The 72089-nt window shown below is 32.0% G+C and overlaps 3 protein-coding genes across 4 annotated transcripts; 1 reads left to right on the top strand and 2 right to left on the bottom strand.

Moving 5' to 3' along the window:
- Positions 1 to 5033: 5033 nt before the first annotated feature.
- Positions 5034 to 10467, bottom strand: LOC127711010 (F-box/LRR-repeat protein 14-like). Its single transcript, XM_052216949.1, has 2 exons — positions 10423 to 10467; positions 5034 to 6987 (listed from the first exon to the last, which is right to left on the bottom strand). Exon 2 carries the CDS (start codon positions 6983 to 6985, stop codon positions 5321 to 5323), a length of 1665 nt encoding a protein of 554 aa, XP_052072909.1. The 5' UTR covers positions 6986 to 6987; positions 10423 to 10467; the 3' UTR covers positions 5034 to 5320.
- Positions 10468 to 18659: 8192 nt separating this feature from the next.
- On the bottom strand, positions 18660 to 44723 carry LOC127711009 (E3 ubiquitin-protein ligase DTX4-like). The gene is made up of 8 exons (XM_052216948.1): positions 44500 to 44723; positions 39772 to 40786; positions 38122 to 38162; positions 36760 to 36855; positions 35610 to 35677; positions 33431 to 33577; positions 32120 to 32371; positions 18660 to 19078 (listed from the first exon to the last, which is right to left on the bottom strand). The coding sequence occupies exons 1-8, from the start codon at positions 44708 to 44710 to the stop codon at positions 18860 to 18862; spliced, it is 2049 nt and encodes a 682-aa protein (XP_052072908.1). The 5' UTR covers positions 44711 to 44723; the 3' UTR covers positions 18660 to 18859.
- A 208-nt stretch (positions 44724 to 44931) lies between these two features.
- On the top strand, positions 44932 to 63075 carry LOC127711016 (coiled-coil domain-containing protein 92-like). Of its 2 annotated transcripts, none has more exons than XM_052216959.1 (4): positions 44932 to 45054; positions 51571 to 51735; positions 55689 to 55742; positions 59071 to 63075. In XM_052216959.1, the coding sequence occupies exons 2-4, from the start codon at positions 51609 to 51611 to the stop codon at positions 59841 to 59843; spliced, it is 954 nt and encodes a 317-aa protein (XP_052072919.1). In that variant the 5' UTR covers positions 44932 to 45054; positions 51571 to 51608; the 3' UTR covers positions 59844 to 63075. The 2 variants fall into 2 exon arrangements, with proteins under 2 accessions (XP_052072919.1, XP_052072917.1); XM_052216957.1 differs by having other exon boundaries at positions 44932 to 45059.
- The last annotated feature ends 9014 nt before the right edge of the window (positions 63076 to 72089 follow it).

The following is a 72089-nucleotide window of genomic DNA, read 5'->3' as shown; positions in this document are numbered from 1 at the left end:
CAATGCAAACATTGCAGATTTTAAAGTAGATCTATAAACTTCTTAAGATTCCATATATAATTGGCAACTCTAGCTGGATATACCTCATAACATTATTTGTGAAGACCATTTTGTACTGAAGAAAGAATAGTTGTAAGAACTTCAGAACAATGTTTAGTCGAACATTTCGACAACCTGGCTATGTATCATTTGTGTAAAGATTTTAGAAAAGTTCATGTACTCAGTATAAAGGCTTTTTTTTTATGTTAATGCCAACTTAGAGAAGGACGGATTCGTGATTTGTCCGTGAATGATGAAGGAGTTTATGAGGGATTCAAATTTTTGCTGTGAATTTCAATTCGTTAATTGAACAACCATTTAACTTCAAGGGGGGGGGGGGGGGTTACGGTTTTTTCCAAAAAAAAAAATTCTGATCCCCAATTTGATGAAAAAAATTATTCTGGTCAAGCAGAATGGGATAGCAGATGACAAAAAAAAATATTGTGAATGCAGATTTTCCCCATACCTTATAGTGTTATAATTTGATTCATAGCGTCAAAAAACTAAATAAATTTGTTCGCAGAAAAAAAAACATAACCCTCCCCCCTCCTTGAAGTGAAATGGTTACTCCCTAAGTTATATATACATTTCTAATAATGAAAACTAAAAAACTATATTGTTTGAGGCTTGATTTGCTAGAATACAACATTTATGTAGATACGAGAGGATAAAACATCCACGACCTGTTCATATTTTATGCGTTTCTCAATTAGTGAGCGAACATTTGAAATTGGCCAATCGCACATCCTTGAAAGTAAAGGTTTCTAAGACATTCTGGTAGATGAAAATCTTTGGTGCAGTAGGTTTTGTGTAGGCTTTATGAAATGACAGGTCTGCTTTTACGTTATGTGATCAAGTATTGTTTCTCTACATATGTTTGGGGGGAAACGGTTGGTATTGATGGCCGATGTTTTGTAGTCTTTGTTAAATTATATGTTTCTGTTTCAGCTCGGGATGATTTAATGTCTTAAATATTGTATTGACATAGTCCATCACTAAATGTCATATGCTGATCTCCAGGTTAATCGTTTTTCATTGTGTTGCTTGGTCAATTTCTTTCTCAATTTTTTGTTGTGCCTGCGACTTTTGTCACAGAAAGCTCAACATAGGGATAGTGATCCGGCGGCGGCGGCGTTAACTAACTTCTTAAAAGCTTTATATTTTAGAAGGTGGAAGACCTGGATGCTTCATACTTTGTATATAGATGCCTTATGTTACGAAGTTTCCGTCTGTCACATGTCCATTGTCCTTGACCTCATTTTCATGGTTCAGTGACTACTTGAAAAAAAGTTAAGATTTATTTGTAATGTTAATTTCTCTCTTATTATGAATAATAGGATAACTATATTTGGTATGTGCGTACCTTGCAAGGTCCTTATGCCCGTCAGACAGTTTTCACTTGACCTCGACCTCATTTCATGGATCAGTGAACAAGGTTAAGTTTTGGTGGTCAAGTCCATATCTAGGATACTATAAGTAATAGGTCTAGTATATTTGGTGTATGGAAGGATTGTGAGGTGTACATGTCCAACTGGCAGGTGTCATATGACCTTGACCTCATTTTCATGGTTCAGTGGTTATAGTTAAGTTTTTGTGTTTTGATCTCTTTTTCTTATACTGTATGCAATAGGTCTACTATATTTGGTGTATGGAATGATTGTAAGGTGTATATGTCCAACTGGCAGGTGTCATCTGACCTTGACCTCATTTTCATGGTTCAGTGGTCAAAGTTAAGTTTTTGAGTGTTGGTCTTTTTTTCTAATACTATATGCAATAGGTCAACTATATTTGGTGTATGGAAATATTTTATGATGTACATGTCAGTCTGGCAGGTTTAATTTGACCTTGACCTCATTTTCACGGTTCATTTCTCAGTGTTAAGTTTTTGTGTTTTGGTCTGTTTTTCTTAAACCATAAGTAATAGGTCAACTATATTTGTTGTATGGAAGGATTGTAAGCTGTACATGTCTGCCTGGCATGGTTCATCTGACCTTGAACTCATTTTCATGGTTCATTGGTCAATGTTTAGTTTTCTTGGTTAAGTCTGTTTCTTAGAAACTATAAGCAATAGGTCAACTATAGTTGGTGTATTGAATGATTGTAAGGTGTGCATGTATTTCTTGTTTGGTTTATCTTACCTTGGTCTCATTTTCTTGGATTATGTTAAGTCTATGTGATAGTTGTAGTAAAGCTTTATATTTAGGACTATCAACATAATATCAATGGTTAGTAAAGAAAGCGAGACATTTCAGCGTGTGCACTCTTGTTAAACCATGCTTTGAATGTTTCAATCTAATTAAAATTAAATCTCCGCACTTGCTCCTCGTTGTTTATATGTCACGCGCGACATATAAACAACGAGGAGCAAGTGCGGAGATTTAATTTTAATTAGATTGTGAATGTTTGTTTGTTATTTTCGCTGAATTAGTATACATTATTATTTAGGGTCCAGCTGAAGCCACCTCCGGATGCAGGTTTTTCTCACTGTATCGGTGGCCTTCAAGCTTTGACTGTTTTCTGCTCTTTGGTCGGGTTGTTGTCCTTTGACACATTCCCGTTTCCATTCTCAATTTTATCATATTATTCACATCAGTTTTAAATGTAAGGAAGCTATCATTTGATTTTTTTTTTGGGGGGGGGGGGGGGGGGGGGAGGGGGGGGCTAGGATGAAAAAATTTCGTCCTGCATTTTTTTTGTTGTAATCTCTGTCCTGCCTTTTTTATTAGTGTAACCTGACTTTTTTTACATAAATTGTCATCCTGCCCTTTTTTTTGTCAAGTTGCTCATCCTGCCCTTTTTTTACTCAAAACTCCTGTCCTGCCTTTTTTTCAAATTTCATCCTAGCCCCATAAAAATCAAATGGTAGCTCGCTTAGTAAGGTACCAAAGATTACAATAAAAAAAATTGAGTATACATGCAATCACGCGCTATAATCCGGAAATCCTTTTTTCAAAACAAAGATCCATTTTTAGTAACCTTGACACTGACCTTTGACATACTGACCCCAAAATCAACAGGCTTAAATTCGTTCTTTTCACTACATCTTTGATCTGTATAAGTTTAATTTCAATCAATCAAGGGAACTCAATGATACTATCTGGAGACATCTTATTTTTATTTTTCTAGTTTTGGTAACAGTTGCCTTGATTTTATGACGTAATGACTTAAAAATCAATAGGCATCTTTCTCTCCCCTATATATTTCAACTGTATAGGTTTCATTCCAAACGATCAAGTGAACTAGGGTACCATCCGAAAACCATTTTTCCATTTAGTGTCATTTACCTTGTGGCCTTCTGACCACAAAATCAAAACTGATTGCCAATGGTACAACTCTCTACCAGAGACCAAATTCCATAGAAGTTAACAACTATGGGTCACCACATGGCCTTCAACAATGAGCAAAACACATGCCAATGTAAGCTATAAAAGGTCTCAAATGAAAAATGTAAAACAAGAAAACTAACGGCCCGACTTCCGTACAAAACATTTAACCGAAAAACAAATAAGATTTACAGCAACAAAAGACAACCTCCTTACTTGAAACTGTTGGCACAGATAGTGGCGGGCTAAAACATGTTTGCCGGCACCAAACCCTTCCCCTGACCTAACACAGTGGTGAAACAGTACAACATGAGAACAACCAGTTAAAATCATTTGAAAAGGGCCTCATCAGATCGATACAAATCAACAAAAATACAAAAAATAACAAAAACACAAAAGACGTGCAGTAGTGTTAATAAATCTTTACTGAAATATTTACACATTGACACCTATAAAAATATGAAGATAAGCTATCCATTTCGCCTATAAAATTATCTACTTTACATTGTCTGCTTCCACACTTAAACCAATAAATAAGAAACTTTCTAAATTGTGATTTTTTTTTTCTCTCGAAAAGATATAAAATATGTTATTAAAAAATATAAGGTTTCTATTCCTCAAGCATAGTTGACCTGAGGTGGATTTGGTTATTATTTAGGTGCTTTTTTGGTCAAATAACTCTTCGGTTCATGGATGTCAAGTTGGTTTAATATTCAACATTCAACATTCAACATTCAATTTTTTTTTTTTTTTTTTTTTCAACATTGGTTTTCAACATTGAACATTCGTTTTTAACATTCAACATTCGTTTTCAACATTCAACATTCGTTTTCAACATTAGATTTTCAACATTCAACATTCGTTTTCAACATTCAACATTCGTTTTCAACTTTCAACATTCAAATTCTTTTTTTTGTTAACATTTTTATTTTCAATTTTTTTTTTTCAACATTCGTTTTCAACATTCAACATTAGTTTTAAACATTCAACATTCGTTTTCAACATTCGATTTTCAACATTCAACATTCGATTTTCAACATTCACCATTCGTTTTCAACATTCAACATTCGTTTTCAACATTCGATTTTCAATATTCAACATTCGTTTTCAACATTCAACATTCGTTTTCAACAATCGATTTTCAACATTCAACATTCGTTTTCAACATTCAACATTCATTTTCAACATTCCATTTTCAACATTCGTTTTCAACATTCAACATTCGTTTTCAACTTTCAACATTCGTTTTCAACATTCAACATTAGTGTTCAACATTCGATTTTCAAAATTCAACATTCGTTTTCAACATTCGATTTTCAACATTCAACATTCATTTTCAACTTTAAACATTTGTTTTGACTTTGAATGTTGAAAACGAATGTTGAATGTTGAAAACGAATGTTGAAAACGAATGTTGAATGTTGAAAATTGAATGTTGAAATCGAATGTTGAATGTTGAAAACGAATGTTAAAAAAAAAAAAATTGAAAAAAAATATCATAACAGAATAAAAAATTTGAATGTTGAATGTTGAAAACGAATGTTGAATATTGAAAATCGATGTTGAAAACGAATGTTGAATGTTGAATGTTGAAAATCGAATGTTGAAAACGAATGTTGAAAACGAATGTTTAATGTTGAAAACGAATGTTGAAAACGAATGTTTAATGTTGAAAACGAATGTTGAAAACGAATGTTTAATGTTGAAAACGAATGTTGAATGTTGAAAATCGAATGTTAAAAACGAATGTTCAATGTTGAAAACGAAAATGAATGCTAAAAAAAAAAAAAAAAAAAAATGTGAATGTTGAATGTTGAATGTTGAATATTGAACCAACTTGACATCCGTCTTCGGTTCTTATAAATCATTGTCTTTCAAATATTCGGCTTTGAGCGTTAAATCCAGAAAAGCGCTTCAGACGCATGACACTTATATAGTTTTTTTAATGTTTTCTTCATTTAAAGAGGATAGTTACTGCTATATATTGTGTCATCTTTTCCTAAACTGATGGATCTAATGAAGAAACAGTTCCGGAATATTCCATGCAGAATAACCTTCGCCTCTACACTCATGAATTGTTTGCAGTCTAAACAGATTAGACTTCTCAAGTCTGGACAGAATTTAGTTATATAAACCATTGATTCTGGGGTCAAATTGTTACATGAAGTAACATTAAGCGTCCTTAATTCACAGTGTCTTGTTGGTGAATAATTCAATAGGTCCTTTTTCGTCACCGTTGTTGTCACTTTGCCACGAGAAATTAAACCAGATTCTGTATCTAGTTGGGTAACTCTCGGTTCTAAATGAAGCAAGATATTCCTATGACTACTGTCATTTTTAGAAGAGGTCAACAGCTGTTTAGAATTTCGAAAAGGTTCAGATGCATTACTAGTGTGTGCATTTTTGAAATCTTTAATTTTCGGTAAAAGTTTATTTGATGATGTATTCCTCAATAGTCGATTTACATTTCTAGTTTCACGTAGATTATAACTTGACTTCAGAATCAATTCCGTTAGCATTCTACATTTGATTAACATATATGTCACACCGGATACTGTAATATCGCTACTTCCACTAAAGTGTGCATCCTTTAATTCTGTGCAATTATCAGCAATTATTTCAATTGCGAGATCATCTAGGCCAGTAACATTAAGCAGTCTAATAGAAAGAAGACAATGACATGATGCTGTAAGTTCCTGCAGGTGGACATGGCTAGATATACTAGTACTTCTTGCGTCAATATACATGAGAGCACTGCATTCGCGTGAAATGGCGTACAAAGACAATTTCTGATAACTACTTCCCATTCGAAAGTACTCAAGTTTTCTGCAAGAGGACGTAAATATCAAAATCCCTTTTTCTGTAGGAGATTTGCATCCAATTATCGATACACTGTTTAAATTTGGAGCGTTCTTAGAAATAATAAGCAAACTGTCATCATCTATATCAGTTGAATCGAGGTGAAGTAGAGATAATGTGTGAATAACAGGCATGTTCAGAAATATTTTATGGCAGAGACTGATGTTGTTTGCTCTAATGCTAGATATCGTTTTTGAGCTATGAATCCCATACTTCAATAAACCGGTCGACAAAGTATTGATACTTAGTTTCCGCAATTTTGGATTGCATTCGGATAACTTCGTGATAGCAGGAATGGCAGCATCTGTCCCGTTAAAAATAATATCAAGTTCGTGTAAGAGAAGATTTTTTGTTGAGTTAATTGCTTTGTTTAATGTTTGCGCAGAACAACATTTGAATTTCAACATCTTAATGTTAGAACATCTTTCAATTATCAAGTGAAATATGTGTACACTATCTACATCATACATCGCTAAATTGAGATGTGAAAGATTTTCAAATTTTACAGTATCATCATACTGTAACATCTTCAGTAACAAGATAGGAGTGATTTTTAAATATCTAATATGGTGCCTGTTTGATGATATATCACATAAATTCGTGTCTGAGTGTAGTGCAGTCGCGTTCACACTTCTCCATAGACTTTTTGAACGGCAAAGTTTGTACCAGAGGTTGCAAACAGTTTTTGCAAGAATCCGTTCTTCCCATGTTAGATATATAAAAATCATAAGTAAAATCTCTGGGGGTAAAATGTTTATTTCCATATCTAAAAAAAACAAAATAATAAATCTAGAAATTTATTTAAAAAGAAGAATAGTAAACACGGCAAGTCATATTGCTATTTCCTAGAGTCATGATAACAATTTCAATAAAAACAGACAAGCAACAGTCCATAAAACACTACTCAGAAATCTAACGACTGAGCAACATGAATACCCTCAATATAACTCGTGTGGTCCACAAGGGCAAGTAGTGTTTTTTCAACTTGTGACATTCTTTGCGGTGCTCTTGGCAAGTAACGTTCTGTTATAAGTTGCATTCTGTGGTCACAATGACATGTTTGAGATTACGACAATCGGTCCATATAGTCGCATGTGACACAAATATCCAATAACGGTCAACCAAGTCATTATGGAGTCCGTAAACTTTGTAATTACCATTAGGACCCCTTCGTTCAAACGCATCCTTGTACGCAGGTTTGTTTACTTAGTGTAATGAACTTTAGTATTGTCTTAACTTATTTGGACAATGGAGTAAACTTATTTACACTTTTACACTAGACGTTGACTATGAGAGTAGATTGAGAACAAATTTTACGACAAAAGAGATGATTTTAGTTTCCCAATTGTGAACTTGCGTCTGTATATGGAGTATGTATCTCCCACTTAAAACGATGTTCCAGAGCTTGTGTTTACTATCATGATTTTCTTGAAAGAGGGTTGCTGCTTTCAAGGATGCTATTGAACCAAGGATTCCTAGTGGCAAAGTTCAAGTCATCCTCCTGAACTTTTCAGTCCGGGCGCCATCATCAGCTGGTTGACCGTTATGGGATATCTGTATCACAGATGACCATGGATTTGGTCCAATTGTCGTAGCCATTCTCTCGTCCTCTTTTTCTCGATTGAGACATCTACGAATGAGACTTAATTAACACTAAATGATTTAGTCGGTCTTTCTTCATGTTCTTGGACTTATGAATTTTGAATTTCCCATTGGCAATTTACGCCCTTTTTTTGTTATAAACAATGTTCAGACATGTCTCATTCATTTAATATAATCTCACGATATAATATCTTTCTACCTAATCCAGGTAAACGTGTTAGAGGAAGGTATAAATATACACGCATGGTATAGCCAACCCCCCCCCCCCCCCCCCCCCAAATAAAAAATCCAAATATTAATAACTTTTAGACAATATATATACTATTGTCCACAAAATTAACAAATCGACAATTAGTATGCCCTAGAAATAATACAAACAGATAAAATGGTTCAAAATGATAACAAGGATAGATAACGGCCTACTCTTCCCCCTTTTTCCATCGACAACAACTTCTTCCCCAAAATAGTTCTCCAGTAAAAAGTCATTTGAAAATTGTTGTTTGTATTAGATACAATACAAAGGTAACAAAGAAACAGGCCGGTAACAACCGTTGCCGGATAGTTTTTCTGCACGAGTAGTCAGGTCAAGGTCCGAGGCGATAGCCGAGGACCTTGACCTGACTACAAGTGCAGCAAAACTATACGGCAGGTTGTTTCCGGCCTGTTTTTTTGTTACTTTTGTTTTGTATCTGACTTGTACGACGTTTCAAGAAAGTAATAATACGTTTTGCAAGACTAAACATTTGAGAAACTTAGATAGCCATAAAGCAGTAAATGTAAGTTATAGTATAAACACACTTTTTTTTTTCATTTCGCTTCAACCGAGAGTTTTTTTCAAGAAAAAAATCAGGAATCTAATAATTTGATAAAAAAAGAACCATATCAAGTAAAAGATGAATGTTGTACACATTTAAGACTTTATAAAATGCAACTTCGTAAAAAAGTAATATATTACAGAAATATTTTTGTGGTAAGTAAGCTAACGTTTGATTTTTATGGATGAAACGGAAAGCGGGGAGGGGGGCCTAATTTAATTTAAAATAAACAGGCTGTGATCTTTATTTTGATGAAAAAATGCAGAATGTGCCATTCCATCCCTCCATTCCCCCTTTAAAAAAATCGTAAAAATCGCACGTTTGTTGCCAAATACATGAATTCAATATTCAGTGGTGGGGGTCCCGGGGTTGTAACACCCCTTTTTTGAACGATCAATACATTTAAATGGGGACATATAGTTGGACCCCCTCCCATGTTTTGTCCTGGATTGAGAACCCCCTTTTTTAAAATGGCTGGATCCGCAACTGATATATATGTATATATAAATTCAATAACAATATAAATGTATCAAAAAAATGAATTTCCTACTTCATTAGTGAATGAAATGTTATGAAAAAATGGATTTTGTCTTAATATTATATATATTCAGGCATATACTTTGATTTTTTTTTTAAATTCATGCTCGTCTCTAGATCTGCAAGTGTTGATCGGGATTAAACACGTGTTACTATATGGTCCAATCGCAGCTTACCGTCCAAAATTGATGACATAAGTTGAATGATTTTCTTCTAGATTTGCTGCTTATTTGGACGTGTATTACACGAACACTTTTTTTTATAGGATCAATCGTGCATTGGTGAGTTGATAGGGATTTTATCTTTTGATAAGATTTGATTTTTATTTACTTATTTCCTGTCTTTTTTTATTGAAATATGAACGTCGGTATCATCATTTCTTTACTTTCAGCATTGTCCAAAATACTATTCATGTCCATATATCGAAGAAAACATTTATTGACCGATTATTTCGCTTCATAAATGGGGCGGTTCTTTTCTGAGTATATTAACTTTTTACTTTTCAACGCCATCACCCAAATATTTTTGTTTAAATTAGCACTATACGGTATCAGGAATCATGCAGAACATTAATTTGTCATCTGCTTGACCATGGTAAATTTTTTCTCATAAAATTTGGGATCAAAATATCTTTTTTTAGGAGAAAACCATACCCCCCCTTTTTGAAGTTAAATGTCTAATCCCTTAGTGTACTGATATGAATAGTATTTTACTGAAAATGTTTGAAAAAAGATATTGATGCTAACGTAAATATTTTGTTTAATAAAAAGACAGGAAATATGTCGGTGAACCAAAAAGTTCAAATCTAATTGAAAGTTAAAGTGCCCATGAACTCACTGATCATGCACGAGTGAATCTATTCATAAAAAGTGTCCGTGTAACAACTAAAAAGAGTCCGTGTATCATCTAAAAAGAGTCCGTGTAACACCCGTTAATGTACTGTTTTTCTATAGCTCTGCGGGGGGCAAAGTCGTACAATATCAGATTGAGCGATTATGGTTGCGGATCGATGACCATCAATGCATTGCAATCGTCGTGTCTGAAAGCAGTATATCTATATTTAGTTTTCTCTATATGTTTTAAAAATAAAATCGTACAACATACGAAGTATGCATTAAGTTCTGCTTTCTTACTTAAATACTTGATTGAACAAAATATGAAATTACATTTGTAGAGAAAAAAAGCTAACAAGTAACATTCTGTCATAAAAACATACAAATTTAACTTTATAGGAAAGAAATGTTTACCTTTTTTCTTTAACCCTTTTTATCGATTGTTTATTGACGCTTTTCTATTCGATGTAACTACGTTGATTGTTTATTGACGCGTTCGTACTAAAATACATTCTACTTGTAACATGTGTAACTAACTGTGTTAATAACATGAATATAAATGGCTGGCAAATTGAACTATTTGTAGCGCAGGGTTATCTTTAAAAAAGCCCTAACACAGGCGGACATGACATTTTTATAACAAAAACACTCATACAGAATAGTATCAAACAAATATCATAATCAGCATTTTTTTTTTTTTTTTTTTTGCTCTCTTTTTTTGTATTTAAAATCTAAAATGTATAATTAATTTTCTTTAATATTTTAACAAATTACATAAGAGAAAAGGGATAGCAAGTATAAACTTCAGTTTTTGTAAGATAGTATGGATAAGGCCAAGAGCACAGAAAATAAGTTGAAATAGTAAGAAAAAAAAGTAATTAGAATTTTAAATACAAAAAAGAGCAATCTTCATTTTTTATTTTTTTATTTAAAAAAAAAGGGATCAATTAGTGCCAGGCTAAGCGCCTGTGCTAGTATCCACTGGGGACGAACAAGGACCAAATGTTCCCGAGCTATACTTAACATGCTTAATATAACAATAAACTTGAAAATAATGATACTGTATAAAACTTCATAGATGTGCTTCATTACTTAAACTCCAAATACAAACACATATCTGGTGAAAGCAGTGAAATGAGGCAGAACGACGTAAATCGACACTATATATATAAGTTCTACGGTCACCATCACGAACTGGTTGACCGATACGATGTGTCTGGGTCTCAACTCTAAAGAAACATATTTTCGCGGTCTTGGATCTTAACACTCCAGAAGGTCGTCTGATCTGAAAACGTACCGATATAACTCTGTTCCATATCGTGAAATGTTTGCTGTAGTGGATTTGCATTGCGTGTAATTCTTGCATGGTACAATACAGTCTCACTCTTCTTGAAATCATGCAATTCCCTCTGGTTTATTTTTCTTTCATTTCAGTCGTACATTCAAACTAGTTTTTGAGATAAACAAATGATGAACTACGTTCGCCTTTTGCCTAAAATCAAGAATTTGACGGATACCTTTAATGCATAGCCAATGCCATGATTCCAGGTTACCAATAAATTATGATGTCTTGTTTGAGTGCAAACATACGTAAAGTCTCAGCCTATGCTGTTGTGCCATTGATGATTAATTACGTGTTCCAGATGATACGATCATAGATATTCTCTTTACGAAAGATTCACTATGAGAGTAGTCTGGAATTCTTCTTCTTCTTCTTTCAATACAGAGTCGGACTCTTCTTGAGTGTATGGGTCATTTTCAAAAAATGTCGAATTTTGAAATTGAAAAATTTATTAAAAGTTACTTATTCAAACAACCCTCTACATAAGCAAATCAAAACAAACAGTACTTAAAGAACAACATGTTAAAAGATGCAATCTTAATAATGTCATACAAGAATATCTTGAAACATTTTTTGATAGGTGGTACAATATTTTGTCTCTCCTGTTACCATTTTCAAAAGAAATTTTGGGTTATTAAGAAAAGGTTTAGATAAAATTTTAAGCTTGTTTTACGTAGCCAATTAGAAGGTTTTCAAGAGAATAAACTTCTATATATATTCATTCTGTAAAATAATAGATTATTTGCCAATTTTCCAGGTTGTACTGAGAAATGCCTCTAAAAATTGGTTTTCAAAGGTTGTAAAAATTACCACCAGTAATGCAAGTCTAAGATAGCAATTCATATTGTTCGGCATTTTTTTCTCTCTTTCAAATAAACCCGACATCAAGTAAATCCCTCATAAGTTAGTTTACTTTTCTCTTTATTTCATTGGTAACAGGAACGTACGTTTATGATATGTCACTATATAAAAGTCTATCCTGTTACCTTTTTGTCTATCCTGTTACCGATATCAGTATTGCACCTGCAAATGCTTAATTGGGAAGAATAAGACGTTATAACTTTAAGATGAGTTCAAACCACGAAATATTTCATTCGTTTTGCAACTATATGTTAAGATAATTTTTTTAACGACGTTTCTGTCTACAATTGTCTATCCTGTTACTGTAACCATAGCAACCATAGTAACAGGATAGACACAACAGGATAGACAAATTTCTTCATTTTTGAATGCTGTTGTGAAATGACTACTCCCTTTGGTGAAGTGATTATGGTTTTCTGTTGTGAATTTGATTTCCAACACGATATTGCACTTTTTACAAGTATACTGTTGGTGTAATTAATCGAAATTGTTGGTAACAGCATAGACATGAAAAAAAGTACCCTCTATTTTTTTTCACTAAATGTCTTAAAATTTCTTTTCTCTACACTGTCGTACAAGAAACGTGGTGTTTTAAATGTAAAGGTAACTTTGAACTTTTGAAATCAACATTGACTGATTCGATATTCATAGGGAGAACAATATCACGGCTGATTTAAGTAGCGGTAACAGGATGGACATGAACCTCCCGTACGCTGATTGAATTTAGTTTGTAGATAATATGTTACGTATAATGACTAAGAAGCTACGATTTTTCGTTAGAGTAATTATTAACGTTCTTAAAAAGTCCCTTTTGCAGATATCAATGCGATCAGAAAATCGGGTAAAAATCATTTGCAATGTGTTTTTCTGACACTGTACGCACACAAATACCCCTAAAATCGGACTTAAATACATTTTAATCTTATCAAAATAGATGTAAATCGTGTTTATTATCGATGTTCTGAATCATAAATCCGACAAGCTTTCATTTAAACCATTACAACTGAAATTTCCATTAGAAATACAAATTTTAGCATGGGTGTACTGAAAATTCGACATTTTTTGAAAATGACCCGTATAATGACTATTGCTCGTATAATCATGAGGCCTTTCCTCCTCCTTTATCAAAACCAGCAGTAACTATTAACAGTAATTATTATTTACAAATTAAAACTATATACATCTGGGATCTAAGGAGTTCTAGGTATGAGAAGCTCCTTTCAAGACCTCTGGCTGGAATGGTAAGGTTGGCCTTGAACTCTTCGAGTGTAGCTGATGTTGTGGTTTTTTCCGGTAGTGTGTTCCATTCCCTGGTTGATCTTGGGAAGAAGGAGTACCTGTACTGGTCTTTTAGAGTACGCTGTTGGTGTATGCGGTGACCTCCTCTGGTCCGTGAATCTCCAGGTTTGTAATAGTTTGATGGGTCAATATCTACCAATCTATTGTGTATCTTGTAGGCCATGGTGAGGCGGTCTTTGCAGTGGCGATCTTTGAGAGGCTCCCATCTTAGTCTCCCCATTAAAGAGCTGACACAACCTGGGGATACGTCTTGGTATTCATTAATTAAATTAAATTAAATTAAACTCCAAAAAGGTTATGAAGGATAACTGAAATCAATATTTCTGGTCTTTTTTTATCCCTTTCACGGATTGGTTAACCATTACAGTGTCTTGATGTCTCACCAAATTAACTTTGATGGGTGGGGGAGGGTGGTGGTAACGGGGGGGGGGGGGGGGGGGGAGTTTCTGCTCCAACCATTTGCTCAAAAGAAGGTTTGTTAAGGACCCTTTTTGTCTTCTTGAATTCGAAATGCTACAAACTGTAAAAAACATTTCAATGTGTGTAAAATATCACTTTTGGCAAATATTTTTATCTATTTTGTTCAAAAACTAGGCGTAAAATATGTTAATTTCAACATGTTTATGAAGTCGTAGAGACTCCACAAGTCTGTTCAATTAACAATAAAATTAACATAATTCTAGATTTGAAAGTCTTAGCTTGAATAATTTATTTATTTTTGCAATTTCAGGGGCCAATTAATGGCTCTTATCAATAGTCAGCACTTCTGTGTTGAATTGATTGATCATTTATATTGTCATATTTATCAATTATAACTTTACAAAACTAAATTGATCGAAATACTTAGGATATTCTACCCCATGAATAGATTACCTTAGCTGTATTTGGCGAAATCTGTCGGAATTTTTGCTCAACATTTTACTTTATTTGGCTTTTTTAATTTTTTTGAATCCAGTGTCACTGACGAGTCTTTTGTAGACAAAACACTTGTCTGGCGTACAAAAATTATAATCCTGGTATCTTTGATGAGTTTTTTTATAATCACTGGGTCGATGTCACTTTTGGTGGAGGTTTCCTCCCCGAGGGTATTAGCAGCCCAGTAGTCGGCACTTGTGATGATTTGAATTGTCTTTGATATTGTCATATTTATAAATTAACTGTTTACAAAACTTTGAAATCTTTGATATTGTCGTATTAACTGTTTACAAAACTTTGAATTGTTCGAAATACTAAGGTTTATTTCCCCTAAGAAATATATTACCTCAGCTTTATTTGGCAAAACCTTTTAAAATTTTAGGTCCTCAATGCTCTTTTTGGCCATTTAAATTTTTAGAATTAAGCATGACCGATGAATCTTGTAGACGACACCCTTGTCACTGGCGTACAAAATTATAAACCTGGTATCTCTTGTGTTTTTTTTTTATTATACCTCTTATCAATTTATGCCAACATCATCAAAACGTATGTAAATAAGAAGTTATCAACCAGTAAAACTGTGAGCTACTGCTCACTGATGATACCCCTCCGTAATATTTTGGTAAACAGGAAGTTGTTGAGTGACGATTCTGAAAACGCATCACACGGTATAGCTGACTTATATAAACCCTGAAACCAAATTTCCGAAATCCTTGTCAAGTAGTTCCTGAGAAAAATGTGACGAAAATTTTCAACTTGGCTATCATGTGTAAAATAAAACAAGTGTTCGGTAAACAGGAAGTTGTTGAGTGATGAATCTGAAAACGCATCACACGGTGTAACTTACTTATATAAACCCTGCAACCAAATTTCAGAAATCCTTGTCAAGAAGTTCCTGAGAAAAATGCGACGAAAATATTCATTGGACGGACAGACTGACGGATGGACTGACGGAAGGACAGACAGAGGTAAAACAGTGTACCCCCACTTTTTTAAAGCGGGGGTATAATTATACCAGGCTTATAATTTGGTATACCAGACATTCATTTCGTCTAACCAAGATACATAATGGCACTGGAATCATCACATGTTAAGCAACAAATCTAATACGAAATAGAACGCGTTAAAAAAAACAAAAAAATCAAAAACTTTATACCAAATCTGTATGTAACAAGAATGTGTCCATAGTACACGGATGCCCCACTCAAACTATCATTTTCTATGTTCAGTGGACCGTGAAATTGGGGTCAAAACTCTAATTTGGCATTAAAATAAGAAAGATATCATATTATAGGGAACATGTGTACCAAGTTTCAAGTTGATTGGACTTCAACTTCATCAAAAACTACCTTGACCAAAAACTTTAACCTGAAGCGGGACAGACGGACGGACGGACGGCCGAACGAACGAACGGACGCACAGACCGAAAAACATAATGCCCCTCTACTATCGTAGGTGGGGCATAACAAAACCGAAGTGTTTCCAATAGTTCTGTTTCTGATTAACAGTAAATTTACAGAAAATGACTGTATCAATAATAGTTAATGTCAACCCGTGCAGACTATGGACAGAGTATAACCATCGAGGACAATGTCAACATAAGTTGCATCGACGCAGAGGTTGTAAAAACATATCAAAGATACCAGTCTTATAGTTTGTTATTCAAGAATTTGAATTTCATTTAAGAAAGGGAAAAGATAGCAAAGGGGTATCCAAACTCATCAATCGAAATCTAACCAACAATGCCATGGCAAAAAAACGAAAAACAATCAAAAGACAAACAACAGTATACAAAAAAAAAAAAAAATGACAGGTGGTCCGGAAGGGTAAGCAGATCCTGCTCCACATGTAGCACCTGTCGTGTTGCTCATGTAAGTAAAAATCTGGTAATTTGTCTTATTTGGTAGGTCACATTTGAAGAAAAGATGAATCATCAGTGGCATTGTGTCTCACATTTGTCACAAACAAGACAAATCAGATGAAGAAAAAGATACTATGTTTTATTGTAGTTGTAGTAAAGTAACAAATGTGGATATATATATGAATATACAATGAAAGGAAATCATGTAGATCAGCTGTAAAAATATCAGACATGATAAAGAAAGAACAATCCTATAACAAGAAAAAAAAATATAAACGACATTCAGCAAAGTAATATATGAGTATACAGGCATAATATCTTACAAGAAAAAATCAAATTCAATTTTTTGAAGGTATACATAGTAAATTTCAGTTTATTCATGTAAAAATCTCATTTCTGATGAATGCAAAATCCATTTCTCAAAGGCTTCCCTTAAAGGAGATTTTAAACATTAGCTGAAGTACTCCTTGTGCAACCATGATTAAGAAGGTCACCATATATATATATATATTAAAAAAAAATGTTATGAAATTTCCGTTTAAATAATATGTGATGGAAAACTGTCTTCGCTACTTTATATCAATTTTGTTATTGCATGTATGAACTTTCTAATTGAAAATCTCCAAGGTCTCTATTTAATTAAATGTTCATAGAAACAAATGTGATGTCCATTGTATTATTTTAATTTATTCATTTTAAACAAGAATGCACATGCTGAAATGTTTCGCCTGCTTTACTGATTATGATTGAAATTTATGTTGAAAATATATAGATATCACATAATCCATGTAAACTGAAACTTATCAATGATCAGTGCAAATAAGGATACGGTCGTATAAACTTTATAACGGGGCTGTTCAGAATAATATGCACGATAGAGACTAGGAGGCACTTCTTTTAGACCACAACCACTCATTATATAAATTTTTTATCTTATTATAATTCAATTAAAACTCTAGGGAAAATGCAACCACCCACAATTAATCTGAGAGTCTCCCTCCTCACCATGTTCAATTTTGGAACAGCCTATACTCATAATTAATCAAAACAAATGGGGAATGTGTCCATGGGACACAGATGATGCCCCCACTTGCATATAACGTTATAAAGGGACATAACTCAAGAACTGTAAAAGTGACGCTACCCAAATTTGTACTTGATCTGAGTTTTGTGGTTATAAGCATTGTTTATAAGTTTCATAACATTTAGTTGAGGCAAACTTAAGTTAGAGAACGGAAACGAAAAAATTCAGCAATTTTTCCATTTGTAAAGGGGCATAACTCTAAAACGTTAAAAGTGACGCTACCAAAATTCAAACTTGATCTGTGTTTTGTGGTAATAAGCATTGTTGATAAGTTTCATAACATTTAGTTGAGGCAAACTTTAGTAAGAGAAGGGCAACGAAAAAAAATTCAGCAATTTTTCCATTTGTAAAGGGGCATAACTCAAGAACGGTAAAAGTGACGCCACCAAAATTCGAACTTAATCTGTGTTTTGTGGTAATTAGCATTGTACATAAGTTTAATAACATTTGGTTGAGGCAAACTAAAGTTAGAGAACGGAAACAAATATTTCAGCAATTTTTCCGTTTGTAAATGGGCATAACTCTAGAACTGTAAAAGTGACGCCACCAAAATTCAATCTTGATCTGTGTTTTGTGGTAATAAGCATTGTGTATAAGTTTCATAACATTTGGTTAAGGCAAACTAAAGTTAGAGAACGGAAACCAATTTTGGGACGTATGTACATACGTACGTACAGACGGACAAGGATAAAACTTAATGCCCCCTCTGCTACGGCGGGGGCATAAAAAGTACTGTAAATTCAGAAATTAATGTAAGGTTTACATTAATGCGAATAATGCGACTCCTTGAGTATTGCAATAATAACTCACATTCTGATATTTTATACATATATATGTATGAAGCTTTTCCTAAAATCTCAATTTTTAAACTCGCACTTTTGTTAATTCTTCAAAAATCATAATAATAAATGCACACAATAAGTTCTGAATTTAAAGTATACTGTTTTCAGCAGCAATTGAACCATAATTTATGCCAGACAGAAACTACAGACTGTAAGATGACAATCCTATTGGTTATCAATGTTTAAAGGGATAACAGAGGATCAAAAGGGTATCAAATAGGTATCACATGATCAAAGGGGTATCAAATAGGTATCACATGATCAAAATGGTATCACATGATCAAAATGGTAATATATGATCAAATTGATATCACATGATCAAATGGATAATGCAGGACTAAAAGGGCATCATATGATCAAAAGGGTAATACATGATTAAATGGGTATCACATGATCAAATGGATAACCACATGATCAAAAGAGTATCACATGATCAAAAGGGCAATACATGATCAAACAATTTTTATTGTCAAGGTACTTAATATAATAGTAATACAACCATTTACATTATGTTAACAATGAGCTTTGATATTATTTCCTCTAAGATCTCATTCAGTGTATTACCTACATAAAGAACAAAATGACTTCATTTTCATGTAATCAGATTTCACTGATATACCAAATGCGTACAACTCTGAATAATCAAGTCATATATCCTTTTCTGTTACCCCCTGAACTGATAATTCTTGAAGGACGTTATCAAAGTACTTGTCATCGGGGAAACCATGACCAGAAATATTTGATCCAAACTCTGTTTTGTGATGTATTTCATTCCATGTGACTGTATCAGTCTCTCCTGTTGTAGTAGAATGTCCAATTGTAAATGTTAACCTCCTCTTCCATGCTACTATCAATAACTTTAATATCTAAAATGAAGAAAATAATAGTGTGTCAATTTTTTTTAAAGAGATCTCAGTGACTGGCATAAGCTTGTATTTGTTGTTCAATTCATATTTTTTAACAAGAATCATACTCTGGATTCATTTTTAATTGTGGGGTATCAATTTTCGTGTATTTCGTGGTTATACATGTTATATTGAAATATTTAACGAAGTGAAAATTTTCTATAGGCATGTATGCAGACTTTGGCAAAACCATGAAATCCAATATCCACGAAAACTGCTATCCACGAAAATAAATGAATCCACAGGTATACTAATTATTTCAATTTTTTGTCACTTTGATACCTTTTTAAACAAGAAATGTCATTTTCTTATTAAGCACTGATTCAGTGAAGCTGAGTCCCCCCTCCCCCTTATATGGCTCATCTAGAAAGAGTCGATCCCAAATATATAAAAAGCCTATTTTTATACTGGAGACTGGAAAGTTTTTCATTATAGCTCAACCCCTATACCCAAGGCCTCCCTTCTTGGTGAAAATTTACAATAATGAGACAGGAACTACTGTATTTCACTTTTTTAGCCAAGCATAAACTACTACACATAAAAGATATCTATTATCTTATTATCAATTAATGTAAATTCAAAAATATTTGCAACATTTTTATTATTGTGAAAGTTGCAATGGGATATAGGTTTTGCAAAAATAAAAACTTGCCTTTTGAAATTTGATAGTATTATTTGTTTGCAACATTTTCTGAATTGCTGTAACTAATCTCACATTTTTGTCCATTTTTCAACAATCGCAATAATAAATACATGCAAATATTACTGAATTTACAGTAATTATATAATCTATACATAATTTCACTTCTTTGAACATGATATTTATTTATTTTGAATACATTTAGCATGTTTAACATATATATTGTTAGTTCATTTTTCTGAATATAATTCAGTCTACTCTACAACAGAAGTTTGTTCTCCTGCCTTTTTCATTCATGGATTTTAGTTAACACCTTACCAGTTCCACTGGTATATTTTCAACAGACCTAGTTTCACTCCTTTTGAAGTTCATGCCGTTCCCTTGGTCTTTGATTTTTACCTTGATTTGACTTCTAAATTAGTATACAAGATTTGAACATCATTTAACTACTGTCGCCTTAATTTTTCTTCTTATAGTTTACTCCCTATTGTCAATATTAAAGGATGGGGTGTGAATGGCAAATGTTTTATTGTTTCTGCTAAAGGAGTAGTGCCAAGAACTCTGATAAATGTCCCTGTAAAGGTGGGTTTTTTTAACATCAATTATTAAAGTAAATCTAATGTGTATGTATTGCTAAATGTTTGATATATTTGAAAGATTTTATTTTTGTCCATTTTCCTGGAAATTTTCAATTTTTTCCACCATTTTTCTGATTTTATATGTGGCGCCACCCCTCGTCCATTGAAATTTTTGCTGAAAAGTAAAGAATATTTCAGCAAAAATATTTGTGGGCGAAGGATGGTACCACTGTTAATTTTTCAGAAAACTGTCATATATTTTTCAGAATTCCGCACAAAAATCAGGACTTTACGAAATTCACCTACAATATGACAACTAATGATGCAACTGGTGAAAATGTTTTTTAACTGCAAAACTTTTGGACATTTTAGCATATGTTTTCAACAAATTTTCACCTCATTTTCGCAGTGAAAAATTAAAGATTTTTAAGGCAAAAATTACGAGTTAGTGAACCAACTCCTTTACTTAAAACTATTACAGACTCTGGAAGATTAAGAGCTCAAAATGTTGTTTAGACACCAGTCTGCTATTGAAGACTGTTGGTTACCCTCTAGCTGTTTTTTTATTATTTTTGTCATTGTGTTGTTGTCTCATTGACATAATTACCCCAAATCTCTTTATATTCATAATCACTGGCTGTCACAAATATCAAATCAATGTTTTTGTTATTGATACATTCAAATTATTCTAGATTTTCTTCAAAAATAATAGCCAAATACTTGTTTTAGTAAAAAATTTTGAGCATGACTTTGGGCATGCAAAAGGCTGAAAATTAAAACCAATATAATGACTAAAAATTCTTACATCCTATTATTAAAGGAGTTGACATGCAACTTTTGATTTTGAGAATTTTCAATATAAAAATAGGAATGTGTGGTATGATTGCCAATGAGACTGAATGATATGGATGTAAGCAACGAAAGGTCACTAAACAGCCTTCAACAATGAGTAAAACCCATACTGTAAAGTAAGCAATAAAAGACACTATCATGAAATAAAATGCTTCGCTGGGGCGCAGCTTGATACGACCGCAGAGGTCGAACCCTGAACAGTTGGGGCAAGTATGGACACAACATTCAAGCTTGATACAGCTCTGAATTTTGATTGTTATTAAATATTTGACACAGCATAGGTTTCTGACACAGAAAGAATGTGGTCTAAGAACTTGAATTTTTTTAATTTACCTATTATGGTCCAATGTCCAAAATCAAAATACATGGTTAGATTCAGCATATCAAAAGACCCCATATATTCAATTTTTGTTAAAATCAAACAAAGTTTAATTTTGGACCCCAACTTGGACAAACTTGAAAACTGGGCCCATAATCAAAAATCTAAACACATGTTTAGATTCAGCATATCAAAGAACCCCAAGAATTCAATTTTTGCTAAAATCAAACTAAGTTTAATTTTGGACCCTTTGGACCTTAATGTAGACCAATTTAAAAAACGGGACTTAAAATTAAAAATCTAAATACACGGTTAGATTTGGAATATCAAAGAACCCCAATAATTCAATTTTTGATGAAATCAAACAAAGTTTAATTTTGGACCCTTTTGACCTCAATATGAACCAATTTGATAGCGGGGCCCACAAATAAAAATTCTAAATTCATGGTTAGATTCAGCATATCAAAGAACCCCATATATTCAATTTTTGTTGAAATCAAAAAAAGTTTAATTTTGGACCCCAACTTGGACCAACTTGAAAACTGGGCCCATAATCAAAAATCTAAACACATGTTTAGATTCAGCATATCAAAGAACCCCAAGAATTCAATTTTTGTTAAAATCAAACTAAGTTTAATTTTGGACCCTTTGGACCTCAATGAAGACCAATTTAAAAAACGGGACCCAAATTAAAAATCTAAAAACACAGTTAGATTTGGCATATCAAAGAACCCCAATAATTCAATTTTCGATGAAATCAAACAAAGTTTAATTTTGGACCCTTTTGACCTCAATATGAACCAATTTGATAGCGGGGCCTACAAATAAAAAATCTAAATACATGGTTAGATTCAGCATATCAAAGAACCTCATATATTCAATTTTTGTTGAAATCAAACAAAGTTTAATTTTGGACCCCAACTTGGACCAACTTGAAAACTGGGCCCATAATCACAAATCTAAATACATGTTTAGATTCAGCATATCAAAGAACCCCATATATTCAATTTTTGTTGAAATCAAACAAAGTTTAAATACTGGACCCTATCTTGGACCAACTTGAAAACTGGGCCCATAATAAAAAATCTAAACACATGTTTAGATTCAGCAAATCAAAGAACCCCAAGAATTCAATTTTTGTTAAAATCAAACTAAGTTTAATTTTGGACCCTTTGGACCTCAATGTAGACCAATTTAAAAAACAGGACCCAAAATTAAAAACCTAAATACACGGTTAGATTTGGAATATCAAAGAACCCCAATAATTCAATTTTAGATGAAATCAAACAAAGTTTAATTTTGGACCCTTTTGACCTCAATATGAACCAATTAGATAACGGGGTCCACAAATAAAAAATCTAAATACATGGTTAGATTCAGCATATCAAAGAACCCCATATATTCAATTTTTGTTGAAATCAAACAAAGTTTAATTTTGGACCCCAATTTGGACCAAGTTGAAAACTGGGCCAAAAATCAAAAATCTAAATACATGTTTAGATTCAGCATATCAAAGAACCTCATATATTCATTTTTTGCTAAAATCAAACAAAGTTTAATTTTGGACCCTTTGGACATTAATGTAGACCAATTTGAAAACTGGACCCAAAATTAAAAATCTAAATACACTGTTAGATTCGGCATAACAAATAAATAAATGTGATCAAAGATTTTACAAATCTAATGCGCCATACTGTGCAATTAAAGATTACTTCTTGAAATTTTTCAATATTTGAAATTTGAAAAAAAATAATATTTGAAGAATAATTCTTTTTAATTTCTGAAATCTGAAATGAGAAAAAATTGGCCCCCCACAATTTCTTTTTATCCCCCCCCCCCTTTTCCCCCCAAAAAAAATCTTTCCCTCAAGATATGGTCATAATCTCAATTCAAATTTCCAATGGAGTTGGCAACCATAATTACCCATTTAAATTTACCACAGTGCTAACTTAATCTATTTTATAATAGAATTAATAAAAATATAGTGTCAAATCTTTCATATGGATTTTTTTGTAAAAAAAAAAGATGAAAACATTTGCAGATATTTTTACTGGTCTTCCTTTATAAATATGCATTTCTTTAAACATAATTTAAAAGCAGTGTAAGGGAAGTAACCAAAACGTTGTATTTGGATTACCTCCCTTACACTGTTTTAGATTATCTTTATTGTTCATTAACCATTACTTTATACATAATTTAAAAGCAGTGTAAGGGAGATAATTTCAATGATGTATTTGATTTATCTCCCTTACACTGCTTTAAATTATGTTTTGTACTAAAGTATTTGTCCATTAACCAGGACAACCTTGTTTTTCCCCCTTTTTTGCCCCTAATTCCTAAACGGTTTGAGCCATAACCCCCCAAAGCAAATCCTAACCATCCCTTTGTGGTATGGAAACTTGTAGTATAATTTCAGAGAGATCCATACACCGTTCCACAGTTATTGTCTGGAAACTAGAAAATGCTCATTTTTGGCCCCTTTTTGGCCCCTAATTCCTTAACTGTTGGTACCATAACCCCCAAAATCAATCCCAACCTTCCTTTTGTGGTATTTAACCTTATGGTCAAATTTCAAAAAGATCCATTCACTTAAACTAAAGTTAGAGTGCGAAAACCAATATGTATTCGGACGACGACGCCGGACGACGACGACGACGACGACGACGCCAACGTCATACCAATATACGACCACAAAATTTTTTTGCGGTCGTATAAAAATGGAAAACAATTAAAAAAAAAAACAAAAAAAAACGGATTTATGTACTAAACAATAAGTGAAAAACAAATTTGATAGACAGCAACCATTGAATTACAGGCTTCTGACTTTGCACATGCACATGCAGAATGTGGCAGGGTTAAACATGTTTGCTGAGGAAAAACCTTCCCCATAACTTGGGAAAGTGGTGTAACAGAACAATATAAGAATGTTAAGCTGATAATAAATATAAACGAACCCTGATTTACAATACTGGTTCCATCTGTTCATGAAAATGGCAGTAAATCGACGTACTTTTAAACTATTTATTTTGTTAAGGATTTTACAAGTGTATTTTGGCATGACAGTATTGTGTATTTCACAGTTAAATGGCTTAGCTTGTACGTGTTACAAGGAATCACTTGCAAGCATGCATGCATATTGTGAAATAAATACAAACATGTTCGACTTGTGCCAAAAGAATGGAAAACAACTGTTTTTATAGTTAGCTAAACCTCTCACTTATATGACAGTTGCATAAAATTCCATTATATTGACAACAATGTGTGAACGAAAAAAAACAGAAATAATAGGAGAAAATGTCAAAAATAGGAGTACAGCAGTGAACATTGTGTTACCATCTTAATCCCTATAAAAACAAACAAAAACAAAATGGCATAAAGACAAAGCACATAGGCATAAATGAAAGACAAGAATACAAAAAAGACCATAGCACAATAACACAATGGTGGGATGTATAAGTACCGAGCCATGCCAAAAGGTCATTACAAATAATGGACTAAAAAGTAAAGGTTAATAATTTACAAAGACATATAAGAGAACACTATAACATGTAATTAAGATGATAAACAACGTCAGTACCAAGAATCTTTATTTCAAAACCATCATGTATTATTGATAAGTTGATACGGAATATTTATCAACAAGGTCTTGGTATCTTCCGATTTTAAAGCAGTTTCCATTTTATGCCTAAGAGCAGGGATGGGCATGATTACTGACAAATGTAATCGATTAATAATCGATTACTTGAAGGATATTTGTGTATTCGATTAATAATCGATTACTCTGATTTTTGTATGTAATCGATTGCAATCGATTACTTTATCAAAAGTAATTACATTACTTTTCGATTACTGTCAATTACAAATGTACATGCTACAATATAACCAAAAAATAAAAAAGTAAGTTAAACATAAATATGTTGTTCAACGTATGTATAGTGGAAATTTAGACCTTTATAAAAACAGCATTTAAAGCATTGTTTTTAAATGTTAAGTTAACAGTTGTTTTCTAGATGGAAGCTCTTACTGAGGATCCGAAATATTCAAAAATTCTTGAAATTTTGGTTTTCAACATGGGTGAGTGGTGATAAATTTCTTGCAATGACATGGCATGGCTTCGGTCAATTCTTTACATTTTAGGTTATTTTCTCCATGTTTTGCAAATTTTTGCTGTCATACTGACTTAGGTAAGGTATTTTGTATTTACTCATTTTTAACAGGTATATTTGAATATAAGTTCATTACAATGTTAGAAGATTCCTCTGAAAAAAAATATCAAAAAGTAGAATAATTAACTAGTTCAGCTAATTTTAAAGATGTAAATTTATAATATTTATAATTAATACATGCATGAATTAATCCGGTTGTTTGGATAGCCTCCCTAATTACAGGTTATAAAACTGCCAATAGGGTATATTTTATAACCTGGGGCAATATAATGTAAATCTCCTCTTAATTAGACATAATTGAAATCAAAACAAAGTTGGCATGTCATTGATTAGAAGTCCTTGATCATCTGATTAGTAAAGACAAGAAGTCAGTTGAGAATTTTTTATGCTCTATTCAAAATTATAAACAATATATATTTTTAGTGTCAAAATGGGAGACATGTTCCTATTTCTGAACAAGAATTTCAATGCATAGTCATTGGTACATTGTCAAAAGGATTTTGTGAACTTTCTAATTTTTTATATCATAATATTATGACGAATCAACTGTTTATCTATTCTAGCTAAAATTCCAACTCTTATTGAAAACTGAGCTTCAATGTCAATGGAGTACAGAACTTAACACAAGACTCATTTCTTATTTTAATCTATTTTCTTATTTCAAAATAAAAGGTCTTTAAATTATTGACAAGCATTGAAGACAGTAAAGTCAATTGTTTCAAAGCTGATTATATACAGTAAAATTTGGTAGGAGATCTGGTTGATCATAATGCAGCTATAGACAATAGAAACAAATAAGGCATTTGATAAACTCTGAAGACTTTTTAATACATTCTATTTTATCTGTACTATAAAGTGATGAATGCTTACATATTTTCATTTAAAATAGGTTATATTTCATCAAACTATTTTACTAAAGTAATCGAAATGTAATCGAAAAGTAATCGATGATTACATCATAATTTTTGCTGTAATCGATTAAATTACGATTACTTGTAATCGAAAATGTTTTCGATTACAGATTACTGTCGATTACTGGAAAAAATGTAATCAATTACAATCGATTATGATTACAGATTACGATTACCCCATCCCTGCCTAAGAGCCATGCTGACTTTCTATCTGACAGCTTTTTATGTTCCTGATATTTGTGTTTCTATGCTTAAATCAAATTTAATTAACCATTTGTGAACTCGGAATCTAGAGAAAAGTAGATTATCACAGAAAAAATGTGCAGAATATTTGTATTTATGTCCCTGGTTAAACGGCCTGTTTGATGTATGTGAAATGTGAAGAGCTTTGTACATAAAATCTGTAGTCCATCACAAATATTTCACTAAATCTGTAAATAAAACACTTTACAATGATCAGTACACCCTATTCATTACATATGCTACCATAATTTTCTTCTTTAGGATAGTAAGTGGTTCAAATATATGCCAAATGAGACTAAAACTACATGCAAGTTTTCCATTGAAAAGTGAAAAACTGGTCATCAGACCATACTGTCTGCAAAAAAAAGTTGAATTGAAGAGTCCTTTTGCAATTAGACTTCTAGTATCATGACATCTTAGCATAGAAATGAGCAAAAAGTAACAAATTTCAATTTCTTATAGCCTCTGTGTGCATTTTTATATGTAAATATGGGCTACGGCCTAAATCGACTCTAAATAATTCTCAGTCTTACATGGCCTAAGACCATTTTATACTCATGTGGTATGCTTTTTGTAACTTTTCTTTACATTCAAAGTACATTTAATATATATGGAAGAATAATGTATGGTTAAAAAACTTCAAAAACTTCAAATTGGTTGAAAAAAATGCATGTTTATGTAAGGCTTCCCTTAATTCGAAAATCTCTATTTTCAGGCACAGGCTCATTTAAATTTGACTTTTGAATAACTGTAATAAATCTGATAAATCAAATGAGTGTTCCGTTGCTTTTAAAACTTATTATATTAAATTCAAGAGTATTTAAAAAGCAAATTTTTGCAATATTTAAATTTTTTAGGCCAAAATCTTGACAGTTGAAAATATTTGATTTAAACGTCAAAAATAAACATCCAAATTTCAATATTAAAATGGCCCTAGTTTCTATAATATATATCCTATGGCCATGAAACTTGGCCAACTATCTTATAATTGCCTAAGCTTAGGTCATGCAAAGTTTTATTAAAATTGGTCAAGTCTTTCTATCCTATTAGGTCCAAGGACACAGTTATCGTCCTTTGGTTTTCGTTGTCTACGAATATAGTCCCTAGTGTGAACAGTGTATAACTTGCATTTTTTTTTATACACTTTCCCAATTTATTTCTTGATATTTTATGCATGAAATATTAAGTAAGGGGATGAAATTACATGTTAAAAAAATTTGGGTGCTGAATCTTTATGTTAAGTAGTGATTTGGTCCAGTTAAAAAAGGTCAAAAATTAGAATGTCTGAAGCTGTCAAACTGAATTTTAGCCCCCCTTAACACAGAATTGTCAATATTTTGAGTTAGAGCTGGTAGAAGTTTCTATAATTTTGATATTATTTGTATCAATAGTAGTACACTACACTGTAAAAATCTTTTTGAGATAGAGCAGGTGCGATTTTTTAAATTTGAATTTATTGTCTAAAAGAAATGCACTACGAAATAACTGTGTTCTCGGGCCAGATGACCTCTTATGTCAAATTCCAGGTATAATTCAAAAAATGAGGCGGAGGAAGCTGTGTCTCTTGTTTCTTTAATTTCTAGTTCTGGAAGATATATTAATGGAACCCAATCAGGAAAGTTTGGATTTTTAATGGAAAGAACATCATCAATAAATCTGAATATGAAATTAAATGATCTGGCTCTTTGATCTTCTTGTTTTTGACAAGTGTCTGAAGGAACTCTGACTCATACGAAAATAAGAAGAGGTCAGCAAGGAGAGGCGCACAGTTTGTTCCCATAGTTATGCCGACAATTTGTTAAAAAAGTCTACCTCCAAATTCAACAAATATGTTGTCAATAAGAAATTCCAGCATACTGATCACTTGTTCCTCTGTGTAGCATGTTTTACCTTTTTGATCACTATTAACAAAATATGCCGTATGGTATCCCTAAGTAATAAATTGATAGCATATATGCTACCATTTTTATATTGAAAAGCATTGTGGATTATTTCTTTTAAATGATTTTTCAATTTCACATGGGGAATGGTGTTATACAGGGTTGAAAAATCAAAAGTTTTGACAGAATTAATTTCAGAGAAAGATCGAGATTTAAAATTATCCGGAAGTTCTTTAGAATTTTTTAGAATCCACATATGGTTAATACCACTATTCACAGTCAGTCAGGGGTACTACTTGTAGAAGTAATTTTTATTTACTTGAAGAAGTAATATTAATATACTTATATAAGTAAATTTGTAGGATACTTATACACAGTGATTTTGCTAGCGCTCGTCATTTTCGTCATTTACGAAAAGGTTTTCAACATGACGAAAGTATTCCAAATCAATTTCGTCACCTAAATTTGGAAAGAGTAAAAATATTTTCGCATGAAAATACTATAATTCTACCTGTCTTATTGTTTCTGACAAGTTTATGACCCTCAGTTAATTAACATTTACAACAGGTGTTAAAGTTGTGATTACAGATAATCCGCTTATCGTCATCGGATGGGTTACTAATCCGTTAATTATTTATCAACCTCATAATTGATCATCATAATAATTTTCCTCAGTAAAATCAGTCAGTCGGCATTTCAATTTCAATATTTATCAAACGAGCACAATTTGCAGATCGTTTGTCGTAGTTTCGTCATTCAAGTTTTCCATCCGACAGATCGCATTTTAATTTCAATATTTCTCAAACGATCACAATTTGCAGTTTGCTTGTCGTTGTTTCGTCAAATGAACGTATTTTCGTCATATAACTTTTAATCAAAAACTTCGACAATTTTGATTAAAAAGATAGAACTTTATTCATAACATTCAGAAATGTTTTCACGAGTCAAACAGGTGCTTCCTTTACGATGAACTGCGCATGCGCGAAAGTATTCTTATGAATTTAAAGACACTAAAACGTAAAATACGAAATTTATAAATATAGTTCTTATTTAGCAAATTTAATCTAAAAAATGATAATTTCCTGCCTTTTTTAAACACGAACTAATCCGTAAATGAATCCGGATTCATTCTGAATTTGTTATCCACTTGTCACTTCCCGTTTTCATTTCATTGGGAAATCGAAAGTAAACGTGATCTATTCGGGCGATCTATTCATGATAAATTTACAATTTAAAGTCATTAGAATTGTTCCAATAAGGATTTGTACAAATCCTTGGTTCCAACTTTATGGAATTAATTCTAAATATCGCTTTAAAACGTTTTTAAGGATAATGAGTATGAATAATGCAGTGAAATAGTCCTTACAAGTTCATTTATGCTGTGATTCCTGGTTTAAAAAAAAATTGATCCCAACTTTTACTGATTAGGAATGTACCCTGAAACTAACTGAAGTGAAATTGTGAACTAGATTTCTAGATCTTATATCCTAATCTTCCTATTAAAGTGCCATATCAGTCAAATCATGCAGTAACTGCCTAGTATGCCTAAGTCCTTCAAAGTCTGACAAAGATGTATAGATAGTAATATACATCCTAGGTCCCTTGCTGCTACCCAAAATAAGGTTGATTTTCATCCCTTGCAAAAGTGACTAAAGCCCTCAAAATCCTAGCTTAAACCCTGCTTATACAAGTGTATTTTATTTACTTGTATAGGTAAATAATTTTTTGGCTTAGTTATGTCCCTTAGACATTCAGATTTTTTTACTTATATAAGTAAAAAAGTCATTCTATCTTCTTTTCTTGAATTCTTAGGACTTCTTTGTTCTAATCGAATTTTAAATTGTCTGTCCTTTGCAGATGTCTTTATTAATCATGTAAGTGTAATTTCATGGACAATGAAAATCTCATTTGTCTGTTATCTTCAGAACACTGCTCATTTACAAGCCCCCAAGGGGCAATTTTTGAAGGCCTTGCACAAATACTTAAGATCTTTGCCCAATCAGTTTCTTTGTTGAATTAATGAGACGAAACATTGAACTCTAATCAAAAATTATGAGCTAACCTGGGAAAAATCATTAAAGGCATGTTTTTACATCTCAAAACTTGAGAATTTTTGTGGGATTGTAAAAAAAATTTACTTATACAAGTAAATTTTTGAGAAAATTAAGGGGAGATTATTCAAACATTATAATTAACTTATATAAGTATATTTTTTTTACTTCTTCAAGTAAATAAAGATTACTTGTACAAGTAGTACCCCTGACTGACAGTATTTCTAAAGACCCTCTTTCACTGCGGAGAGAATTTTTGTCAATCTAATGGACAATTCCTTTGTAGAACATGCAGATGAGCCTGCAATGTACCGTTGTTTGTACGGAATTTTGTGAAGCTTAGGTATCCAATACAAACAAGGTACTGTCGATTCATTATTATTCGTTGGATACTAATTTTCGTGGATTTCGTGGGTACAAGTGAACCACGAAATTAAATGTTCAACGAATGACATATTTTGTATAGGCTTGTATGCAGACTTTCGGTAAAACCACGAAATTAAATATCCACGAACATGCCAATTTTCCCTAATCCACTAAAATTGGTACCCACGAAAAATAAATGAATCCACAGTAAGTCCTCAGATTTGCTGTTCAATGTAATGTTCATTAGAGCCATAGGACTTATGATTCACCAAAATCTCATCCTTGTCAATGATATGTTTTTGTATGTGGGAATACCTGAGTGCTCACTTATTCCTAATTCTTTTACAAGACACTTGTAGTAGAACGATTTACATACAAAGACAGCCTTCACGCTTATATTTTGAGCCCACAAGCCAGACGCTCAGTATTTTGAAAATTTTTGTTGGATTCTGTTGGCTTGTAGAGGAGAATTTTACAAGCCCGAAAGCAATTTTACAGGCCATGGCCATAGGACTTGTGGTTAAGCGTGAAGAATGCAAAGACCATATTATTTGAAGCTTTGTCCGTAGGAAGAAAAGCATTACCATCAGGATTTTGTTATTGATAAAAAAAATGCAATTTCTGACAAAAGGGGGTTAAAAAAGCCTTATCATGGTAAATTTTCAATTCAATATGGCTGAAATTGGGAATTTCATTTCAGTCATTTGAATTTCAAATCAGTCATAGTCCATTTATCCTTTAGGCTTTGGGCAGATTTAACTGATCAGCATTCACCAAACACAATCTTTCAGTCCTTTTTAAAAAAAACAAGAGATGGGCTAGTGAATCTCACAGAAAAAATATATCATAATATGTCTTCCTAGGTGTAAGTTATAGAACATCAGATCAAACTAGGAATCACAGAGAAAACCTGTCAGAGCCATCGCATGATGGATAGCAAGCTATCCAGATGACAAGGGAGAGAACTTCACTATCAAATTCTAATTCTAACTCTACCTTTCTTCCTTCATCATTATCTGGTAAGAAACACACTCTGGGGAATCCCCTACATGTAAATCTCTTCCCTGGATGTGGGTGTTCCTGTGTCTGTACCCCGGGAGATATATGATACAATATTCTGATTGTCTGACTGTCTGGGAACCCAGGTAATGCCTGGGACATTATACAGTACTCCATCACACCCTTTGGACAATTTCCATGTTTCTCTCCATAAATTGTCTTACATGCTGGACACTGCATACTACCATTCTACAAAATAAAAAAAGGTATAGTCATCCCTTCTCAATCATTGTGTGTGATTTAAGTGATTACAGTACTGAAGTTGAAGAGTTGCCTCTGTCTATTGATGATTTGAGAGTTGCAAATACAGTTTTACTGGTGACGCGACAAGGAGATAGTAAAATAGATATTTGCCACTATGAAATCTTAACTGAAGGTGTCAACTCTTCCACTACAGTACTGTTGTTCCTATTCTAATACATCACAAAAGCAATAGTACCTTAAAGCTTGCATAAAATAGTATAAATTTAAGATAACAATAAAATAACAATGAAATGTCATGAAGGATTTGGCTGTATAAACGTTATGGCAAAACATGACATCATACAAATGAAAACACTCAAACCTAAGTTTATTTAGTTATTTGTATGATTGGGATTTTGCTAATATCTCATTAAAACAGTATTTTTAAGGTAGGTGCTGTTTTATATTATAGTAATCGAACATTTGTGGATTCCAACAAAACAGAAACTAATATTTAGATTAAAAATCATGATAACAGTCACATTAGTATGATTGTTTAATATAAAAGTGACCGGTTTTCAGCAGATAATGAAAATACATACAAAGCTTGAACTTTTTTATGAATTACAAACGATAGCTCTTAAGAAGAACTCACTTCTTCTGCGATTTGTCTGTTTTCCTCATTCATTTTTTTTCTTTTTTCCATTCCTTCATATTCAAGTTATTTGTTTTTTGGTTTTTATTTGTGGGCATATTTCACAACAAGAATGTGCCCATAGTACACGGATGCCCCTATCGCACTATCATTTTCTATGTTCAGTGGACCGTGAAATTGGGGTCAAAACTCTAATTTGGCATTAAAATTAGAAAGATCATATCATAGGGAACATGTTTACTAAGTTTCAAGTAGATTGGACTTCAACTTCATCAAAAACTACCTTGACCAAAAACTTTAACCTGAAGCAGAAAAAACGGAAGGACAGACTGACGAGCGGACAGACGAACGAACGCACAGACGGAAAAACATAATGCTCCTAGGTCGGGCATAAAAATTTACTACCTTACCTTGGAACCACTGTCATACATGGCTATTAAACACAACTTATGGAACATGTGACTACATTTATTGAGTTGATAAACAACATGATTTTCCATCTGACCCTCTCCATATCCTGAGGCATGACTCAATTTTTCACAACATATACAACAGTCCTGAAACAGAAAATGTACCATATATATTAAATGATAATATTTATCCTTAAAAAATGCTTTATTTAAGATCATATCAAAATGCTTATTTTTATGACAACCTATGCTAGTAGCTTTAAAATAAAGCCTTAAAAAAGCACAATAAATGATTTAAATATAAATTACAATGTATCTCACTTTTCCTTTGTTTCCACTTACTTCAACATTTATAGCCAAATTAACACAAACAAAATGTCCACAGGGGTTCAAATTAGTGTGGGTCCCAGGTCCAGGACCTGTCTTTTCTAGGAGAGGACTTTTCATTTTTAAATTACAAAAGTCAAGGACCTACCATTCTTTACACTGATGCTTTATACACTACCATTGATTTGTTATGGAGGACCTTTCACTTGAAATTTCAAATGGTCCTGGACCTTTCATTATTTAAAGCAAATTTGAACCCCTGGTTCATTGTTTTCCTTTGAATCTGTTTAATCAAGAATTCATATAGTCTTGCAATATAAATCCTTGGTTCAATTTATCATAAAACACTAAAAAGGCCCTTTATCCTATTATGAATGAAAGCCCCAGATTAAGCTGACTCTAGGAAACACACTTTCATCTATTATAGTTTTGAGACAAATTCTGTTTTGTGATGTACAATGTTTAAATAAAAAAATTTGTGAAAAACAAGATTAGGAAAAGAGGTTACCATATCTTTAATTTCAATACATGCATGGTTAAAAAAAACTTTTGTGAACTTGAAGTCAATCACAAACAAAAAAAAATCTTGCATTTTCTTGAATATTTGATTTCTTGGTTTTGCCAAAATCTGCATACAACCCAATAGAAATTTGTAATTCGTTGAACATTCAAATTTGTGGGTTACCTATATTCACGAAATCCATGAATATTAGCATCCCACAAATAACAAGCATTCTGAGAGTATTGCATGGTAATACATAGTCCCCTACCGGGTAAAAATTCATTTTACTGGAACAAAATGCTAACTTGTTCTATAACTTGTCATGGTGTAAACAAAAAGTAAATATCATGTCAATATCTTCAAGCATGACAAAAAACAGTGTGGAAAACTGATTATATGAGTGAAAAAAACATTAGATATGATTAATAGCTCTCTAAAATTATATACGATGTAATACAGTGTATATCTATTTTCAAATTATAATCAAACATAATTAATAGTTCCAAATATTTTTTCTTTCATTTGTCGCAAACTAATATAGATTTGTAACTTATCTATAAAATGTCAACAACTTTTATCTACACAATGTAATGTATTGAAATATATACATTAATAAAAAAATTAAAGGATTTCTCTTCATAATTTTTTTTTATATATATAGCATTCAGAAAATTAGTTTATACTAAATAACAAAAAAACCTGCCAAAAAATTCTTCAAATAATTTAACAAAGAATGTCTTTTAAAAAAATTAGTTATCTCCCTTTGTACAGAAATATGGTTTAACATAGTACTCTAACATTAGATATGGTCCAGAGTTATGGTCCATAACTCTGCACTAAATCATCAGACCGGAACAAAATTCGAACTTGGTCTATGACTTGTCATGATAAAACTATATACCAAATATCAAATCAATATCTTCAAGAACGAAGAAAAAAAGTGTGGAAAGGTGATTTGCCGGACTGACGGATGGACAGACGGACAGACGGACGGAGTGCAAACCTAAAGTCCCCTTCGACTTTGTCGGTAGGGGACTAATAATGAATCCACAGTATTTGAAAGTAACAAGTATTGTACGTGATGTTGCTGAATCAAAGACACGATTGTAATCATGCCATCTTTAGAAAAAGCTGCCATTTTGTTTGATTCTTTCTGCAAAGTGTACATTTGATTACAAACAAAAGTGTGATTTCAATGGGAGATAATCAACATTTTTATTGTTGTCTTTTTACCTGCATTTATCTCATGGAAATAAACTCTATTCATATGATAACAAAAAATGTTGGTGATAATTTTGGCCACTATCACCATATACAGTGACAAGACCTATAAATCCATTATGTTCATACCTCGTCAGCAGGAGGCTGTTGTATCACTTCTGTAAACTGTTCAAATATCTCTGTATCTGATGTTTTACCTAAAATTGTAAGATACATTGAAACCTCTGACACTGATCCTCTTTCTGAATGAAAGTTATTTGGATTATATAGTTAAACAGTGGAGATATGTAAATTAAAAAAAAAATGTCAGTTAACTCAATTTTACAGTTTTTTCAATGTCTGGTTGCAGAAAATTTTCTTTAATGTATAATAAAATTGAGAATGGAAATAAAACAAGAGTCCTCTCAGAGTGACAGCAAACCTGATTTTCCTGCATGAAAATGATATTTGCAAATCTGGACCCCCAAACATGATCAAGTAAAAAAAAAAGTTTAGATTCAGCATTTCAAAGAACCCCATATATTCAATTTTTGTTGAAATCAAACAGTTTAATTTTGGACCCCCGATTAGGACTGACCAACTTGAAAACTGGGCTCAAAATCAAAAATCTAAATACATGTTTATTAATAAACAATATTAGTTTTAGTTTTTAAAGGAGTTTCCTCCATAAAATATAAATATATATATATATATAGCATTCAGAAAATTAGTTATACAGAATAACAAACAAGCCTACCACAAAATTCTTCAAAACATTTACAAAAAAAAAATCAAAAAAAAAATCAAAAATATCATTTATCATTAATACTACAATAATAATTAATATTAATCTATAAAACTTATCTGTAATTAATTTCAAAATATATAATAATGAGCAGTAAATTTCAAACTATATTCATACTGTCCTACAGAGCTTATCATCAATAACACTTAAGAAACACAAAATTTTCAAATAAATCTGTCACTCCAATTATAATTTTGTTAGTTGATAATTACCACAGGTTTGTTATCTTGATAAAATTATTGCATGAATAAAACAGATACAATCATTGATAGACTATCTATCCATATACTTATTAATTACACCATTTCTGTCCAAAGGGTAATAATTCAAAATAAATAAATCATATAATAAGTATCATTTTTGCTACTGAAAGGTCTACAACTCAACGAAAATCTGGTTAAAAAGTTAATGTAGATATAGTGTCTGCTTTGGCAGAAATAGTGTTTGTTTTGTGTTTCAATATTTACTGTTTAAAAGGCATTTTGTGTAAGTTACCTTGTTTTTTACTTTGCCTAGAAACAATGTTAGGAATTTTAGCTTCTTCTGGTATGTCTAAATGTTGTGAACCAGATCTTACTGCATTACTGGAACCTGCAAGACAAAAGAGATATAATTACAGTCAAACTTTCTATAAAGGTCACCTTTATTAAGCCAAAAATCTGATATGTCATATCAAATACTTCTGTTCCCACTGTAGTAAGATCTATGCGTTTTAAATCCCAATTCAAAAGTAAAATATCAAAAATACAGAACTCCAAGGAAAATTCAAAGATGAAAGTCCAATACCAAATCGCAAAATCAAAAGCTCAAACACATCAAACAAAAGGAAAACTTGAACTGTCATATTCCTGACTTGGTACAGACATTTCCTTATGTAGAAAATGGTAGATTAAACCTGGCTTTATAGCTAGCTAAACTTCTCACTTGTATGACAGTCGCATAGAATTCCATTTCACCTGTTTTATAAGTTCAGTATTTTTGTTTCCCAAGATCTACCTTTATATAAGTTTCATAACATTTGGTTCAGATAAACTTAAGTTGGAGAACGGAAACTAAAAATTCAGCAATTTTTCCATTTATAAAGGGGCATGACTCTAGAACGGTTTAAGTGACACCATCAAAATTCAAGCTTGATCTGTGTTTTGTGGTAATAAGCATTGTGTATTAGTTTCAAAACATTTGGTAGAGGCAATTTAAAGTTAGAGAACGGAAACCAACTTTAGGACGTACGTACGTACGGATGTACAGACATACAAAGGTAAAACTTAATGCCCCCTCCGCTACGGCAGGGGCATAAAAAGTATCATCAAAAATACAATTTTTCCTTAACCCAAGAAAATTGTGACCAACGAAAATAACTGAATCCACAGTATCACAAAATGTTTTAAACACATGGACAGAAAATTCATTTCTACACTACAGCTCCAGTGGATTTCGTCCATTACACCTATCAATAATGCACTTCCACCTACCCACCATGTATCTTGGGAATTTAAAGGACATAAAAAGATCTTTTTCTCCTTTCAATTGTTTCACATTTTTCATGTCTGGTGTTTTTATAGCTTACCATACTGTATGGATTTTTTTTTATTATTGAAAGTTGTACGGTGACCTATAATTGCTTATATCCACATCATTAGAACTCTCACTAGTGGATAATTATCTCACTGGCATTCATACAACATGTCCTTATTTTTATGCTTAGTAAACATTATAGAACCCTGTGTAATGTCTTTTATGCCTTCATAAGTGTACTTTGTTAATTAGATATAAACAACTTCCTGGTTTGGAGCAAGTTAAAATTTCTTGGCCTTCTTTCATATATGGAGAAGTACATTTTGTAATTTCTCCCCTTACCTGATGGATATGTCATGCCACTGGATGCTGCAGGATGGCCACTATAAAGAGAAAAGATAAAAATTAACATAAAAATTGAATATGTTTAAATTCTAAACATTAGGATGAAGTTTCATCTTGATAAAAGTGTTTGTCTAGACTTACTGGTAATTATTTATTCATTTTTATGTACAGCGCATGCAGAGTTTTCAAAACAATAATAATTTCAAAAAAATATGTATAACAGTACATTTTTTAAAAATTTCCTGTTCAGAAGAAATAAAGAGCTGCGCCATGAGCGCATGATATGCCTGTCGCTTTTTTCAATGAATAGAGTTCCATAACTCCTCAATGTCATATCAGAAATTTAAAAAACTAAAGGGAGCTCATTTTAATAGATATTAACCAGTCATCAATGTTTCATGAAAACTGCTCAAAGCATTTTTCAGTTATTGTCTGAAAACTGAAAAATCCCCACTTATTTATGAATAAAATCACATAACTTAAAATTGAAAATAGAAAGGGAGCTTACATCAATATATATATAAACATTAGATAATTCATCAAAGTTTCATGAAAATTAGTTAAAGCGTTTTTGAGTTATTGTCAGACATATTGACAAAGGACAGACGGACGGATGGACAGACAGACAACAGTATACCATAATACTTCCCTTAAACATTGTGAATACCTTTGAGAGTCAAAATGTTTCTACACCTTTTATCTCACAAGCAGTTATTTTAACTCAATTCAATTTATTTCTCATTTAAGAAATGGCTCAGCATTACATTACCAATCATTTCTTTGTACTGTCAAATGCAGGGGCAGACCCTGTATTGTTGAAAAAGGGGCATAATTGCCAATAAACATATATAATGCCTAACTATTTGTCATGTTTGTTGACCTTTATTACTGGACCCTGAACAAAACACATCACAGGGTAAAAAAAATCCTCATTTAAGGGCATTCACTCCTATAAAGACTGACACAGTCTACTATCTATACCAGCAAAATTTGACTTGTTTGTGGATCTTACCTTGCTGATCATTTTTGTTATTTAAGTTTCTATTTATTTATTATAATCTGCATCATAGAGGGCAAAACACAAAAAAATGTTAAAAATCATCTTTAAAGGGCAATAACTCCAATAAGGAGGGGTCAGAAAATTTCCTCCATATTCACATGGTATTTGTCTTAAATGTAGATCTTGTCTTGCTAATCATTTTTGCTCATTCAAGTTTCTATCTATCTATTATAATTTTTAAGAGATAAGGCAAAAACACAAAAAATTGGTAAAAATTGTCATCAAAGCATTCAAAGGGAATATTTATTCATGTTATTCATAGATCTTATCTTGCTGATCATTTTGGTAACTTTAAGTTTCTCTCTATCTATTATAGTTTTCAAGATAAAAGCAAAATTGAAAAAAAATGGTAAAATATGTCATTTAAGGTCAATAACTCCTATAAGAAGTCAGACAGGGTCATCAGACACATTTTTAAACTAGATACCTCAATGATGATTGTGGTCAAGTTTGGTTAAAGTTGGTTTCAGAGGAGAAGTTTTTTGTAAAAGTTAACGGACACCAAGTGATGAGAAAAGCTCACTTGGAGCTTTGGGCCAGGTGAGCTAAAAAGGAAACAAAATATATACCTGAATTCATATACTAACCTTCGAGCCATATTTACAATGCTTCCACCAGGTAACCCATGATGCACTGGAAACATTCCATATGGAGCTGACATAGCTGGTCCACCATAAAATGCTGGCCCCACTGCATTTGATGGTCCCATTGAAAAATTTGATGGTTGCATGTTACCAATGTTATTGTTCATATTTCCAGCCATGCCCATTTGTGGCATACTTTGATACTGACTTGAGGGGTTTATTGTCATATTAGGTGTAAAGTTTGGAAATGTATTGTTATTTTGTCCTATGTTGCTATTTCCATGTCCCATATGACTAACATTTTGATTGGTCATGTTTTGAGGCATTTGATTGGCCATGTTTTGAGGCATTGAATTAGCATTGACGAAACTCCTCGTTAGCCGTCTTCCATATGCTATATTTGCTTGATTAGAATTCTGACTAGATGAAGTGTTTCCAAAATTAGGAGTCACATGATTAAAACTTTGACTAGCTGTGGTGTATACTGCACTAGGATTAAAATTAATTAAGTTGTTAGATGTTCCGGCACCAGTAGGATTTGGTGCTGTGGCAGCCTGAGAGTTTGTGTGTCCAGATTTAAATTTTTTGGCAGGACTTGGACTTGTCCCAGAACTTTTTGCAGGACTTTTAGAAGAGTAACTTGTAGCACCATTACTACTTGTACTCGCAGTGGAAACTGAGGAATGTTGAGGTGGTGAATTCGTTCCATTTCCAGACATGCCTGATGGGTAAGCTAGCTTTGTGGTTGCTCTGCGAACTTTTCTGACACGTCCGGTTTCAATTCTTATTTGAATCATTTTGCTAAAATCTATATGATATGGAAGTTTCAAAGCCGATTTTGACAGGTCAAATATATTAGTTCGGGGAGTCTGTGAATAGTAATCTTCTATCAAGCACCCAACCTCCATGTCGTATATGTGCCACTGACCCCTAACATCCCCCTCCCACTGCCAAACAATGCCTTTTCCTGGTAGACTCGATGGAGGGTATGTGCTTCTTCTAATAGGCCTAGCTGTTCCTGAAAAAAAATAAAAGAAGCATAAGATTATTTTCATACTATAATTCTTAAATAGAAAACAGGAATTATTCGATAGTACATCCACCCACTCCTCCAAGAAAATAGACACACTCAAAAAACATATTTAACCCCGCCGCATTTTTGCGCCTGTCCCAAGTCAGGAGCCTCTAACCTTTGTAGGTCTTGTACGATTTTTAATTTTTAGTTTCTTTTATATATTTCGGAGTTTAGTATGACGTCCATCATTACTAAACTAGTACATATTTTTGTTTAGGGGCCAGCTGAAGCATGCCTCCAGGTGCAGGATTTTCTCACTGTATTGAAGACCCAGTGGTGGCCTTCGGCTGTTTTCTGCTCTTTGGTCGGGTTGTTGTCTCTTTGACACATTCCCCATTTCCATTCTCAATTTTATACAAACATTGTCAAATAACAAACATCATGTGTAAAAATTAGGTTTATTGTTTTTGACATGCTTTTAATATACTGCTTATCATCTAGCTTTACTTTTCAAAATGCAAATGTGTTAAGGATGTACACCTCTGAGGAGCCAAAAATTTCTAGAACTAAACTGTTTTCCTTAACCTGATTTTTGGGTTTATATGACTGTAAAAAAAAATCATATGGTGATGCACTGCTTTTTTTGCTACGGCCCTTTGAAAGTACCCAATTTTGATGATTTTCCCGTTTTTCATCAATTTTTACCTATTTTTGGGCTATTATCGTGAAAAAAATCACAGTTCCACAATTAAACTTTTTTTCATACTTTCAATAATGATGAAGTGGGCCAATTTGAATAAATTTAACTAAAAAAAACTATAGGTAGGTGTTAATATTAGAAATTTATATCATATTTTGATGCTTTTTTGTGTCAAATTTACCATGCTGTCAATTTTGTAAATTTGTGATTTTTCTCAGTTTTAAGAACAAAATGCATATTATTTCAACTTTTTTGTTATAAATGATTGAAAAAATCTAAGAAATCTGAAAAGAAAAATATGATATGGGATGTACATGATTCTAGTAAAATCATTTTTGTACCCCTCACCGTTTTTCTCAAAATTTTGGCTAAAAAGACTGACTTGATTGGTCGTAAAATTTAAAAAATTGATTACTCAAAAACTACTCATTGTAAATACACAATTTTTTCATAGAGTTAAGTTTAATTATAACATTTTTAAAATTCATTGATATTTTCCACTTGTATTACATGTTTTGGAAATAATTCAAGAACGAGATTTCAACGAGACTGAAACGTCAGAAGACTACATCCTGATTAAAGACATTGATGAAATGCAGCAATTTGCAGTATAAATCACAACTAGACATAGTCTGAAAAAAAGCTAAGCATTTTTGACCCCAAAATATAAAATGTGACAATGAGACAACTATCCAACTGAGTCCAAATGACATATATTTAAGCAATGTGTTGAATTTGGTCTCATATTTCCATTACCAACTGTATTATCAATGTGTTTGCTGCTTTGACTGTGTCTAATATGTATGACCTTGATGATTGTGGAGCTTGCCTGATGTTTGTGTCAATTATTCTGTGATATATTACTAACTGTAACAAGGCATTTTTAGCATTCAAATTCATCGTGTTCATTTGTCACTTGTTTTCCTAGTATTACAATGATGTTAAATCTCTCTGTAAAAGGTCACTGTCTGCTTGATTGGTGATGGTTTGAAAGTAGAAAGGAGGAAATCCATCTGTTTGTATAAGGGTTGATTCAGGAGTATTTCAAATACAGTGCAACCTGTCTAATCAGACACACTTAGGAGCCAGAGAATTGTGTCAGATTGTACAGGGTGTCGGAATACTCAGGTTTCACTTTTGAACAACACAAATATTTCCAGAATTATCGGCATATTGCTGGTTATAAAATTCCTTCTTTTTTAAAATATACTACACTGTTGCATGTCTAATCCCATAATTCTCGCCAAGTTGTTTTGGGGTTAATTTTGGAATTTTATCGGAGTCTTCAAATTTAACTTTTCGTCTAAACTTAATTTAAATCCACTCTAGCCCATTTTGGTAAAGGCGAAGCAGTCATTTTCCAAAATTCTCTTTTTACATTTAGGTGTCGTAGCCATGTTGTATAATACTTAAATGATTTTCACAAAGAAACTGAAAATAACTCACATTTAAAAGCTTTATCTTTCATATAGCATGTATAAGTAAACTTACCTGTAACCCTTAACAAGCCACAACTCACCTTCCGATCTATCATGTCTATAAATTTAAATGTACACAATCATGTCAATTTGATGGACGGTTCAGTGATCATGATACACATTAACACGTGATAATTATTTATTTCAATTTATGGTTTAGCAGATCAAAAGGTTGGATTAGACAGGATTAATTATGTTATAACTAATAACATCAGGACTTGAAAACACTTAGTGTCGGATTACGGAAGTGACAGATTTCGGAAAAAAAAGTTTATTTAACAAAGATTGTTATAGACATTTTTCAGGACAGGAAAATTTTGTCGGATGTCATAAGTTGTCGGAATACTCATATGTAGGATTAGCAAGTTGCACTGTAATGTAATAGGCAAAATCAAAACGAGTGATATCTACTTGACAGTTCCTTTTTAATTTTGATGTGATGTCTTCAATGGTTATGATAAGTTAAAGTACTCAAGATTGTCTTTGTATAATCTGTGTTTTGTGTTTATAGTAAGAATTTTCATCATGTTCATTTCTGTCAAACATGTCAAAGGAGACATTATACTGGTATGTACAATGCATTCCAAGACCAGTTTTGAAAAGGGCAATAGGGCAAATTTTAAATTGAATGATTTGTAGATTTACAAAATGGAAGATCTTTTAATAATTAGACCTGTGGAAAAAGGAAAACCCATACAAATAAACAGATTTAAGGGACCAATTTGCCTCCTTGTGCAGAATTTTTCACTGTGTTGGACTCATTGGTGGCCTTGGGCTGTTTTCTGCTCTAAAGGTTGTTGCCTCTTCTACTTTTGTCACGTCTACTTCTGAGTGACCACCGTCATCAGGTTGTGACTATTCTGTGCTCATGAATAATTTTGAAAGAAAGAAAACAGAATAAAGGTGTTGAACATATATTTAACAGTGAGGGTTAAAAACAAGTGACTATAGATTTAATTTATAGTCAGGAGCTACTTGAAGGATTAAAGACTACTGACAGATGTCAGTGAGTAGGGTAAATGTAAGGCATTCCAATCCATAATGATTCTTAAGATAGAATGATTCTTCCCTTGTTGTGGTGTAACATGATGGGATCGGGAAAGAATTTTGAGCCATATTTTTGGAGATTTTTTCTGGTAGTATGAGTAAGTCTCTTTTGACACATTCCTTGTTTCCAATCCCTATTCTAGCTCTTATGGCAAGAATTGTCAACCTACATGTATATTTGTTCCACCTAAAAGAAGTTCCAGTGGAAACTGTTATAAACAATGTCATAATACCTGTTCCTGTTGGAACAAATATTCTATACTATTTATTCCGTTAGGAACATATACTGTAATACTTATTCCTGTGGAAATAATATTCCAGAATATTTTTTCCATTTGGAACTTATATTATGAAGGAACTTCTATTTCGTGACAGCATGATGTCAAAAGGTTTAGAATGCACCTATCTTGTCTATATATGTTTAACCTTGGACTAGTCCCAGGTTTAACTAATGCTGTTATGTATGTACAAAAAAATTAACGGTTCTACACCTGTTCCAAGTCGTATCTGGCAAGTGGTGACAAAATCGATGGCGTATGAAGATAAGGAGCTGTCGGCTGCACTCAGGTTTACTTGATTAGAATTATTTTGATAGGCAATTTCTATGTATTGTGTAACGTTGGGTTCATATGGTCTCCACCGTCCAAATTCATTCATCCACTCCCAAACAATCACGTTAGTTGAGCCCTGTGACATCTTCATGATTGTTCGATATACCTCTAGACTTTTCAAAAGCATAAATTATCCCGAAAGGCGTTTTGTTTACATCTCGTTACTATGAGAACTATTTTTGTCTTCTTTTTCTACTTCTTCATAGATTTGTATTGAAATTGAAATTAATGTGCTTGGATTCAGCTGCAGATTCTCTCAACCGTAATTTTTGTCAAATTAATTAATGACATCCGGTGTCCTTTTACCCACAATTCATCGGCATTCTTGTAGCGAAGGAAAACCATCTGGATCGAAAATGTTGCTGCGACAGTTAACAACCAATTAAAGCTTAAAAACAGCATTTAAGCATTGGTGAAAATGCCATCGACGTGAATGTAAAGTAATTCATCGAAAAACCTCCCTCCTTTAAAATAACACAGTGCATAACTGATTTTTTTATAACGAATGTGGAGACCTTATTCATTTTTATAGTTCTGAAATTTGCTCTTTGTCATAATATGTCGCCAGAAAAATAATGTTGTGATGAAAGGTAACAGATCTTAAATAAAATTGTTTTTGTGAAGATACAAAGCAGGTCCTGAACATATATTTTAATTATGCCCCTATTTCAGTATTTGTAACGAAAAATAATGGCCCCTATGAAATATTCTATGCACATTATTTTAATTTAAAATTTTATTTTGAAATACTGTCCTGGACATGTTTTAATTACTTTGGGAAAGTTTGTCCATTGGTCGGGACAATATTTCACTGTGAAATGCTCTCCGTCACCATGATAACATTATTCTACCCTAGAATAATGGTCATGACAATATAGTGCTGTACATAAAAGACATGACAATTTTTCCTAATCAGATGTATGCCTTTCCCCCCGCATAACCTATGTCGCAATGCTTATGTTATTACCAAATTGAGGCAATCACAATAAGATACAATTGTTCTATGACGGCATTTATGCTGATTGACCTTGCGTCAGTTGGTGTAACTCATTCATAAAACCATCTTGAGATTAACAGAAAAACAAAGGCAATGGGGTATCCACCCATTACACAAATCCGGACATGCACAGCAAAAAAAACCCACAAAAAGCAAAGGAAAAGCGCTTTTATTACTGTTCTTCCTCTTAAAGTCACAGTGAAGCCTTCAACACAGCAAAAAAAAAATCTCACCTCACTGAAAGTATAAGACGGCCCCTAGCACCGGCTTAATGGCAATTCTTTCCAAAATTAAGTAACACCACCAAATTGGGCTCGATCAAAAAAGAACATACTGGAAAATAGTAAATATTTAAAAGAAAATAGTTCTTACACATAGGTGTAAATATCAAACTATGTTGAATATATGTTGGTAATTTACAGTACGGGTAGAGACTTATTACTATAAATAACGGACTGGGACATGTCGGAAATGAATAATCCGACTTTTTTATGGTAGGTAGTATGGTCATTAATCAACAGATCCAGGTGTGAACCGTAATATAATTGTCCTTTCATCTCAATCCGTGCTACAAGATTATTACGCTTCACTGATTTCAGAATCAGGTTACCTGTGATTTAAACCTCTCAGTCACTTTATTGATTAGTTCTACATCGTATTTGACATAAAATATTTTTACAGGTGAAGTACTCGAAACAACTTTGTTTTAATAAAAATATCCTATTTTTTTAATTATGGCTTTTTGTCGAGCCTTCGACTTTTGTCGAAAAAGCGAGACATAGCGATCCTACATTCCGTCGGCGTCGTCGTCGTCGGCGGCGGCGGCGTCCACAAATATTCACTCTGTGGTTAAAGTTTTTGAAATTTTAATAACTTTCTTAAACTATCCTGGATTTCTACCAAACTTGGACAGAAGCTTGTTTATGATCATAAGATTATATTCAAAAGTAAATTTTGTAAAAAAAAAATTCCATTTTTTCCGTATTTTACTTATAAATGGACTTAGTTTTTCTGCCAGGAAACATTACATTCACTCTGTGGTTAAAGTTTTTGAAATTTTAATAACTTTCTTAAACTATCCTGGATTTCTACCAAACTTGGAAAGAAGCTTGTTTATGATCATAAGATAGTATCCAGAAGTAAATTTTGTAAAAAAAAAATTCAATTTTTTCCATATTTTACTTATAAATGGACTTAGTTTTTCTGCCAGTTAACATTACATTCACTCTGTGGTTAAAGTTTTTAAAATTTTAACAACTTTCTTAAACTATCCTGGATTTGTACTACACTTGGACAGAAGCTTATTTATGATCATAAGATAGTATCTAGAAGAAAATTTTGATAAAAATATGTTCCATTTTTTCCGTATTTTACTTATAAATGGACTTAGTTTTTCTTCCAGTTAACTTTACATACAGTCTGCAGTTAAAGTTTTAAAAACATTTATTAGATTCAAAAACCATCCTGGATTTTTACCAAACTTGGACAGAAGCTACTTACAATCAAAAGATAGTATAGAGAGGAATATTTTTATTAATTTTTTTCCTCATTTTTGTTGAGCCTGCAATTAACAGCAAAAGTAGGCGAGACACTGGGTTCCGCGGAACCCTTACGAATTTTACTTATTGTATTTCAAATGCTGTTTATATTCCTCAAAATATTATTTTCTATGTTCCCTGTTTTTTTTTTTGTTATGTATCTTTTTCGTATTTGTTGGCATACAGTTTTTAAAATATTTTCTCTAATATCTGGAAGGTAATTTTTGTCGAGCCTGCGACTTTTGTCGCAGAAAGCTCGACATAGGGATAGCGATCCGGCGGCGGCTACGGCGGCGGCGGCAGCGGCGTTAGCTAACTTCTTAAAAGCTTTATATTTTAGAAGATGGAAGACCTGGATGCTTCATACTTTGTATATGGATGCCTCATGTTACGAAGTTTCCGTCAGTCACATGTCCAATGTCCTTGACCTCATTTTCATGGTTCAGTGACTACTTGAAAAAAAAGTTCAGATTTTTTGTAATGTTAAATTCTCTCTTATTATAAGTAATAGGATAACTATATTTGGTATGTGCGTACCTTGCAAGGTCCTCATGCCCGTCAGACAGTTTTCACTTGACCTCGACCTCATTTCATGGATCAGTGAACAAGGTTAAGTTTTCGTGGTCAAGTCCATATCTCAGATACTATAAGCAATAGGTCTAGTATATTCGGTGTATGGAAGGACTGTAAGGTGTACATGTCCAACTGGCAGGTGTCATCTGACCTTGACCTCATTTTCATGGTTCAGTGGTTATAGTTAAGTTTTTGTGTTTTGGTCTGTTTTTCTTATACTGTATGCAATAGGTCTACATGTGTACTATATTTGGTGTATGGAATGATTGTAAGGTGTACATGTCTAGCTGGCAGGTGTCATCTGACCTTGACCTCATTTTCATGGTTCAGTGGTCAAAGTTAAGTTTTTGAGTTTTGGTCTTTCTTTCTAATACTGCATGCAATAGGTCAGCTATATTTGGTGTATGGAATGATTGTAAGGTGTACATGTCTAGCTGGCAGGTGTCATCTTACCTTGACCTCATTTTCATGGTTCAGTGGTCAAAGTTAAGTTTTTGAGTTTTGGTCTTTTTTTCTAATACTATATGCAATAGTTCAACTATATTTGGTGTATGGAAATATTTTATGATCTATATGTCAGTCACGCAGGTTTTATTTGACCTTGACCTCATTTTCAAGGTTCATTGCTCAGTGTTAAGTTTTTGTGTTTTTGTCTGTTTTTCTTAAACTATAAGCAATAGGTCAACTATATTTGTTGTATGGAAGAATTGTTAGCTGTACATGCCTGCCTAGCATGGTTCATCTGACCTTGACCTTATTTTCATGGTTCATTGGTCAATGTTTAGTTTACTTGGTTAATGTTAAGTTTATGTGACAGTTGTAATAAAGCTTTATATTTAGGACTATCAACATAATATCAATGATTAGTAAAGAAGGCGAGACATTTCAGCGTGTGCACTCTTGTTGTTTTACTGATTTATTTTCCACGTAAACCCATTGATTAGCAGAATGATGTGCAAAGTGCTGCTGCATACGTTTTAGTTTGACAACACTACATTTGTATTTAATTTTCAGTCTGCGTTGGGTCAGTTCTGAAATAAAAATAATTACAGGGAGCAATACTTGTATACTAGTAGTTAGGTGATTCTTTATACATGTAATTGTGAATTTACTTTTTACTGTAAACAAATATTGTCCGAAAGTTGGTGATATATAACTAAAGTAGTACGCAAATAATAACACTAGAAGAAGATAACGATATTTCTCGGGGATTAGGTTTATTTTGATATTTCTGTGTTTGTTAAATATGCATGAAATAATTGCCACTGACATGAATGGACATTAAAACTAGAAGCATTCAATCATTTGATAACCAGTTAATTAAATATTTACTATGATTTGTAGTCTTAAAGAAATGCAATTTCGCCTATTTAAATAATTTTATGGTGCTGCATTGACTCTTAATTGCATAATATTAATTTACGCACAATGCATGTTAACTTGTATGTTGTATTTTTGACACCAATCTAAAAAAAATATTTGCCGTGAAAAGACAATTCCATGATACACTTATCAGTGATCAACAGCATGTGGTTGAACTTTGAACTTGACTTCACTCACAATACAATGTTGAATGCTAAAAATAGCTGGGATTAATTTTGTCAAATGCACGTGATTTTCATATGGCGGGAAATATCGTAACAGTTAACACAGGTGACCTTACTGACCGACCGTGGGAAAATCCATTCATGATTTAATTTGATACGTAATGATTGGCAGTATTGTGCATTAGTTTTGAGGCTCATGATCGAGATCCATTAATAATTGATTTACCAGAATAGAAAATTTAATCCTTGTAATTATAAACAAAACAAGCTTTAGTCTTCTTTAACTATTTTATTTATTATATTTATTAGTCAACACCCAGATTCCTATTTAAATAATTTTCGGACACCTCCTTTAAAGTTCGGGAATTATACAATTTAAACTGCCGACATCGATTTACAAAATCTTACTGACAGTGCACGAGCTTTAGAGAATGGCTAGAAATACGACGCAAAAGTAAAGACAGCTGATCGTGAATAGTGTAAGACTTTGATCTTCATGTATTGATTGACACAATTCGTAAAATATGTTTATAAAAAACACGATTTTCATTAAAATTTCAAACATGGAAATAGAAAGGCAATATCTTTGTTATAATACAACGAGTGTCAACAAATCTCTTATTTCCATTATATGTAAATTTATTAACAAACAAAATTTAAAATAATGCTGGATCATAGAATATTGACGTGCATATGAAAAGTTTTTTTTATATAAAAACTAGGAATCGAAAGATGATCACTGCGTTATAAATATTGTAAAAAAACAATTGTTTCAAAGAGATTAACGGGAAATATATGTCAAAATAGAAAGCACGGATGATCTGGCTGACCAAATTGTTTTACTTGCGAGAAATGATTGACAGGTATGAATAGACGTAGAGGCTCCGACGGGGAACGTGGTATCGTAAGGAAAAGAACAGTTTATTCACAATGCCTATATTCAATTTGTTTATATACTTTATAAATATGATATGTTGGCCTTATACTTAAAATTGTGTTTCTATTAATAACTTTAAGGAACAGGACGTTAAAAGGGGGAAATATTGTAACCATCAACGAAAACTCGTATAATTTACGGGATTGATGTCTCAACATTTTGATTAAAACTTTGATTGAAAACAGTCCTGGTTGTTATAATTTTGAATAAAATGAAATATTTACGGTTTACAAATACAAATAGTTTATTGGCACAAACACAATTATTATAATTGGCAACACATTTTACAGTATGTACATTGTTAAAAATCGTCTTTCTTTCATTTTCAAGTTAAAAAAAAGTTGATCCCATATTCATGATATTACATTTTTATTTTTATTGTAATTTTTTCTTTGAATACAAAACAATATTTTACATTTATTATCTATCCTCCATAAATACTAAAATATCTATACAGGTAAAATTTAATTCTAATCAACCTGGTACAGATTGATTTACGACCTTCCACTCGGATATTGTACAGGTTAATATCACAGCAGGTGTCAATTACACTGAGACAACTGTCCAGCCAGTCTGACATCTAGACGGATTAAGACATCCATAATAATAAGTCTCTACCCATACTGTAGGTATCAAATAAAAGGTGAAGGACTGGTGATCCTTGTAGAACACATTTTGAATAATACAAAAAAGTATGAATGCATTTTAAAATTGAGGGCATATATTGCCTGTTTCTCAGATACCTGATTTGGTGTATTCAAAGTTCAGGTAACATGAGTACAGTCTTATGTGTAAAAACGGAATTTGATCCATTAGTTTATTAAGTTTAATCAATTATGCAACCAGATCAATAGTTTCAGCATCTCACCATGGTGATAAACAAACCCAAGTTAAATAAATACAGTTATATTCATCAACAATAATTATCTTTCAACCCAAGTGAACTCCTTGACAAATTAGTTCATAAAATGCTGTGAAATCTTCCGTCTAGAATTTTGAACCTGTATTATGACATTTGCATTGTGCAATTAATACATTTCGAAGAAAAATAAAATGCAGGGTTAATGAAAAAAATGTTCCCATTTACCCATTTTATGACATGTCTGGATAGCGTCTCCATCAGCCATTGTCAGAATGATCTGGAAGGAATTACAAAATCCCAGAGAGTTTACTGGTTCATGTATGTGGTTTTCTTTATTTGTAACGTTGTTGAGCATGTAAGGAAAACTTGATTAACATTCTTATATATATAAGTGTTCATAGTTCTGAAGCCGTTGACGTACGTCTTAAGAATGAAAAATGAAACTGAAATATTTGTGTATATCATGTATATGATTTGATCAATTTATGTCATTTTAGTTTAAACAGTTTACCTGCTAGCATAAACACCAATCACCATGACGTCTGAAGCTGCAATACACAAAAGAAATTTAGATAGTGCCATCTTGTTTATGCAGCAAGAACATGCAGAAACTTTAAAGGGCTTACACAAGGAAATAGAAAATCTTCAGAAAAAATGTTCAGGTAAATTTGAATTAAATTAAATAGAAGAGAGTACTCTTTCAGTCGGCCTAATTGGAAAGTTAATAAGGAAAGAATTATTTTTTTGTTTACAATCCAATGTGTTCCATGTTTGTTTTCTAAAACTACTTGGCCAATCATTTCAAAACTTTACCTGAATGTTCCTTAGGGAATCAAGTTCTGTGTATTTGATCCATCAAGAAACATGGCTAAAAGTTGAACATAATTGTATAAGTAGTAAGAGCAAATCTGAAGTTGGTGAAATTCAAATATCAGACAATGCATTTTTGAGTTATTGCCCCTGAAATGTAATTTTTTAGCAAATTTGACAGTTTTTGGTTATCATCATGAAAACTGTGTACAATTATAGATAGACAGAAACTTTTAATACTAAAACTGATCAGAACAATAAGATCTACAAATATGTTGACATGGCCGAAAGTGTCGTTTGACGCCTTTTACTGGAGGAGTCATTGCCTTTGAAAGACAATTTTTTTTTGTGTTCTTTGCAGAAACTATATAATTAATGGGTAAATTGTAAATAGCAAAGATAAGATCTACAAATATAAAGTCAACATAGCTGAAATTGTCAATTGACTCCTTAAAGGAGTTAAATGCCCTTTACCTATATGATTATCCATAAAACTATAATAAACATTTTGAAAAGAACTGTAAAAAACAAAAATTGATCTGCAATACAAGATCTACAAAAATGCAAAAATTACAGAAATCAATTGATGAAACCTACTCCTAGTAAAGTTTCAAGTTTTGAGCTTTTATTTAAAAAACAAAAAAAGATGGGTACAAACTATAAACATTAAACATGTTAAAATTTGTCAGGTGAGCGAATCATGCCTGTATGAGCCTCTTGTTATTCGATTGAAAAGATGAAAAAAAACTCTTCAAGCAGGCATCTGATTATTTATTGGGCCAAATAAAAGTATATGTGTGGTTCCAGTTACCCGACCGACCCTACTTTAAACCCCCCGACCCTAGAAATTTTTTTTTCCATTTCTGAAAAATAATTTTCGAACGATCCCATTTTGAGGAATGTGAATGTCAATAATTAAATTCACAGACTTATTTCATCAGAATTTCCATCAAAGTATCCACTACGGCTAAAAATGCAACAAATTCTTAAAAGAATGCAACAAAATTAACTAAAAACATAACATATCTGTTTATTTTTACAACCAAACGTATAGAAAATGGATAACTTCCTGTAGGGACGTGTATAATACTGGAATTCAACTCAGTGAACACACAATTTTTTTCCGGATTTTAACAATAAAAAAAAAAAAAAAAAATTAAAAAAAATTGCCAACCTACAGTACAACCTGTGACTTCCTCTTAGTTATGTCCACCCCCTTGTATGGTCACCATCGAATGGTGGCCATTTATTGGGGTATTCAATCTTGAGATGTTGGCCATTTATTGGGGTCATAAAACATAGGTTGATGTTTTATCTAATTATGTTACCTGTTGAAATCAAACAGGGTTGAAGTTTTCAGCTTGTATGTTTCATTAAAATTTACCTGTACAGGTAACTCAGGTTTCTTCTCAAATTTTCACACACCTTTTCTTGAAAATGTAGAATAGAATGTTGTTTAAGTCTTTGTTAATTCATATTATTTGTTGATTTTTCTGTCTTTAAATTTACATATTTTCCTTTTTTTCTAATGTTTTTATTTTTTTATGTTATTTTTTATATTTTATTTGTTTTTTTGCTTCTTAATCTTTAAATTTTTCTTGGAAAGAATCTTGAGTAGAAATGACAAAAATTCAAAGATAAGTTATTGACTAGCATTTGAAAACAAAACAGAGAATCCTTTAAATAAATATTTTTTCAGTAAAAAAAAGTTATTGTACATGATGTACATGGTATTCATCTGTTCGTTTGCATTATTAAATGAATTATTATTAATTATAACTTATAATTATGCAAATGATATGTTTAAAGGAACCATGAAGCAAGTAATTTAACAAGCCTGTTTCTTAACAAATGAAAATTATCAATATCATGAATATCAATCCTTTTACAATAAATTTTGTCAACAAAGTTGTACAATCTATTATCATGATTATTTTTTCAGGAAAACTACAAATATCATTATATGGTATAGGAATAAACTATTTTTGTTTTATCTTTTATATTTTTCAAATCTCAAAACTGGAGTTGTGCATGAAAAATCACTAAAGAGACTTAAATTTTCCAAATGGCTAACTAGTTATCATCAAATTTTGATAAATGCTAATCATAATGAAAAATGTTCTTATCTCTGAATAAAGTAAATCTTATGAAAAGAAATTATTTAAAGAAAAAATTGTCTTGCATTTTGAAACAATTGTAAATTCAAATATGTTATCTTCAGTTTGGCTAATATTGTCAGTTAACAGGCAAAATTTGTCTCCAGAAAAAATGAAGTACACTTCTATATGGATTGTGACATTTTTATGGTCTATTAATTAAGTCGCTTTTTGTTCTGTGTATTATATTGTCGAAACTGCAGGACTGGCATATGCATGATACATATTCTTGGTATACATTTGCAAAGAATATTTCACTCAACTCAGGCCTTTTAGATAAAGTTAATAATTGCAGGGACTTGAATGAATTAGATTCTTTAAAACCCTTGATTAAAAATGAACTTTAAGAAAAAAAATAAGAATATTTTTGAAAATAAAATAAAAACTTATGATGAAAACAGTAAACTCAAATGCTTCACTAAGTAAAGAATTAGTGGTCATAATTTAGAAATAGAAAATTGTGGATAAAAATTCCTATAAAGGATAGAATTGTTTGTAAAATTAACATAACAACTTAGAGATAATCTATTTGCAAATTGTTTACCTTCTCATAATAATGTCTCTGACCAGTTTATGAATAAAATCTTGAATCTTATGAATAAATTCTTAACCAAGAACAAAAAGTAAAAGAAATAATAAACCTCTACAACATGGAACATGTAAAAAAAGTCATTAGATCTGAGGGCAGAAACCAAAAAATTTCATCATGTGTTTTGATTTCTTATAGAAATGTTATTTCTTTGCATTATAATGTTTGTTTTTGGTTGTTTTTTTTTGTCCAAAACTTGATTTAATTGTAATATGTTTATATGACAATAAAAATATTATTAAATTGTTCTGTAATGATTATTTTGAATATACATGTATTTATTCAATAGCGAAATAATGAATTGCCTAAATTTTATATAAAATAAGTCCTAAAATAATCTTAAACATTTGTTAAACAATGTTAAATGCAGTAAGTATAAACAATTTTGATTTTAGAAAATTAATTTGAGAAACACCTTTTCGATGGAAAAAGGCAGGATGAAAGTTTGCATAAATTAGAAGATGGTATTCATTTATTATTCACTTGCCAAAAAATACATATAAAAAATAACTTAAATTGACCGAATTATTTAAAAGGTATAACATTAAAACAAACAGTCATGAGAAAATTTTTACAAAAAAAAGTTAGGAAGCTTTATTTTCAACTAGTTTTATTATTTCATTTTATTTTAGAATTTTCTTGTCATAATCACATTTATTAAATTTGACAAACACATATATTTTACCTGAGACACTTTAGCTGTAAGTTATATAATTTTAACACTTCAATGCAGTCATGATTTCCCTTTATCATTGACAAGTTTTTGATTAATACCTTGTGTATTAATTAAGCAACAGGAGGTATAATGATGGACATTTAGGGCCATCATGGTGACCATATTTTTTATGGCCACCATTAATAAGATAATGTCACAGGTAGTACTGTACCTACCCTATTTTTTTCAGGATGTAACTGGAACCACACATATACTTTTATTTGGATGCATCCAAGCATGAAAGGTGTACATCTAATTTCATTTCTCCAGACTTTATAATGCACTCATACGCATATTTTAATCATGTTACTGTAATACCATCATTACTTGATTTCTTTATTTCAGAGTTAACATTTCAGTTGAACATGCAAGGAATAGGAGCAGATTTTCTAGATCCAGGTAAATAATTAACATATATGATTATTAAACACTTATTTAACATTGTTGAAGAAGTGTCCATTGTGTACTGAGATTTTGTCAGTTTTCCAAATTAAAACATGCCTAAATATTCCAGATCAGTTTTTTTTATATGAATTATATATTGAAACACATAATATATTCAAAAATACTGGACACTACTAATTTGAAATTTCCTTTGCCCTGCACACAACTGCTAAAGTTGTTCACTGATTTGTTGCTTTAATGTTAGCCATTAATATATTAACTGCAAAATACATATTATTTAAAACCAGAAGTGTGTTGTACTGTCAAGTCTCAAATTCTGATAATCTTATTTGTCCGATCTAATATTATGTTAAACATGTTAAGTGAGCAAATTACTGGCCAGAATTCCATCTGCATTTGTGCATTTATCTTAGATATAACAAACTACGCATATTGAACACATAAAACCATTTTTGCAAAGTTCCATCATTTGATGTTAGTACTATTCCATTTTTTCACAAATCATCTCTCCTGAAATTACTGAATCAACTTGGTGTGAAAATTTTTAACCCTGTTTTCTTTAAACTAAATGGAGTTGTTTTTTTCTGGCAACACATTCAGTGCTCCAGGATTTTTCACTCATTCCAAGGAAAAGTGATGGTAGAAAAATCGCTTTCCTACATGAACATTTCAATTTCCCATATTTTGCAAAAAGTACTTAAAATTCCTAAATATTTTATTTTTATAATGCTTTTTGTCTCGCCTTGATGGAGTGGAAAAGCCAGACATAGGTATGCTGTTTCCGGCATCTGAGGCGTCAACAACAATGTATTAGTTTGTGATTAGGTCTAATTTATGGTGAACCACAAGTGGTAGGTCAATGATATTTGGTATGCAGTTGTTTTCTCATTGGCACATCTCATTTCCATGGAGATTATTTGGCCCTGCTCCCTCAGTCATGGTCTATTGACTTTGAAACTTTTGCTTAGTTTACATGTATTAGTTTGTGATTAGGTCAGTTTATTGGGAACCACTAGTGGTAGGTCAATGATATTTGGTATGCAGTTGTATAAGCATTGGCATATCTCATTTCCATGGAGATTATATGGCCCTGCCCCCTTAGTCATGGTCTGTTGACTTTGAAACTTTTGCTTAGTTTACATGTATTAGTTTGTGATTAGGTCAGTTCAAGGGGAACCATTAGTGGTAGGCCAATGTTAATTAGTATTCAGTTGTATAAGCATAAGCACATCTCATTTCCATGGAAAATATTTGTCCCTGCCCCTCAGTCATGGTCTATTGACTTTGAAACTTTTGCTTAGTTTACATGTATTAGTATGTGATTTGATCAGTTTGAGATTAACTGCTAATATTAAGTCAATGATATTTGGTATGCAAATTTATTGGCATTTGCAAGTAATGTTTCCATGGAGATTATATAGCCCCACCCCCTCATCATGGTTCATTGACTTTGAAACTTTTACATAGTTTACAAGTTAATGTTTGTGTTTAGGTTTGTTTAAAGGGAACGACTTATAATTAGTCAATAGTATTTGGTATGCAGTTTTATTAGCATCGGCACATCTCATTTCCATGGCCTTCAGTCATGGTTCATCTACTTTGAATATTTGCATAACTTGCATGTTAAAGTATTGCTGTTTTGATTTCAACATTTGCATTATCAAAATTACAAAAAGGCAAGACATATCTCTGTGATAACAGTTTATTGTTGATTTAGAAAAAACAATTCTGCTATAAAAATTCCCTTTTTGACACAATTGTGCACTAGATTGTGTCTATCCCGACATCGTTCCCCTATCTACAATGGTAGCAATACACAGTTAGAAGTTTAGTTTGGCATTTTGGCCATAGTGTATTTTTTAAATATGAAAGTTTTTGTACAATAAAATTGATTTTAAGATAGTTGAAGAATAGTATAGCCTTCCAAGTGGGTTTATATGAACCTCTAGATTGTTTTTAGCATGTTTTATAGGCAACTTTTCTGTTTGACAATCCGTATTTTCACATCCGTACCGCCCCTAGGTCCAGAAATTATTGTAGAATTTATCAACAAAGATTTGACCCTCGATCTTTTCAATTCAATTTTATGGAAAAAATGAGCAGAAATGCATATGATTTTTTTTTACCTCTTGATAGATAAATGTCTATAGTTTCAGGAAAGGTATCACTCTAATGGATTGAAATTCTCCTTTGGACCAAATTTTGGAGACTTTTGTGACATTTTCACCCCCCTTTTTGCAATATTTTGTATCAAATAAATGCAGATTGTTGCCATGGTTACACCAAAAAGAGATTATATTTCACCATTATAACTATTGGAAATCAAATCTATGGAAGATGCTCTTTCCATAAATATACACATGCATAACACAAATATAAACCCTTATTTGTTAGAAAGGAAGGAAAAGAGGGTGGTGAAAAATTTTGAGTGTCAATTTTAAGTATTTTTCCTAAGGGTGTATTGCTACCAATGGTTTTTCATTTTGGATCATTCAGGATTTCAAATGATTCTCTTTAAAACCTAAACTAACATGAGACATGGTGAAACTAAGGCAACAGTAGTTGACCTATGTTTAAATCTGGTAAATCAACTCGTAAGAGACATGGTTAAAACCATAAGAAATACTGAAAATTCTCAAAAAATTATTAGAGCCCTAGAACTTTTACAGAAACAAGAGGACGGGTGTTGATTATCAGTGGGTAAAGGTGGGTCACAGATTTAGATATTAAATGAATTGCACATTTTCTATGGGCTTGCCTGCGGACTTGGCCAAAGCCACAAAATCAAATATCAGCGAAAAATGTTTTCATCAATCCATGAAAATTGATACCCACCAAAATAAATGAATCCACAGTATATGTATAAATAATGTAGTGTATGCACCATTCAGACAAAAACCCAAGATATATTTTAAAGCCAACATACAGTCTTCAACAATAGACAGGTGTCATACACTACAGCTTTTCCAAGTCTGTCAAAGGTATGAATAAATTAAACAGAAAGAAATCATCAACATAAAATTCTCCAAATGCCTTCTTTAGACATGTTAAAAAATAATAGTCTAGAAATCTAAAATCCAACAAAAAAATTTCCGAAAAACCTTTACCCATTAATGTTTTGAAACAACACTACAAGGAGTTCTTTTTTATTTTAAGGTTTTGAGCAATATTGAAGAGAAATGATTTATTTAGAAAATTCATGTATGTGATGCTCACACAAGGGATGTTTTGTTAACCTGCAGGTGTGTAATATAGGCTGTTATGTAGTTCATTGTAGTTCGAGAAATGTTTTCATCATTACTCTTTTTTTAATAAATTTCAGGTTCAAATTCAAAATTGACACAAGTAGAAGACAATCTCAAGATACAAACCCAAAAGTCAAGACAACTCGAGTCAGAAATTGAGAAGAAAGATAAGCATATCAAAGACTTTGAGATCTCATATAAAAAACAAAAAATGAAGTTTTTAGACGAAAATCGTAAAACTTCTCAGGAAATGGACAGACTTAAAGCAGAAAATGAATCAAAAGCTAATCAAGTAGCCTATTTAACAAGTGAGCTCCACAAACTTAAAAAATTACAATTAGAACACAGTACTGAGAGAAAAGCATTTGTTGCTGAAGCTCACAAATCTGGGACCAAGGCTTATGTTTCAGAAGCTAGAATATTGCCAATTCCGCCAAAAGAACCAGTGACATTAAAGATTAGAAGGGGTAATATAAGAGCTGTTAAACCACAAACAAATAAGGAAGACCTTGAAAGGCATCCATTAAGAGTAAGCTCTGGAAGTTCAAGCACAAGGTCGGAATCACCAACCATAGAAAAGGCCAAACAGTTTTTACGACCAGAACGTGAGCCTTCAATAGAAGTTAAAGAACGACATCCTCTTCCACCTATCAGATCCGCTCCAGGAGAAGAAAGAAGCCATTCAAAACATGTTTATTTTCAAAAGATGACGCCAGAGGCACATCAATCACGAGCAAAGACACACAAAGTCAAAAGGAAGGAACAAGAAGTCAAACTTCTCGCGGTTGACAAGGTGTCAGATCAATGGGCATCACGAGCTCAGGAGTCACACAGTTCAGAGTACAACTGATCTATAGTCTGTCCAATTTAATGTTTAATATTATACAGCCTGTCTCATATTACTCTGAACACATTGGCTATATTCTGATTTTAATATGAATGTTGATAAGTTGTTAAGAATCACTTGTTTTATTTGTCTTATGTTTTATTTCCACAGAATGGTGCATTTTAATTGTGTTTATGTTTTAAACATGTTAAACTTTGTAGAGAAACAAAAGATATCTTCTCAATTGGCTATTTTAGAATCTCAAGTATTCACGGTTATATTTTCAGAATCGTACATCAAAACAGTGTTCACAACATTCGATAGTCAGCCAATGGCTTAATACTTTTTTCACTTTGGTGTTATTTCTCAAAGACCTTTTAATTCTGAAATGGTGAATTTATTTTTATATAGTGATTACACTTTCAATTTTTTTTACAAAGCTATATGTTACAAACCTCAATACTATGAAAATCCTTGGTTGAACTCTTTTAAGAGTGTTTTCCTCTGGTTGATAAAACAAATATAAACAAGGTGCCTCATGATGGTGATATTTCACAGTAACTGCTGTTGATTGTTGGGTGATCACACTGAAATATTTTTGTTTTCTTCCTACTTAGATATTTAAGACAGTGTTCGATATCATTTGTTAGATTGTCATTCCTGGTTACCAGATTGATTTGATAGAACTAATAAATGTCTTGAAAACTCTCAGAAAGAACAAACATATTGTGAATTTGAAATAAAAATTCTGAATAGCAATATTTATTTCTGGTTTTTATACAGCTATATTTATTTCTGGTTTTTATACGCAAAATTTTGACGGGACGTATTATGGTATACAAATGTTCGGCGTCAACATGTCGCACCATAACTTGAGAACGACTTATCCAAATTTCATGAAACTTAAGACGGTTGTTTCTTATGATGGTCAAACGATCTGTATACTTTTTGGTGAAAATAAGATTAAAACTTTTTGAGTTACAGGACTTTGTAACTAAAACAGGGGGGTGTTTTTTTCACATGTCGCGCCGTATCTCAAAAATGATTTATGATTATTGCTTGAAACTTTACACACTTCTTAGTTATATTAATCTTAAGATCTGTATACTTTTTGGTGATGATTCAAAATTTTATTTTAGAGTTATTGAGTTTTTTGTAAAAAAAATGGGGGAGATTTCACATGTCGTGCCGTATCTCAAAAACGATTTATGATTATTGCTTAAAACTTTACACAATTCTTATTTATATTAATCTAAAGATCTGTATACTTTTTGGTGATGATTCAAAATTTGATTTTAGAGTTATTGATTTTTTTATAAAAAAGGGGGGTTTTCACATGACGCGCTGTATCTCAGACACGATTTATGATTATTGCATAAAACCTCACACACAAGACAACGGGTGTATCATGAGTTCAAGGTGCAGCTTTTTATTAGTAAATATAGTGAACTATTAAAAATATCAAAATTATAAGTCATTGAGTTCTGCAAAAAAAAGTTTTTTTTTTGGAAAAACTTCCGTCTAGCCTATACATCATGTATTTAAGGAACTTTTGTAAAGAATTTTTATTTTTATAGGATATGTTCGACATACGACATATCATAATTATCATACAAATCCAGTAAGATCTAATCACAGGAAATAAAATCTAACGAAAAGCATTGTGCTAGTCGTAAAAATTATACATGATGTTGTGAAGAAAATTTTGTACTGAATTTTTATTTTTATTGGATATGCTCGACATATCCTTATTATCATACAAATTCAGTAAGATCTAAAGCAAGGAATTCTTTAGGAAAAGTTTTGTGTTAGTTGTCAAAATTATACATAATGTATTGAAGCAAATTTTGAACAGAATTTGTATTTATATTGGATGTGTTCAGCATATCATTATTACCACACAAATTCAGTAGGGTCTAAAGCAAGGAATTCGATATAAAAAGTGTTTTGGAATTATTTTTTTGGAAACCAGTTTTTTTTTATTGAGACTTGTACATGTTACAGAGTGTTTTATAAAAAACTTTCTGAAGACAAATTTTTGTTTTAGATAATTATTTTTGTTTGTGGGCAGTTTCTAGGTAAAAATTATGGAGGAAATTATTTTTCTTAGTCTATATGAAATATTTTAGTCTTAAAGGTTATTTTGAAGGTCTTTGTTGATGTGTAAATTTTGCACAGTCTCCCACACAATCTAAAGATGAATGAAGTCTGGAGGACTTTATAATTTGGACATTTTTCAGGCTGATTGAATCGGACAAGTTTACACATTGATCAATTAACTTAATTTTTTTCCAAAAATATTCCCATGGCAATTGATATCATACAAAAATTGAAAAACACATAACTTAAATTATGTATGACAGTAATTTCAAGTTGTTCCAAGTAAAAACTAACATTATTGAGTATTGATTTCCATGGTGTAATTTGAACTTACATGTGGCCTTGAAATCTACAATTTTTATGAAGATTAAAATTGCCAAATGTTTAATGTGTGTTCTAGTTGTCGTAAATAATGTGTTCATAATCATTACAGTGTAGAAAGCCATATTGTAGCTTAGCTGGTCCAAAAGGGCTAATCACTTTAGCTGGTCCATAAGGGCTAATCACTTAAGCTGTCCTTAAGGGCTAATCAGTTTTATCAAGTATTTTTGTAAGTTCAGTGCCAGTTTTTCGCAATAATGAATTATTGTTTTTTGTTAATAACACTAATTAATTAGAATTCAAAAGGTCTGATTTCTGTATGTCTGTATGAAAAGCTATGCATGAAAATGGAAAGCAGATTTGAAATCAGACATGGGTAATTTATAAATTTTTAAAATATAAAGACAATTACATGGAATATACATGAGAGATGGTCTTGGAGAGAATATTTTATAAAAATCCTTAAATTTTACCAAATACTTAAGTTACCTTTTGGTACACAAACATATTTTAAGTCCAGAATTTTTTTTCTAGATATTCAAGAATCCAGTGCCGTCCTTTATTCTGTTTTTTGTTTGTTTTTTGTCATTCTGTGATAAACCTTTTTTGTTAAAGATTTAAGTATACATGTATTTACTTTGTCATTTTTTTTTCACAATTTCTTCTCTGTGATGAAGGAAAATTAGCTTGTCTTAATACTTGTGTTTTGCTTCTTAGGGCTGTTCCAAAAATAATTGATTGGAGGGGTTCAGAAGGCTATTTTTAAATTAACCCTCCGCCATGCATCAAGTTGTAATTGATTTTTTTTTCCATATTTGTCCAGGCTATATTTCTAGGTCACTAAAATAATCACCATACATCAAGTTTTAAATGCAGTGCCTTCTGATCCCCTGCATACAATACATTTTGGAACTGCCCTTTTATTATACTGTAACTGAGCATGTCTAATATATGTCTAGTTCAAAGTTCACCTTTAACATATAATTTACTTTTAAAGAAATGCTTTTGCTCAATAAGTCCAAACACGACTTCTTTAAAATTATAACTACCTGAACAATTTCATTTATTCAGACATTGTGCTTGTATTTAGATTTGATGCTAGTTGAAGTCCGACTTCAGCAAGCATTTTAAAATAATTACCATTTGAAGCACAACTGTATATAAAGTGACACATTTGTTGCAAAGATAATACTGATGTGGTATACATTAGTTTAGGAAGAAACTTCAACAGCAAATAATTCTTGAAATACTTTGAGTTTTATATAAAAAAAGCAAAGAAAAAATAGAAAAAATTTATTTATTAAGTCTTGTTATATTTAAAGAGTTGTGTAATTTGTGATACTTTTGTAATTTATGTGTTTTTTTTATTAATACTATGGCACTTTACGAACAAAATCTAATAAAATGTTATTTAAAAAATTTGTTTGTCATTATCTGCATGTGTTATAAAAACTATATCCAACCTTCTCTAGCAAATATTGAGCTGATTTTATGGTAAGAAGGTAGTGCTATTTGGGATTTAGTGACTGACACTTGATCTTTTGATGTTAAACGACAATCAGTTTTGTTTTGTGACAGACATTCCATGGATTTCAGTATCTGAACAGTTTGACATCATTGGTCTGCTTTCAGTATACATATCAAAAATGAATGTCATCTGTTTTCAGGCTATTTGTATGCTCCAGAATGGAATTGAATGAGGTTAAATTAATATTTTGTTCTGCATATTGATAAAGAAATCACAAATATCTGTTGCCTAGAGGTAAAATTAGTCTGTTTTGACCTTTAAAAGGCATCATTGATCTTATGAATAGCCAATGAAAATGTCATGATATCATAACACATATAGTAGAATTAACCAAATTAATGCATTCTTAGTATCACTTATTCATACCACACACTTTATTCAGTCTGATTCAGGAAATGTCTGGTTAGCAGGATAAATTACAGGCCATAACTGTAAGAGAATGTTAAGTTACAACTTAGATATGAGATTTATTTTCTTAAGATATTTTTGTTACAAAGACACATCCAACAGAAAGAAATACAGGTTGTCCATCTATCAGTCTGTCCAGTCTTGAGGTACAATTCTTGTCAGAATTTATGAAATTTATACCAAAGGTTTATATCAGCAGCATCTGAAACAAGTATGAAAATCAGTGTCATCAATTTTTAAGAATTCCGCTCCTTGGAAATATTGCAGTTATAGCAAATTGCATTGAAAACGATCTCACTTGTACAATTATTTTGTACTCCAGTCATGCTACAGTGGTTCCCTATATAATCAACCAAATTTTTCCCATAAAAGGGGGGGGGGGGGGGTGTAAAATGTAAAAAATAGGGGTACAGAAGTCAACATTCTGTTATTATCTTAATCACTGTAAAACAAACAGTTATATAAACAAACATTTACCATGTCACAATAGCACTGACGGGATGTATAAGTACAGAGCCACGTCACATGCAAGAAAGAAACACGAAAAGGCACACAGACAAAGCACATTAATAGAAACGAAAGACAAGAATACAGAAATTATCAGAACAATAACACAATGACAGGATGTATAAGTACAGAGCCACGTCATATGTAACCTAGAAACACAAAAAGACATACAGAAAAAGCATAGATGCAAAAACGAAAGACAAGAATACAAAAATTATCATAGAACAATAACACAATGACGGGATGTATAAGTACAGAGCCACGTCAAATGGATACCACCAAAAGAACAGACTAAACAGTAAAAGTAATATTCTTAAAGACTAATAAAAGAATACTAAAACACATTATTAGAATGATAAACAACGTCAGTACCCAGAATCTATACTTCAAGACCACCGTGTATAATTTGTGAAGTTGATACGGAATATTTATCAACAAGGTCTTAGTACCTTCTGGTAAAAATTTTTAGAGAAAAGGACGAGACATTCTTCGACATAACCCTTTTTCAACAACTTTCTGCTCAGACAGTGGTGGCGTTTTACTAAGTCTGCATGTTCTTGCATACCGAATAATTTGGGAAATGTATATCCCATATGCAGGTAAAGTTGGTATATTGCTACTAAGGATGGGGAAATTGATAATTTCTAAATTAAAATCGTCCCGATTGTCATAGATTCTGGTACTGAGATGACCGTGTATGTCAAATTCGAGGTATAAGTCTAAAAATGAGGCGGAGGGAGCCGTGTCTGTTGTTTCTTTAATTTCCAATTATGGGGGATATATTAATGGAACCCAATCAGAAAAGTTTGGATTATTAATGGAAAGAACATCATCAATATATCTGAATGTGAAATTAAATGACCTGGCTTCTTTGATCTTCTTGTTTTTGACAAGTGTCCGAAGGAACTCCGATTCATATGAAAATAAGAAGAGGCCGACAAGGAGAGGAGCACAGAGGCGCACAGTTCGTTTCCATAGGAATGCCGACAATTTGTGGAAAAAGTCTACCTCTAAATTCAACAAATATGTTGTCAATAAGAAACTCCGGCATACTGATCACTTGTTCCTCTGTGTAACATGTTTTACCTTTTTGATCACTATTAACAAAATATACCGTATGGTATCCCAAAGTAATAAATTTATAGCGTATGCTATCATTTTTATGTTGAAAAGCATTGTGGATTATTTCTTTTAGACGATTTTTCAATTTCACATGGGAAATTATAGTATACAGGGTTGAAAAATCAAAAGTTTTGATGGAACAGTGAGCAAGGTTATAGTTATGTGGTCAAATCTGTATCTCAGAAACTATAAACAGTAGGTCAACTAAATTTGGTGTCTGGAATGATTGTAAGGTGTATATTTCCGATTGGCATGTTTCATTTAACCCTGACCTCATTTTCCTGGTACATTGAAAAATGTTTGGTCTATTTCTCAGATACCAGAAGCAATATGTCAAGTTTATTTATTGTATCGAATAATTGTAAGGTGTACATGTCTGTCTGCAGGTTTCATATGATCTTGACCTATTTGTTGTGGTTCATTGGTCAATGACAGATTTGTGTGGTTATGTCAGTTAATCAGTTACTATAAACAATAGGTTAGCTATATTTGGCGAATGGAATGATTGTAAGGTGGCAGAGTTTGTATGACCTTGACCTCATTCATGGTTCATTGGTCAATGTTAAGATTTTGTGGTTTGATTTGTTTTTCATGCACTATAAGCGATAGGACCACTATATTTTGTGTATGGAATGATTGATAGGTGTGCATGTCCGTCTTGCATGGTTCATTTGACCGTTACTTCATTTTCATGGTCCATTGTTAAGTTTTATTCAACTTGATTTCTACTAAAACCTTCCTACTACAGACTTTCAACATGAAAGCAATCATAACCAAAACAGGACGGACATTTCAGTGTGTGCACTCATGTATTCATTTTCAGACTTCTTAGCAGATATTGAGGTGATAAATGATTTTGACTTTATAATAAATTAGTTGAATTTTAACATTCCCAAAATAAGAAGATGAGGTATGGCTGCCAATGAGACGACTATCCACAAAAGACAGAATAATGTAGATGAAAATTACTTTAGGTTGCCATTCGCTTTCAACAATAAACAAAATTTAATATGTAAAAATATTTGAATGAGAAAAATCTACGACTTGGTTTTAATACAATAGTACAACGAAAAAGTCCTAAGATGATACCTACTAGTATAAATACTCAGCCTAGGTATTCAGAATTGATATAGTATTTGGTTTGGAACTTTAATACTGTGATGTACTATGTTAGCAATTTTTAGTTTAGCCTGACGGTCAACTATTTTTTAATTTATAACCATCTGAGATAAGAATTTTGTAAGGAGGGTTTCGAAGGACGCTTATGTATGCAACTTCTTGGTTATGACGTTTTTTTTTTTTTTTGCATTTATTATAATAACAAAATGATGCAGGTAAGTTTACAAATGCCAGTACTGTAACAAGGAGAATGGCTCCATTTATAATACCTGTTGACATGTGTAGTGGTCCAATGACACAGTTATCGTCCCTAGTGTAAACAGTGTATAACTTACGAATATAGTCCCTAGTGTAAACAGTGTATAACTTACGAATATAGTCCCTAGTGTAAACAGTGTATAACTTGCAATTTTTTCTCATACACTTTCCCAATTTATTTCTTGATATTTGATGCATGAAATATTAAGCAAGGGGGTGAAATTACATGTTAAAAAAAATCGTGTGCTAAATCTGTATGTTAAGTATTGATATGGTCTAGTTAAAAAAAAAGGTCAAAAATCAGCATGTCTGAAACTGTCAAACTAAATTTTAGACCCCCTTAACATAGAATTGCCCATATTTTGAGTTAGAGCTGGTAGAAGTTTCTATAAATTTGATATTATTTGTCCCAATAGTAGTACACTACACTGTAAAAATCAGTGAGAAATTGAGATAAAGCAGTAGCAATTTTTTTAGTTTGAATTTATTGTCTGAAAGAAATGCATTACGAAATAACTGTGTTCTCGGGCCTAGTCTGCGTTAGTTAAAATATTCATCAAAAATATATTACTGAAAATTAATATTTAAGATCTATATATGGTACCAGAATTTTAAAAACTTGAAGGACCAACTTACAATAAAACAACTTTATCATCATTCGGTTTATTTTTGATAAGAAGATGTTAAATAAATGAAGTTGAAAAAAAAAGAGAAAAAATATTCATAACTTATAAGTCAAGGAAAAACTGACAACACCTTGGTAAAAAAAAACACGAACAAAACCATAACATCCTTGATGTTTCAAAGTTGATACTATGCTGTTTCTTTCTTTATGTATTTTAGAAATAGAAACATGTCTTTGCGTTTGGTTTTTCGTCGGGTGCTACAATGTTTGATATATGCAGTTCCAGTAGCATTTACGTGTTTCGTATGGAACTGGGTATTTCAGGTTTTTATACATGTTATCTACCGTTCTCATTTTTCAGTTATCTACCGTTTTTTTTTTTTTTCTTATTTTTTTCAATCTTATTGTACAGTCAGTCCGCCCTGTCAGATTAACCATGGTTATTGAAACGCTTCCTAAAGGCTTTAATTATAAGGGTTGAAATATAACTTTTTTCAACATTTTATTAGTTTTTTTTAATATTTTTGTTTAGTTTCTACTTGTTGGTACTTGTTTTTATAGTCTGGGTTCAATAAAAAAACACAAAAATATTTTCGCATTTCTTTAACAAAATTAAGATGTTTGGTCATAGTAACAAAAGAGTAAATTTTCTTACGAAAATTTGCACTATTTAAAGTTATGTGTGTATATCCCAAATCATCATTATCAAAACAACACTTTATATATTCATGTCTGAGCTGTTTCCTAGATGGTAGGTACTAAACAAGAATTATCTTTTATAGTTTTTCGGATAAAAGACATTAGACTGTGAAACATCAAAATCTAGCTATAATTTCTATTGTCATGTCATATAACAGTAAATCTCAGAATCGTTGAAGACAGAGGGGTTATAAAATTTCTAGAAAAGATTCATTACATAGTCCCCGTCGAAAATGAATTGGAAAGAAGATAGTTAGGCCATGCACAATGATCGCTCATTCTATTTAAAAAAATGATGGAAACAGGAGCAATCTGACAAAAGTCCTTTGATTTTTTTTGGGAATAAATTTCAGAAATTGTGGATATTCCCATATCACATTTCGATAATATTTTAGAAATTAAGGAAGTTGTTAGTAAGACGCGAGGATTAATAAAACAAAACTGAGAATGGAAAAAGGGTAAGTGTCAAAGAGACAACAACCCGACCATAGAGCAGAAAACATACAAAGGCCAACACAGCAAGAAAATCCCGCACCCTTTCCGGTCTTTAGCTGGACCCTAAACAAAAAAGTGTCCTATTTCAGTGAAAATGGACGTCATACTAAACTCCGAACTACATAAATAAAATTTTTAAAAACATACAAGACTAACAATACACAATTGACAGAGCAATAAGTCCCATCTTTTTGAAATTTTAATAGTATACTGCAATTGTTCAAATCAGAATTGAGATGTACTTGAACATGTAAACTATGCAATACCAGTGGCGGATCCAATAATTTTCATAAGTGGGGCCCCGCTAACTGCCTAATGCTTCAGTTATTTCCTAAATAACTAACCAAATTTTTCCCACAAAAGGAGGGGGGACCAGGCCCCTTTTCCCCCTAATCCGCATCTGAATACATTCCTAATCAGTGATCCTTGACTAATGTGTAAGGCCGAATAACCTCCGTGGAAATAAGAAATGACAATGCTAAAACAACTTTATGCCAAAAAAAAACATGAATTATCAGGAATGGTTCCCTTTAACGTGACATAAACACAATTCAAAGTATGCAAAAGTTTCAAAGTCAAAGAACAATGTCGAGGGGGCAATGTCATATAATCTTCATGGTAATGACACTTGCAAATGCTTATAAAGCTCCTTTTTAAATATCATTGACTTACCATATAAAGTCGTTTATCTCAAACTGACCTAATCACAAACTTTGACAATTTTAATCATGCAAACGTTTAAAAGTCACTAGATCATGACTGATGGGTGGGGCAACCAAAACTCCTGCAAATTTGATGAGCCAACTTATATAGCTGTACAAAAGAGATCATTGAACTAATAATCAGTGGTTCCATTTAAACTGATCTAACCACAAACTTTAATAATGAAAACTTGAAAATGAAAAGTTTCATAATCAATAGCGTGTGGGGCAAAATAATCTGCATGGAAATAAGACAAACGAATGCTTATACAACTGCATACCTAATATCATTGAGCAACCACTAGTGGTTTCCCTTAGCATGACCTCATCACAAATATATATATAATTGCCGCACACAGCACGTATAAGTCTTGATTTTTCTTTTCGTTTTGTGTTCATATCGGACCACTTAATCTCAGCTTACGTCCTCCTCTGAATATGTCAATATTATTTATTTGCTACCTTAAGGTATACAAATATATATCAAGTAATGATTCACTTCCGTTTCGTGTACGTGTCTTAGCTACTGCTTATCTTTCTGATGAGGGTTTAACTAGTTTCCTTACCAAAATTAAATAACTTTCTATTGACTCTAGATCTTGTTATAAAGCATATAAAGATAACGGAATTGATTATATTTTTGGTATAAAACAATATTTGAAAGTTGCAGTTAAATTGCGTGCTTATGATTGGCTTTTCCATTGCGGTAGGTATTTTTAACTTTTCAACCCTTTATACTACACTGCAACTCATGCAATCTTATCAAACGGAAGTTTTCTCATTTAAATGATCCTTTCTCATTACAGATTTACATGTATTTGCTGAAGCTTATTTAAAGCCCTTCTTATCTATTGAAATCAAAGATAAATGTGATAGATATACTTACTGAAAATGTGATAAAAGCTGCAATTTTTCACCTTAACAACTACGTTCATTTCGGTGATACAGTTTATCGACAGGTTATGGGTTTTCCTAAAGGCACCAATCCCTCTATTAGCAGATGTGTTCCTGTACTGTTTTAAATCACAGCTTATCATCAAAGAAGTAAATATCTAAATTCCATTCAATTGATTGATTTAATAATTCTTAGAGTTACCTTCAGTTGATAATATTTTTTGCTAAAAGTTATCAAAATTTCTCTAGTTTTGCTGAGAATAACTTACCGACGTTACTTATTTTTAATAGACCTACATATCTAAACAGCAATAATTTTCCTTTTCTAGATTTGGATATTTCAGTTTAACTCAGGGAAAATAAACTAGAAGCTCCCAAGAGCCTGTGTCGCTCATCTGTATCTACTGTTGTTTTTGAAATAATGTAAAATTAGATATCCTAATAATGATTGAGGCAAATATTGGTACAATTTAGCCCAGTAGTTAAATTAAAGCAGGTCATCCCATTTAGTCTTACAATAGTTACTGAAGACCCCTTAATACTTTTCAAATGAGTTTTCAAGTTGTGACCATTTTAAAATTACAATTTTCCCTTAGACTTCTATAGTAAGCCATTTTGTTCTATTTTTAGCAATGGCGGCCATTTTGGTTGGATGACAGGATCATCGGATACATTTTTTAAATCAAGATACCCTATTGAAAATTGTGGCTAAGTTTTATTCTGTTTGGCCTAGTAGATTAAGTGGAGAAGAGTTTTGTAAAAGATTACAAAAATTTACAAAAAATTATTATAAAGGGCAATAACTCCTTAAGGGGTCTATTTACAATTTTGGTTCATTTGACTTATTTGTAGATAGTACTGTGCTGAAAATTATTGCTGTTTACAGTTTATCTCTATCTATAATAATATTTAAGATAATAACAAAAAACTGCAAAATTTCCACAAATTTACCAATTCAGGTGCAGCAACCCAAGAACATGTTTACCCATGTCAGATTTGCTCTAACTGTTTTAGTCTCAGTTAAAGAGATATAAACCAAAAACTGCATTTTACCCCGATGTTCTAGTTTTAGTCATGTCGGCCATGTTGGTTGGCTTGCGGGGTCATTGGACACATATTTTAAACTAGATAACTTAATGATGATTATGGACAAAATTGGTTAAATTGTCTCAATTGATTCAGAGGAGAACATTTTTGTAAAAGATTACAAAAATTAAAGAAAAATTGTTAAAAATTTACTATAAAGGGCAATATAGCTCATTAAGAGGTCAATTGACAATTTTGGTAATATGACGTATTCGTAGATCTTACTATGCTTAACCTTATTACTGTTTACAGTGTTTTTCTATCTATGATAATTTTCAAGATAATAACCAAAAACTGCAAAATTCACTTCAAATTAACAATTTTAGGACAGCAACCCAACAACCGGTTTGTTTGATTCGTCTAAATATTTCAGGGCCGATAGATCTCAACCTGATAAACAAAGATAC

The sequence above is a fragment of the Mytilus californianus genome, unplaced genomic scaffold (assembly GCF_021869535.1).
Source record: "Mytilus californianus isolate M0D057914Y unplaced genomic scaffold, xbMytCali1.0.p SCAF_8, whole genome shotgun sequence".
Classification (NCBI taxonomy): Eukaryota; Metazoa; Mollusca; class Bivalvia; order Mytilida; family Mytilidae; genus Mytilus; species Mytilus californianus.
Note: the sequence above shows the minus strand (reverse complement) of the source record. Positions and strands in the feature narration are given on the sequence as shown.

Bases quoted from the DNA above. Each gene is read 5' to 3' on its own strand.
- LOC127711016 (XM_052216959.1), top strand. From the start codon at position 51,609: ATGACGTCTGAAGCTGCAATACACAAAAGAAATTTAGATAGTGCCATC. The intron at 51,736-55,688 runs GTAAATTTGAAT...TCTTTATTTCAG, and splicing joins TCTTCAGAAAAAATGTTCAG to AGTTAACATTTCAGTTGAAC. The intron at 55,743-59,070 runs GTAAATAATTAA...AATAAATTTCAG, and splicing joins AGCAGATTTTCTAGATCCAG to GTTCAAATTCAAAATTGACA.
- LOC127711009 (XM_052216948.1), bottom strand. From the start codon at position 44,710: ATGAAGATGTCACAGGGCTCAACTAACGTGATTGTTTGGGAGTGGATG. The intron at 40,787-44,499 runs GTGTAGAACCGT...ATTTTTTTTCAG, and splicing joins CCAGATACGACTTGGAACAG to GAACAGCTAGGCCTATTAGA. The intron at 33,578-35,609 runs GTATGAACATAA...TTTCTGTTTCAG, and splicing joins AACAGCCTCCTGCTGACGAG to GACTGTTGTATATGTTGTGA.
- LOC127711010 (XM_052216949.1), bottom strand. From the start codon at position 6,985: ATGGAAATAAACATTTTACCCCCAGAGATTTTACTTATGATTTTTATA.